At 36.2% G+C, this 72089-nt stretch overlaps 2 protein-coding genes across 3 annotated transcripts in view; one reads left to right on the top strand and one right to left on the bottom strand.

Moving 5' to 3' along the window:
• The window catches only part of LOC144437187 (lysosomal protective protein-like), a 19210-nt gene extending 10003 nt beyond the window's left edge, over positions 1 to 9207 (bottom strand). Inside the window, exons 1-7 of one of the 2 annotated variants that reach the window (XM_078126070.1) lie at positions 9116 to 9207; positions 6982 to 7176; positions 5853 to 6015; positions 5222 to 5308; positions 4726 to 4881; positions 3761 to 3852; positions 3091 to 3181 (exon numbers count right to left, since the gene is read on the bottom strand). In XM_078126070.1, the coding sequence (XP_077982196.1) occupies positions 3091 to 3181; positions 3761 to 3852; positions 4726 to 4881; positions 5222 to 5308; positions 5853 to 6015; positions 6982 to 7148 (756 nt within the window). In that variant the 5' untranslated portion in view covers positions 7149 to 7176; positions 9116 to 9207. The remainder of the gene's footprint in view (positions 1 to 3090; positions 3182 to 3760; positions 3853 to 4725; positions 4882 to 5221; positions 5309 to 5852; positions 6016 to 6981; positions 7177 to 9115) is intronic. The other variant, XM_078126072.1, reaches the window with a different exon arrangement.
• Positions 9208 to 31195: 21988 nt separating this feature from the next.
• Positions 31196 to 65108, top strand: LOC144437870 (T-box transcription factor TBX20-like). Its single transcript, XM_078126903.1, is given in 7 exon segments — positions 31196 to 31400; positions 31893 to 32145; positions 40056 to 40329; positions 49151 to 49309; positions 55259 to 55335; positions 63114 to 63253; positions 64674 to 65108. Coding segments are annotated over 7 exon segments (1437 nt in total). The 3' UTR covers positions 65003 to 65108.
• The last annotated feature ends 6981 nt before the right edge of the window (positions 65109 to 72089 follow it).

Raw genomic sequence — 72089 nt, 5'->3', positions numbered from 1 at the left:
TTAAGTCAAATTCCAAACTTTGCCTTTGAAGGTTTCTGTTGAAAATTTTCAAATTCTGGGAGATCAGCTTCACCATATGTATATCAAGAAAGGAGACCCACTATAAATTTAATGTCCAAATACAGAAATTAGGGGAAATTTGAAAACAATTTCTAGATATATTTTCTGTTTGGTTGACTTACTATAGTTGTTCTGCTTAATTAAACACTGTATTCTTTCCTACTAAGTAAGTAGCATCTGTGTTATTACCAAGCAGCCTTTATCATGTTTACCATAGATAGTTCAACTTAAAACCTAAATGTCTAAATACCATGGTTCTGGAAAACTAACTACTGTATCAGTGAAGCTAGTAGCTACTCTAATCAAATTACATGATTATTTATGATAATATTGAGATTATTATGTCCAGGAACACCTTTTTTCCCTAAAGCTCAGTATGATAACATGGGCCTTTAAATAAAACTTAAGTTTGTTACTGAAAGTTTAGTCTTGTAACAAGACGACCTTGGATATCTGCGATTGGAAGATTGCCAAACAAAAGCCAAGGATGACAGCACCTCTAGCACTCGACAGTGCATTTGGTGCAGAGTTGTCCAAGGGTCTAGCAGCTAGACTACTGAAAGCTAAGCTACTGAATAGAGATGGGAGCTAAACATAGCAACATATGTACTCATCATTCATCATCATCACAGGATATCATTTCCCACTTATTGATGACAAAAACTACTTTTTGGGAGTTTGGAAAACTTGTCCAAGGGCTTTTGACTGCTTTTCATACATGGTCTTACGATTATAAGTTTCCTCCCAAGAACATTTGACAATAGTGGAGCCAATCATTTTATTTCACATACAAACAAATTTGATCCATATTAATCACCAAACTAACAGGTTCTGTTGTTACGCTAATTGTACTGGGCTCATTCATTATTTGATAGGTGGGTGGGGTGGGTGGGTGAGGGGACCAATTCTCCTATCATTAATCATGTGAATGTTCGGAAAAAGTATGTCCAGTCATGACATTACAAATAACTGTATTAGCAGAGAACCCATCCTTTTATAGTGCTTAAGAGCAAAAGAGTAAAACTATATAGATAGAGAATATGAGAAATGCTTAGCTGACTTATAATTATGGTCTTTTAGTTGCATTTGGAATATACTAATAGCATGTCCTCGTCAAGGTACAATGGTCTCTCCTCTTTAGAATCTAACAGATGTGAAGAGAGAAGATTAACCCCTTCGCTACTAGATATATGATGAAATACTGAAATTCTACTTTTATTTTATTTTGTAAAACATAGCCGTCATCATGTATGTCATGATTCACACACACCTTAGCGTTTCATGGTAAGTAAAACTAAGTTAGTAACTAGGGGTGTTCGGAAAAAATAATTTATATGATTGGAATCATGAAAGGAATTTGCCCAAAGTTACCATTGATGTCAAACAAATGAGCTAAATTCAAAGTGGTAGGTGAAACTTGGGTTTCTGGATGCTAATGTGGTATCAAATTATCTCTAAAAAGATCTTTAGATTCGATGAAGGATAGCACTAAATTAGAGTTTCCATAGTGAGTTCCATAGTGAGCAGAACGCGAGGTGTCATGTTTGTCAGTAAACAGAGAAAGCACTTCATCCATACATGAACTTTACATAGGCACACTTTATATAAACCATACACTGATGAAAGTGAAGCCTGTAAAACCTACTGCATTAAAGTGGCACAAGCTGAGTTTTATAAGCTTCTTACTCAAGTGAAAATACTTAAATGACAACACATTCCAGCATGTCAGTGCATGCCTTCTGTAACATTACAATTGTATTCTAGCATTGTCAGAACAGTTGATTGCATAGTCAGGATTTCCTGAACATTTTTTGATATGTACCATAAATTATGTCATTGGATCATTTATGAGTTATATCTTAATACCAGATTTGAGTTCAGTTCATTGCAAGTAGTGGTTAAGTGTGCCTCAGTGTGTACAATAATGCAAGTACCTTTTAAATATGCAGTAAAAACTACGCCTAAACATGTATAAACTCAGCTTGTGCCCCTTTAAAACTAACTGTGCTATGTCCCGGAAAGGTACAAGATTTTATACCAAATATGTTGTCTGGGAAGTATTTAGCAAAACAGAGGTTAACCTTTCATGGGTAACAACACTGAGATGGGGATATAGTTTAAAACAGATAGTTATCTAGTGGATCTATAGAAAAACAATATTTTCTGAACTACAGGATAATCCCCTGTAATCGCAATGTCTCCACCGAGACAATCTGATCCACAATTCCTCATTTCAACTGCATTTAAATTTAATGGTTCTTCTAATAGATAAGGGAGTTGCACACAAGGTCTGACAAAAACTTCTACAAAGGAACAAAGTAGGCTGAGTGCATGCATCATTAAACTCAGCCAACACAGCTGTAAATATGGGTAGCTGGTAGCACAAGTTTACACGTACAGTATGTGGTTTATTTTGATCATATTCAGGGTGGATTTTGTGCTACATGGAAATGGTGAAGAGTAAATAAGTTACATGTAGAATTCTCTCTGGGATGTTTTTACAAGAATTTCCACTTGTCAGTAACACTTTCAGTCTGTATTTGCCAGTAACAAGCCAGGAAAAGAGAATATTGGGTCTTGTGGCTGTTATGATGACATTTTGCATAAATTAACATAAATATTCATGATTGAAGACTCATGAATATTCATGTTCAGTTATGCATGGCTACTAGCTCCCATGAGATAATGTATGCCCATGGCAATCTCTATCACTGACCAACGAACGAGGGAAAAAGTTTCAACTCGCAGTGTCGTGGCAATTGTGCATAATGTGTGTGTGATGTAAAATCATTAAATAATTCTGCCAGACCCCCAAATTTACTTTCCCTTTTGGGGGGCTTGTTCTTTTTTGTATGGAAAACTAAATCAAACTACATTGAATATCAAAACCTTGTGAAACTGGTCTATTTAACAGTCACTTTGTTGTCAATAATAAATAAATAATGATAGCTGCATAGGTTGTACTGAATACAACACACTTTGCAAGGTACACTTTTTTTTATCTATATCTCAAAGGACACAAACACTTACCTGAGGCTGACAGTCTGGGTTGGTGTTATTGTAGAAATCACATTTAGTTCCATTATTTGCACAACAGGTCTGTTTCAATGTATTCCACAAACTGTAAAAAAAAAAAACATCCATTGTGTGTGAATATCAAATCATTTTGATAAGCACTCCCTCGACAGTATAATAATCCAAATAAATAAATTTGTCAGTCTTACCAAATTATCAAATTAATTTGTAAGTGTGAAATATTATTGGAGCTCTTGAATGTATAGTATGTAATTCATAAAAATAACCAAAACTGCATGTCATTCCCATCTGGGGTCAGGTCAGGTCAGGCCAGGTTAATCTCAAGCTTCTCCAGCTACACATGAAGAGTTGATTTGAGGCACCCAAAATATGTCATATTGTAATTGACGAGAACTTAGGGGTACTTGAGATGCCTTGAGGCTCCCTAGAAAGCATAACTGGTGACACCCCCTCATGACTTAATGTCACAGACCAAATGACACCCAAAATATGTCATATTGTAATTGACGAGAACTTAGGGGTACTTGAGATGCCTTGAGGCTCCCTAGATGGCATAACTGGTGACATCTCCTCATGACATAATGTCATAGAACTAATGACATAGTGTTACAAACCATATTACAAATGTGACTCAAGTCTGTTAATAATTCATGATTGTACATACCTTGTTCCAAAGAGACCATGGTAATATGAGAAATAAACCAAGGAATTGAGTAAGTCCTCATAACTAGTTATACCATTACCAACAGCAAAACCCTATTGAAGAAAAAAAGTAGTGTACAGTTAAGGCAAAAAAAAATGTTTCTTGGTCAGGGCAGTTTGTCTAAAATGGTGTGAAAATGCGATTTAAAAAAAAATTGATTATCAACAAACCTGTCACTCAGTCTACTATTTATGGCAGTTACTGTTATTTTTATTTAGTACTTTAGAGCAAGTGTGTATGTGGGACATATTATCATTTGCTTGATCATGATTGGCTCTGCAGTTGTCTTCATGCACTGAAGTAGAGAGGGCTATTTTTGTGTTTCCCCACAGATCTGCATTCTGCATGGGCTGGACAAACACTAAAAAAAGACCGATGCAGGGTAGTTTTAAGTGATGCGTGCACTGACCAGAAACAATTTTTTTTTTTGCCTAAGCTCATGGTATTGACTTATTTTCATTCCATGGATCCAGTTCACAGCATATTCTATAAATTGATAAAACATTCAAGTTGGCATGTATATTACATGACCTACGTAATTTGGCTAAAATGTCTAAAAGGCTGGACACTTCCACCTCATGACCTTGGGTCAAAAAAATGGACACTTGAGATAAACATTTTGGGACTACTTTGACCTCGTCGGTCAGAACTACCAACATTTGGCCACTGGAGAAAATTTTGCTGCAGTTATCTGTTACCACCGACCATGGCCAGTAAAACCAACATCTAGAAACTGAAGTTAACATTTTGTGAGTAGTTTCCTCTGACCTTGGTCAGTAAATGCAACAAATGGACACAGTAGATTAAAACTCTGTGAGTACCTTACATTCACCCCTGACATTTGATAAATCATAGCATTTTAGGAATGAAGTAACATAAAATAAAAAACATAGATATTAAGTTATTTTCATAGAATGATTCCCTACCTGTAGTTTAATTGAAGTGTCAGTCATTATCTTGGCAGCCAATGTCGGTACGTATACACCACCATAATCTTCTCCCATGATGAAAAGTGGTAAGTTTTTGAGAGAGGTATACACCTCAAAGAAAGACTTCAGAGCTTGATAGTTGTCTTCAACAACCTAAGAATTCAGAAGAAGCAAAAAAAAAAGAAATCTCACTGGTTAACTTTCTTTTTATTCTGTAAATGTAAATAACACCTAAGAGTGTCTAAATTGTGGCTATTGTTTCATCTTATAATTTCTACACAAATTGTTGAACTGAAAACACATGACATCTGGTCATGAAAGTTGTAATTTTACAATTTCAAAACAAAAACTAATGAATTCACTCATACAACAGACACATGACTATCACATTTTTTTAGTCTGAGTAAATTATTCAAGATCTCATTTTAAAATTTTCAGTAAAAGTTTATGGAATGTATTCACATGACAGACACATGACTATCACATGACCCACCTGGTCATCATCAGTTGCATATTTTCCATCATCAGAGTAGGAAAAGCCAACACCAGCTGGAGATTCCAAATACAGAACATTAGCTTTCTGTAAAAAGTAAGAAACACACAAGCAGTTAGATAACATCTCTGAAAATACAAATATCATCTTTTTTTTAAAGTGACAATTTTGAGATAGCTGCTTCCATTACTCAACCTCCACTGGGACAGACTACCTGTAAACTTGAAGGACTAATGCTACTACACTATTTTCTCTATCCTAACTGACGTCACGTTTTGATTTTTTTTAAACTTATGCTCATCCTTTCAAGTCTACTCCGATTCTTCAGTTATACTGGTCTTGAATGGCATTCCACTATAGACCGTGATTGGTCGAATACATAATTAGACATATTTAAATGGTGCAATCAGTATATGTAAATGTGAACCATCAACCCACACATCAAATTCTATTCAAACTTGTGTTAATGTTTTGTGTTGGGCATGGCTTAATACCAACATAACTGAAGAATCTGAGTAGACTTTCAAAAATTCAAAAAAATCAAAATGTCGGTTTGGATAGCAGAAATGGTGTAGTAGTAGTAGCATTTGTCCTTCAAGACTACAGGTAGGCTAGGGACAGACAGACTTACCAAGTTCCAGCTATAGTCGTTATACTGCAATGTAACACCGTCAGGCTGTACAAGGTATGGACCATGTTCCGACAGTAAACCATCCAGTGAACTACAACCTGGACCACCACTTAACCATAGGATAATGGGGTCTGTAGTTGGCTTATTTTGAGATTCTACATACCTATGATAACAAAGAATTTAACACCATTTACTACGAAATAAACTGATAAGTGTGCACGTGAAGGATGGGGTTTCAAATCCTACATTTATTTTCCACCCAAGTATTACTCAAAAATTTGTCTTTGTTCAGTCGAGGAAAGTACAAGTGACATATGTAGCCTTGTCACTAGGGTTTCAAGATGAGTAGTGACAAATCTACTATCATGTTACCAGTATGTATTTGGTCACATGGAGAATAACTTTGTGGAATGATATAATTATACCCCACAAGCATATTTATGAACAATTTGGAAAAATATTGTGATCATAGATGGATGGATGGATGGATGGATATGTGGATGGATGGATGGATATGTGGATGGATGGATGGATGGATGAATGGATGGATGGATGGATGGATGGATGGATGGATGGATGGATGGAAGGATGGATATGTGGATGGATAGATGGATGGATGGATGGATGGATGGATGGATGGATAGATGGATGGATATGTGGATGGATGGATGAATGGATGGAGATGTGGATGGATGGATGGATGGATGGACTGTATAGATAGAGAGATAGACAAAGAGTTTCTCTTTTCAATGTAAGTTTGTAGAAGACAGACAAAGACAGAAAAACAGAAACATAAAGTGAGACAAAGGAGCAGTTTTTTCAAGGTAATAACTGAAAGTCAACTGTACAAAAAATGATGTATAATCTTGAAGCTAATATGACACCCATGACATGATAAACGTTATAACATATTAGGCCACATACTGTATTCAAAGTTATGTTACAATCCTGCATCATTGCATTACTGTTATCTAAGTACGGAATATATGTCATTATTCTTATGTTCTCTACAAACATTTTGTAAAACTTTGCCAAACAACCGTTCTACACATCTATATTTGAATCCTAATCCAAAGGGGCCCTTTAAGTGAGTGTTTTTTATTACTGGATATATAATCATGTTACTAACCAGTAATGGAGTTGTTTGGATCCTGTAGCTGCTAGATATCCAGAGAAGTGTTTAAAGCTGGGTTGCTTAGCAAGACCTGGTAAGTAATCAATGTTATCATGTCTTGATGCAGCCAACCATATATTGCACAGAAATGTCAAAAGTAATATCTGCATACAAGTCTTCATTGTGACTCGCTGCAGCTATGTACTAGATCTGAAAGAAGAGAAAATAAATATCAATACCTGTAGTTCAAAACTGAACAAAAAATTTAAAGTCATTTAAAGTGTATGGTATCAAGACTTCTGCATGTTCAGTGTTTTTGCTAAGGACAGTAAGTAGGTAAAATCTACCGGGGTTCCCATGTTATTTTACCTGGGTTCCCAAACAAACTTATTACCATAGACTCTATGAGGAAACATTTTTACCCTTTCTGCTACAGGGGTTCCCCAACCTTAGCAAAAACATTGATGTTTTTATGATCATGTAGGTATAACTATATATAAGCTTAGCCCTGCTTGCATGGCTTGGTGGGTCAGTGACTCGATTCTGACTGTTTACTGTCACTTGACCCCAAGCTGGAGCCTGTGTGGGAGTGACAAGTCAATATATAGTCACATACACTACAGCCATGTTGGGTTACATGTAGCTGTTTGCTAGCCATGTTGTATATGTGTAGTGGGTCCATGACTCCCCTATCAATTCTGACTCTGGCTGTTATCACTCAGCCCCCCACATCTCAACCCTTAAATGTGGGAGTTACCAACAGTCAGTTACACTATAGTGTATGGTAGTCCTGCTTGCAGACTGTGCATGCATTTTACTCAATACTGTCCTCCAAAAACCAATGCAACCCTGCCAATTTGGAGTGCACCTGCAAAATGTTTTCATACTAATTACAAAAGAATTACATACCTAGCGATCAAATATTAGCAATCGATTGCATATGTACTCATTTCACAACTCTTTGATGATAGGAGTCACTGCTAAGATCCCAAAGAATGTCAAAATCAGAATTTTTCCAGTTTTAATAATTTTCCATAATTTCAAATGTTCCATCACATAAATGCCACCATATTTGATCTCAACATCCAATAGACAGTACAGAGGAAGCCCAGAAATTACAGTTGAAGTTGTAATTTCTGGATTTTTGGTCATCCGAACTGGGACTTTTGTAGTCATGGCAAGATAAAATAACTAAGTATACAGTCAATTTAATACTTATATTTTACCACTGGGTGTGTCAATTCTTTAGTTACCAGCATTTCTGGTAAGCCCAGGTTTCATGGCTGTATCTTTTCAAGACGGAGAAGGAAGGGACGACTTACTCCATATGCAAGCAGGATTAACTATACCCATACAAACTAAGGCTAAGCTATGATCAACATACGTCCTCTACAGTACTAAATATGACCATGAGATTACAATATCTTATTTCCATATCATAAACCAACATTTTGATGGGGATGTGTTTCAATCTTCATCTTCAGACACACAACAAAACATGATCATTCAGTTGATGTTTGTAGTAACAACACCTTCCTTTCACTACGTTGTTTACAAAAAAAATCACTAGTAAGTGACGCCCCCAGAATTCTTGTGCAGATGCCAAATTTCAATATTACACTGAATTCTTATTGAAAAGCTAAATTTGTTATGTGGCTCGGTATTATCTAGGCAAAAAGACACCACAGTAAATTTCAAAATATTACAGATCATATGATTAAGTTAGTTTACGGATTGGATTGTGTAGGAAATGGCATTCTTAAGTTTGTGTCTACTTCCGGAAACTGGAACCAGTGAACCCTGAGGTGGGACAGAGACGGTATTACCTCTGGAAGGATTCTGACGCCAGTTACCTAAGTCATTTGAGTCACGAACGTTTGCGAAGACATACACATGATACAGGTATTGATAAACTTTACTCCTGACAATGACTAGGTTTGTTTTAGTCTGCACAATTACAAGTAAGTACCTCAACTGCTTGAAAACATATGCTAAGTGAGAGTGTTTACGATTTTTTTACGGCAATCAAGGTCACGTGGATAACATCAAAATGGTAGGGTTTTCCTAATATTAGGATCGTAACCGCCCTTTCTCTCACGGTCAAGACTTTTTCAATATCTTAGCAACGCTCTCTGACCCGGGCTCTTACCTTATATACTTCAAAAGTGGCGAGTTGTATCACCTAAATGCACGTACCGCAGTACAGTTATCAGGACGGTGACACAGGGTCGCTGGTCATCTGAAAGTCAGGTGACTATCACAGCACGGTCTGTTTTGATGTTGTTTATTCACTCCAGTAAGGACACATGGCATACTGAATGTGGGGGACGAAAATTCGATTTGTGTGTATAACTTGTATAAGATTTTCTTTGCTATCAAAATATGCTATGTTTTATTCACTCGTTGCAAAAAAATATTTTACCATATTTTAAAGTGATCAAAAGGAAATATATCCGATGGGTTTATGTTTTCATCAGCAAAATGTGTTCCGTTTTTTCAAGCCCCGGATTTCAAATTGGCGAACTTCAAATTTGCAGCAGACGACACTAAGAGGTCAAGTTCCGGCATACAGGCCGCAAGAACATTGTACAGGTACGTGGACTGTTATTTTTTCAAACACGAATTGCAAAATTCACCAGACGACACTGTAAAATTAACGAAATAAAACTAAACAAGTCAAAAAAGAAAGAGAGAAAAGCATCAAATGGGTTTAAATGTCAAATTTGAAGAACACCGTGACCAAAGAAACAGATGAGATTTGTTGGTTGGTTGGTTGCTTGCTTGCTTGCTTGTTTGCTTGCTTGCTTGGTTGGTTGGTTGGTTGGTTGGTCGGTTGGTTGGTTGGTTGGTTGGTTGGTTGGTTGGTTGGTTGGTTGGTTGGTTGGTTGGTTGACTGGTTGATCGAGTGGTTGGTTGTTTGGTGGGTGGGTGGTTGGTTGGTTGGTTGGTTGGTTGGTTGGTTGGTTGGTTGATTGATCGATCGATCGATTGATTGATTGATTGATTGACTGACTGACTGACTGATTGATTGATTTATTGATTGATTGATTGATTGATTGATTGATTGATTGATTGATTGATTGATTGATTGATTGATTGATTGATTGATTGATTGGACATATTTGGGAAGAAATGTTCTGAACACGATGCAAGATTATTAACATGTCAACATGTTATACGCTAATTAATTAATACGTAGCAGTGAAATGTATGAAATTTATTCTTGCATTATAGCCCTCCAGGGGCTAGCCTTCGTATGACCGTATTTTAGCAACAGATTTTCATCGACGCCGGGATTCAGACAAACTCAATATTAAATCCAATGGCAATGCATTTGTTTCTTTACTCTTCCGCTTTTTCGTTTATTTAGTTTAGTTGGTTCTTCTTCTTTTTTAAAAATGTTACTGTTTTTTTAATTAATTCTAAGACAGGATAGCGTACATTAGTTATTTTGCAACTGTAAACGAGTGAAATTTCAATGCATTTGCTCAGAAACAGTTCTTGCGTATACTCAGCAAATGAACACCATTTCCATCATAGCTCTGGAAATAGTATGCTACGGGGTTTCTACACGACGTCGTATTGTCCCCTCCCTTCTGAGAGGTTTTTATTTCCCAAATCCGTGCAAATGAAATCTGTTCGCAGTCTTGTTGTTAGAGATAGGGAGGAACCATAGCGTAAGGGAGAAGATGTGTCGAAACCCCGTAGCGTATACCGGGGGGGGGGGGGGGGGCTACTCCCCTTTATTTGAGTATACGTATATGTGCCCCTCTTAATTTGGGGTGCGTTTTGTAGCGTCTAAAATGGGGTCTGTTTTTTTCTAGCTGTAGAGTCTAAAACGGGGCCCACTTTGCATCATTTTTTATTTTGCTTGGTCTAAAATGTGGTCCATTGTTCTTTACCAAATCATAACTGCCAATAATTGTCCCAAAATGTTGCCTCATAGGGAAAGTGTACATGTATTTAGGTCTAAACTTCCATCTTCGAAAAAAAACTGTAATGGTCTAAAATGGGGTATTGCTTTTTGTTCAAAGTGAGTCTATAATGGGGCCTTGGGTTTCCAGCACTGGCGCGCCACACATCCCTACCAGAGCTGGTCACTTGTAACGCCCCGGCCACGCGGGAGGATATATTTCCAGGGCTACAATTCCATATACCACAAAGGCTACTAGGGAGGCGTGGCAATAATAAAATATACAACTCTAGCGCTAACGCTAACGTACATCGATGTATATCCTTGACATCTGTGTGTTGTTCATATTTTTCTCTATCCTTGTTTACTCTCCGATAAAAGCATCGTGTACCAGTATGTTATCAGAGCCATCACATTGGTGTTGCTGATAGGTTATGACGTCACAACGCACCCCCATTCGACAGGTGGGCGTAATATACTTGACCTGGCGACAGCAATCAGCAGCACTTAGCGATTGAACCTAATGATAGTTTTTTTCACCGTTATGCGTCATTTACTCTTTCGGCAATTCTGCTATATTCTTTACGAAAAACAGAGTTTATTTCGTCCACCCCGGCGACCCCCCACTAGGCATATAAGATTACAGCCGATCGCCCATGATCGATTGCACTCAACTCCAGTGATGTCATTTTGTTGAATTGCGCCACCAACGGGTATATCTATATTTGAATTCTTGTCACAACTTGAATCAAGACCCTTCATATAAAGCAAGATAGGCCGGGACCAATTGTATTTACCTTGACACTCTACGGTTAATTATGTATACTCCAAAAAAAATACAGCATTTCTTGAAGTTAGTGCTTTGTTGGTTTTGATGTCCTGTTTTATTATGTTTTCAAGTTGATTTGGGTGTGTATTCATTTAATTTCTTTAATATCCGTGTTATGTTGCTCATAATATTCTTCCAGGGTTCGATAATTCTTTTGCTTCGTATAGTCCAATATAAACATAAAAAGTACTTTACACATGTTTGGGTTTTTAAAAAAAAAAATATTGAGTTCCAAATGATTACAACAGATTTGATATAGTTTATTACCTAGTGTTATTTCTGCACTTGTAGACCATTGATAATGTTCTGTGAACATGAGAAAAGCAGTCAGCATTTTGGAAACCTGATATAAACACATAATCTTGATATGAATCATTTTGAAAACATGCATATATACGTATCAAATGTTTGCAGTAAATTATGGTACTAAATAGCATAATAAAGTTAATTCCCCTTGACATTTTCCCGAAATATAATCTCAAACAAGTGAAATGATTACTTTTTAATTGTAGGTTCAGTAACTGGTTAGGCAAAATAACAATGATAAATGTGTGGGAACATTTTTGAGATGAGACACGAAACATTGAACAGTGCACTCGTTATGCTATTGGGGTGTTATCGTAAACCCGCCCTTTATATTCGATACGAGAACTTTTAATTGGTGAGTCAACCGTTTGCGATAAATCACCACAATTTTGAAAAAACAGTTTTGATACTACGAGGTGATGCAAAACAAACAAAGGGTAAAAAAAAGAACAATTGTTTTGATAAGTATACTTTGAGGTCATACAAAACAAATCTTAAGCATAACAAAATTATACAAGGCATTCAGGAAAAACAAAGGGTAAACAAACAACACCCAGTTCTTTTGATACTATGAGGTGGTGCAAAACATTACACAAATGTTAAAAAGAAGGAGAAAAATTTACTAGTACAAGCGCCGATGCGGAAATACAAGGGGATGAAAATAAAAATATATGTTTATTGGTTGTATGAGGTTAAAATACAAAACAAAGCTGAAAAGAAAAAATATATTTAGATACTACGACGTTATATGTAAACTCGGGGTAAAAAGAGGGGCGAATTGGTTATGCACAAGTACGGAAAACAAACAAGGTATAAAGAGAAAAAAATGTTTTGGTACCATGAGATGATGCAAAACAAATTGAATGAATCTATATAAAAATGTTTTGATAGGTCGAGGATACGCAAAATAAAAGAGGAAACAGTTTTTAAAAAAAATCAACGTTTGCTTACCTTAGTGCTACGACACTACTTATTCGTTTCAGTAGAATTTAAATGAATCCTAAATGATTTGCTATGGTTGCTATTCTTGCGCGACTTAATCGAATTGAAATCGTGATGTTTGGTTTCAAAGCAAAGAACCTTGGAAAGAGAAACACTTGAATCTGTGTACGAAACATTATGCCGATAGAAAGAAATATATATTTTTATTCCCCTGGCATCTCCATTGCGTGCAATTGTTACAGGTGAGGAATATGGCTTCGTGCAAACAGATTTGTAAACACTGGAGTATAACAAAGGCATATTTAATCTCGGAGAAAGCGCAATTTAACGAAGCTATTATCAAATGGAAGAGGCACCTAACAGAAGGCTGCTCCCTAAAGGAAACGCTAATGATGGGAGAAATTAAATTACATGCACAAAGGCCAACCTAATTCAAGGAATAAGGGATAAAACAAACACGGGAAACGAAATTTACACGGAATTTACACGGAGACAAAGACCAGGACAGCTTATTGCTCTTAAGTAAGCTGTGGGAATGAAACGGAATGATGAGAGAAAATTGCACATGCTAAATGGAAGCAAAAGAATTTAGTTAAGTCTTTGTTTAAGGGGGATATGAGGAGTGGCGAACTGACGCCGCGTGAATTAACTAGAAATGGAAGAAAATCTGTGGTAATCTTGGAGACTGTATGCGCAGACGGAGGCTGTCAGCAGATCACATACCTCTCAACAGCTTGGAATTCGTCAAATTCTACGTTTCCTTCACTCAAGCCACTTTTCTGTAAATATTTTGTAATATGTCACTTTTTGACTTGTATCAAACTGTTAGCCCGCACAGGATGATCTGATACTGCATATCCAAGGTGGTTTAATATTGTTTACAAACAGTGTGTTGTCTCGACACTTTCTGCGATATTGTAGTGAGTCCTGATGGATATCCGAATCTTGATTTTAGGCCTGCACTTACTAGCTGATAGAAATCTAGACGGTGTCGTCGTGTTACAATTTCAAAGAGTACCGAGATTTCACGAGATTGTATGACTTCCAAGTCACTACGCTTGCAAAAAATAGCAGTGATGTTGTCTTTGATGATCGTATGAATTAAGCGGATGTTCATCGGCTTTATTTTACAATGAAAACTTGAAAAAGGTAACGGTCAACAAAAATTAAGTCCTTAGTGTGCATTTGTATAAGAAGAACCAATGTGAGTTGAGTGGCCGCATTACATTCAAAAAAGAACGCACACCTGTCCTAAAAAGAACGATAAAGCGTGGACAACCTTTTGCGAGCTCTTTTGTGTGTTTAAATGCCTTGCTTACTCAACTAAGTCAGTATGGGTATTTTAAGAGGCAAGGAATTGAGAAGACATGACCCTCAACAGAATGAAAAGTAATTATGGTTCAACACACGGCAGTGAATTAATGTATTCAGTTGTCTGTGACACTATGACGCGTGGATGTGATGATACAGCGGTGTCACCATGTATTGTCCGTATACCCACACTATCTCTGATGCTTCATTGGATCCCAGATCAGTCATTCTATCCGCGTTTAATGTAATAACTGCCAGTGCTTTTGATACGCCAACAATGGCATGCAGGCGTCACGACAATTTGGGCGTACTGATAACCAGTCGTAAGTGCCCATTCAATCACTTTTAGCCAGTTTTTGAATGAAAACGCTCTCAAAAATTTAGTCCCAAGGCACAGCAGACTGTTAGAAGAAAGGCTAAGTTTCCATTTAGCCTGTATGACAGATGTTAAACTCTTTTCTCTTTACAGAATAGAAATTTACTCTCTTTCCGCAAGTACGTCTTAGGTTTCTTAATCAATGACACAACAGCTTGGATTTTTTACAGGTTTTCTTGTATCTAAAAATTATCTGGAACTGACATATGTTGGCACACTTTAAGAAACCATTGCCCCAAATCTGTTGGCTTTTGTACGGGATCTGAAAAATTTCAACTTGGAAGCTCAAAAATAAAATGCTCAAAAAGACTTTATTTTTTCCATTTTCATCATTCAGGGTGGATTCTTTGTGATATTTTTTCAACAATTTAAATTCAGAAATCAGTGACGATTTCTACCAATTTAAATAGGGTTGTCACGTTTTCCAATTTCATCAATTTGCCAGTGTGGATTGCTTGTGCTATTTTTTCCATTTCTGCCAAAATTAAAAAACAAACAAAATAAAAAACTTTATTTTTTCCAATTTTGTAATTCGGGGTGGAGAGTTTTATTATTATTTTTTTAGTAATTTAAATTCAAAGACAGTAACAATTTCTACCACGTGACTATTTCAACAAGATTGTTTATTTTTTTCCAATTTTATCATTCAGGGTGGATTGTTTGTGATATTTTTTCAGCACTTTAAATTTTATTATTCAAAGACAGTGACGATTTCTACCAAATCCCTCCGATTTATACTACGATTGTTGCACACAAGAGGATGTTCTATTCAATCTAGAGATTGCTGTAGGTCTACTGCAGGAATCTCTCTTCTACGTGATCACGATAGTGAAGCACCTGTACACACACTATAAAATATATAAAACTAATGCTTCGTTATCGTTATAAAGCTTTTTATATATCATTTGAAACCCACCCTGACTCACAAATTTCAATTTTCATTACTGAGTTCACCGCTTGATTTTCGATAACCCTGACCTCGTCAAATTCAAATTCAAAAAGTTGAAGTTTCTGTTTTCGTGGAGGTTGCAAATTCGTAAGCCTTTTCGGCCGCTTAAAAATAGTAACCACTTTAATTTTGCTAAGCAGAGAGAGACAGCAAAGCAAACACAAATCTTCCTTTCGGAATTTTTGTAATTTGACGCAATCTTGGATTCACGACACTTGCAAGAGATAGGGATTGAATATTTGTTTTCCAGACGATATTTTAATTTTTTACAAATTGTCTAATTAAAATTTGAATGGTAATATGCAGACATGACATTAAAATGGTGTCCTTTTACAGAAACTTACCCCAGAACTTCTTTTATTGCAGACATACAAATCAAATTACAACAAAATAGTAATCTGACAGAAACTTGATTTATGTGGGAGTCAACGTCATATATGCTGTAGACTGTGTACCACTTCCCTGTGTGACGTTTGTCAAGCCACTGTCTATGGTCAAGCAAAGTAACCCAGTATGTTCCCAGGCGATTTCGATTTCACTTCACGATGATAACCCAATATAAATCATTCACTAACTACGCTTCAAATGATAAAGAGAACTTTTGACAAGATAAAACAAGATAACACCATTCAAATATAAAAAAGTACATTTCAAATGAAAAGTTCTACTCATCACAGAATCAAAAAAGTATTTTTTTTTTTTAAATTCTGGAAGTTAGTCCTAAGTGTTCTTTGACGTCTCGTCCAGAATATCTTTTGATTTTGTGAATAAAAAATTTATATTTCGTATTATGAACCCAGAGTCCATCAACATTCATTCTCGTAAAAAGGTAAAGTTGGTTTTCCACACATACCTTTCAAAAACACCTCGAGCTATGTCATGACTACGTTACTTTGGATCGTGTGGTAGAAGAGAACCCGTTGAATCACAGCTATGTTATTTCTACATTTCGACCACGGTGTGGGCACTGAAAGACAAGTGATTTATCTAAAACATGTCTGTTTGTACATCTAAATTGGAAGAATAGAATTTGTATATTTTAATCATAATGCTTCCATGATGAACACACATAAAATGATAAATGATGGGATAAGATAATTAATTGGATTACTATCCCGGATTGGATTATTCTTCCCTACCCTTTAATACAAGGTGACCTGCGTGTACAAGAATAATTGAACTGGCTTAAACTCTTGCCACACCTTTCTCTGTAATCATTCTATGAGATTTTCAATGGTAAGTTCCTGATTTTGGGCTTATTTTACAAAATGGGAAAACCCCTTGAAAGAGAATCAAAATACAAGAATGAAAGTGGAGAAAATATAAAAAGAAAGAGATTAGATTGTATATACTACCATCTTGACTAATGATTGGAAAATTAGTGAAAAAGAAGAGAAAATCTAAAGATAATTCTATTTTGAGAGAGAAAGAGACACAGTGATACATAGACAGAAATAGACACACACATACAAACAGACGGACGGACAGACAGACGGACAGACAGACAGACAGACAGACAGACAGACAGACAGACAGACAGACAGGTTATTGCTTGCAACTGATATTTCAGATTACGGTTTTTTTTTAAATAGTAACACAGAACATGATACAAGACAAGCCAAGTCACTTTTCTGTACAATCCGTTTTCAGCGTGTCTGGCTGTATCTGTATAAATACACCGAATAAACAGACAACTGTACGCAATGATCGACGGAAAGAGAATTTTGACACAAGTACAGTATATATACAATAAATAATTTCAAACGTGTCTTTACTTTTTCAACCCCCTTTTTTGTATCATTAGATTTCCGCACGACACGTGTTGGGTGAGATCGAGAGAACTATATTGATTTCAAGGTGCAGAAAGGACAAAACACCTCTATTCAAATTCAAAGATGTAAATCGCATTCCGAAAAACGGACAATTAAGGCAGTATCTCGCAAGATTTAATTTCCAGGCCATGTTTTAGTGAATTACAAGTCAGCACGGTGTGGATAATGCCATTTGAGAAAGTGATCGCGTTTTTCTTTTGCTTAAAACATCAACCTGCCGCACACCGCAGTACTATACGAGTCGTATGTATGTATATCGTTTTAGTTTGATTTCAGTCGCTGCTGCTTATCTCGGAAAGGGAAAGTCATCTGTCGGCGATCGACTCTGCTCCTATAGGGTGAATTGATGAGAGAATAAAGATGATAGTCGTGTGCCGAAACCTTTACTATTGCTAAGCTGATTTGTTCAGGATCAAAGTTAGCTTGGATAGATGCAAAACTGTAAAGCCTTCCATTTCCACTTTCTGCATACCAATTACGACCAACAAAGCCTGACTGCCAAATCAGTTAATTTGATATTCTTTATCATGGTTTGCTGATTTTTCTCTGCTGTTTCCCAAATAAGTGATTTTTCTCTACTGTTTCCTGCTTTTTGAGCTATGTCACAGAACACGTCGTGAAATTTACCTAATTTCAAGGGGTTTTTTTATTTCATTTTATTTCTACTTGAAAGTACCAAATGATCCAAATAACTGCTATAGTGAGCTTGAATTGCCGCCTTTCGAGCTACAACAGAACCAGTCATCAAATTTGCGCAAATTTGAGTTTTTTATTTCACTTTTTTTTTTTTTTTTTTTTTTTAATGACGGTATGATACCAAGTGACTCAAAGAAGTGAAAATGATAAAAAGTGGACTTGAATCGCCAAATTTGAGCGCATTTGAGTTTTTACTTTCACGCTTTTCTGATATGAATACACTGTATAATCACCAAGATATCCAAATAATTTAAACTGCTATGTGAGCTGGGACCACCCCCCCCCCCATTTTTAGCTACCACAACACACCACATCATCAACTCTTAGTGTGTGCATTGGAGATTTCAATGAATTTAATTTTTTCTACTTGAATTTTGAAAATAGATGACTGACGCCAAGTGGTTTATAGTTTTAAGGTTTCCGTTTTGAAATGTTTCAATCTAGGCATTTTCGAAAATACAAGTTCTAGTTCCACGACGTTAACAATTATCGACTGTGTGGCATTAACACGTCAACAGTCAAACACTCTGTGCAATATTGCTCCCTAAGTTAGAAATCTAATAGGTGATACCACGCGATCAGTATTTTTAGAGTTGCGATGTTCTCTTTCAACATTTTAGACAGTATCCAAAATGTAAGTTCAAGTTTCACTGCAGTCGAATGTATATATAGAGCTAACACGTCAACAGTCAAACACAGTATGCAATTTTTCTTCATTAATTAGGCAAAGTTGTTACTGTGGCGACCTAAAGTAAACTACCTTAAATCTCAGGAAAGCTCTTTCGGAGCCATGTTGGTCCAGTTTACACATTTATTGTGGTTCTGTTTTCAACGCTTTCAGCCTACGCTATACAGCACTGACGTTACTCGTATACGTCGACACACAATAATTAAATTGGCACGCATACGCAGATTATAGTCTGTTACCTATTCAGCAAACGACTTACTCCGATCAGACTTTCCAATTCGCCTAATAACCACCGACTTCATACGTATCCAGGTTCATTATAAGGTGCCGATAGACTTAATGAAGCCGACTAAGTCCTGCGTTAAGGTGTACAGAATATTTTACCCATTTATTGTGTCTCTTGTCAAGATTAAATCTCAATAGCCATTTTCATGGATGGAAAAATAAATTTCACGGTGATCGAGTTTAGAAAGTCATATGCAAAACCTAGGATAGTCTTTTGCTTATCTTTACGCTCAATATGTTACCCATCACTTAAACTTCTTTTTTTTGTTATCTGTAATCGAGAAAGCGCCAGTTCTCAATTCTTGGGGTTTTAAATGTGAAAAACAGTATTTTCTCTAGGTGCCGAACCGTGTAAGATAAGTTAATTTTGAGAATTAACAGAGACCTGGGGTCGCCAGGCTAGACTTTGAGCTCGCTGTATCGAATCTATAGCGCTGTAAATCAGACCGCCTCATCGTCTCTCTCGTTGAGACCTCGAAAGTTGATGTCTTTATGACGTCACTCGAAGACAGCGACAAGGTCTTTCCAGTTACCACCTTGTCACGTGACATTTTCATCGTGTGTTGCATTGGGATTTTTGCAAAGTGACAAGAGACAGCTAAGGTTAACACTTCCGTTTCACATCGCAAGATACAATAGGCTGGAGAAAATGTTACTTTAAGTTTTCACAAGTGATCCTGATTTGGTGGCAGTTACCAGGATGTCGAGTGGAGGACCTCAATGCCACTTACTGATCTCATCATTTAGTCTCATTCAATTTTGTGATGGTTTAAATTTGTTAGTCATTGCCTCCTTCTTTCAATCCTTGGCTCTCTTCTCTCCTCCAAACATACGGCCACCCATGAATTGATTTTCCCAAGTTATTATACTCTTACTTTTGAAAATACTTTCAACACAGCGTTTCATTAAACGCTAACGTAACATCATCAAAAATTATGCAAGTTTATCAATATTCAAAAAAGGATGGGGCATATATGGACGCACACAATGAAACATATCTTCTTTATCACAAATCCAAAAAAACAGTAACTGCTAAGCGTACAAGTTCATGATAACTATTTTTTAACTCTAAAATGCAACTTTTAATACATTATGATAACGCTATAATACTTTGCATCAAAAATTCCAATAACCCTTTTTAAAAAAAACTGTGTGGACTTGACAATGTATAAAATACGCACGTATGGTGTACTATTTTTGATTCTTTAGGTAAATTGCCACTCGTCATATTTTCACAAGCTAGGAAGAATTATAATTGATTTAAAAAGTAAGACCTAATTCTAAAAAAAAGAAGTTTGAAAAAAAATAAATCAGTTAAGACTTGAAACTAGACTATTATCGTTAGGCAAAATGATGCAAGTTTGTGTTTGGAAACCTTACCAGACACGATTGCAAAAATAGAGTCACTGTGTGTTTTTCTTACATAAATGAAAAGATAAAGGTTACAGTATATGCATGTTTTAAATCGCATATTACTCCCAATTTGCTTATTAAATTAAATGGAACGATGGAGAACAGTGTACATACAGCATTTCGACCATATCAGTGGAAAGGCAGGATTCAAATCTTCAGAAAGGGCTTGTCTGAGCCCGGTGGCGCCATAATCAATCTCGAGTATTATGCCAAATACCCGCCATTCACTTGATGCAAACTCCCCCTTGTATTGCATAAATAGATTATTATTGTAATAGTGCTTGCTAGCCCAGATAATATTATGGTAAAATGTCTTTAAATTAGAGATTGCACCGTTTTCCACCGGCCAAATCGGCTTTTATTCCCCCGAACGAAGAGATGTACTGAATATATGTGTCACAAAAGCACGTTTATGTGGGTTTTACGCGTAAATGGCGTGAAAGGCGTTAATGTGACATTTTTCCGCACAATATGGCAGCAGTAGGGATGATTTTATTACCCAGTTCACAAACATTTGCTCAACATCGACCTAATTGAATTAGTGTGGTTCTCTTTTTAGCGGAGAGTACTTGACAGCCCCAAGCCACCTGAAAACATCTCCATCTTACTTAGAGAATTATTCTAGATGGACTGATAACGTTATGGAATTCCTTAGTCTGTTTCCCATTTCAAAATTAACACTTAAAGCCGAGTTGATCCGCGATATTAAAAACGGAAATTCTTCCGCCTTATACACAAAAGATGTCTTCTTTCATTCTGCAGCGATTTGAAATTGGAATTTCATCCCTGTTTTATTTGTAAAAATACAAGTATTTTGTTTGGATTCAGCAGTTGTATCGATGAGATCAGTTCATTTAATATATTATTTTTGTTATGCTTAGAGTACCATCCATCTCAGATCCTTACTGTCACTCTGCATTATGGTATCACCAGTGGCACCTTTAATATACACAAAAGGAACACGACCTTGTCTATACGAGGGTGAACTATTAACTAACACCCTCACCCCACCCGGTTTCATACAAGCACAGGGAGTCAGACATACAGACAGACATACACACACACACACACACACACACACACGCACACGCACGCACACACACACATACACATACATACATACATACATACATACATACATACATACATACATACATACATACATACATACATACATACATACATACATACACACACACACATATACATACATACATACATACATACATACATACATACATACATACATACATACATACATACATACATACATACATACATACATACATACATACATACATACATACATACATACATACAAGTACAAGTTTGTTCGGAAGTGAAGTACCACTGTATTCATTTAATTCATCAAGAATACATTTAAATACTATAGCAGGTTTGATTGGCATCAGCACTGGTATTGTTATACAACCAACGCAATATATATGTTTTACTACTTTGAAAGTTCACAAAGTTTTTAGTTACTGTACTATATTTTGATAAAATGGGAAGTACTGAAAATCGACAGATAATCATACACTACACTACACTACACTACACTACACTACACTACACTACACTACACTACACCCAGAGGTTAACTCTACAGTTTCATTGAAACATCGTCTACATCACAAACAAACTAGCTGGGTGTTTTTTAATCCGAAATACATAATTTCATCTTGGTGTCCATCCGACAGGAAAGGTACTATATTCTTGTATGTTGCTTTAAAATGGAGTTTATGATACAGATTTCTTCAATGTGTGAGGTAAGAACACATAGAATAGACTTGACTTGACTTGACTTGACTTGACTTGATTTGATTAGATAAAAGACCACCCATTTCCGTAATTGGTGAGGTGTCATGGTGAAGAAATCCCCATTCCATATCGTAAACGCCCATCTGACCGCCCTGTCTCCGCCCTTCGTCAACCCATTTGGGGGATGCATTTGCCTACATTTCCGAGTGGGCACATACGGAAGCTATTAAAAGTCCCGAGAGACACACAGGTTAAGGTGTGAGTGGACCCACACATTAAAGAGTTCTTGGTGATTTTAACCTCTCTCCCTCTTTCTCAACTCCCAAAAAGTCTATTTGACATTATTATCATAATCCGTAACATCACAATTCGTAACTTCATAATTCATACAGTTATACCCAGCACAGTGTCACGTGCTTTGAGATGTGTATAACGTAGTAAACAAGCTTCAATTTAAAAAAAAAACTTTTAAAACAGTTACACTTGCTTTCATAAATATTTCCTGGCAAACTGGTTGTCACAATATCAAGAACTGCACCAGTCAATTGACACTGTCAAAAACAAAAATGGACAGAGCCCCTTTTAGATAGAGCCACGGTAAACATCATCTTGGCGTCTATAAAAATTACTGTTACCACAGTGTTTCATGACATTTAGTTTGATCGAATGTTTTTTTTTCTTTTTTGGGAATGGGGGGGGAGGGATAAAAAGTTCAAACACTTGAAACATAATCTCTTTTGCGCGCATACTACAAGCAGTCAGTATGAAGAACTCAACTTTAAAATTACAATTTCAGCTAAACATACAGTGGTCTGGTCTAGACGTTCATCCAATGTTTTTATTTTTTTTAAATGCTTTCTGGCAAAGTTTGTAATCTTGCATCGTGGCGCTAATTCTGAATGTGAATGGTCGATGGTGTGTGTGGATGGTAAGCAAACTAAAGGAACACTATTAAATGGTCGTCCATTGTCACCAAGGTAACACAGTGACAACTTATTCGAAACTAAATAGATATTCCAGAAGCCACGGGGGAAGATTTAGTGAACTTAAGAAACACAAAATGAATAAACACATTTTAAAGTGCATTTGATACTCGCAACAGACTCAAATTGAATCCTAAACGATACCTAATACATGTACGTCAATTCAACGTCATCTTTGGCTTTTTTTCCCCCGATAGCATTTCTCGGTCGCCCCTTTGAAATATAATGCTGGGGACAACACACTTCACTCGTATCATTATAAGTGAGTGAGTGAGTGAGTGAGTGAGTGAGTGAGTGAGTGAGTGAGTGAGTGAGTGAGTGAGTGAGTGAGTGAGTGAGTGAGTGAGTGCGTGGGTGGGTGGGTGGGGCGGGCGGGCGGGCGAGCGTGTGAGTGGTTGGTCGGATGGATGGGTGGGTGAGTGAGGGAATGAGGGAGGGAGGGAGTGAATGAATGAATGAAAGAAAGACTGAATGAAAGACGGGATAACAATCGATTTTTTAATCTATGTTATTGTTGTACATTGGTTGTTTTTTCTCAATCCTTTTGACTTTTGTTAGTCATGTTTGTTTTGTTTTGTTCTTTATTGAGGGGATGTATCTTTATTCGCATGAATCTTGAATATTCCTACACCTAGCCCAATACATTTATTATAACAATGAAATATGTATTACAAGATAAAGTTGGGATGGCAATTCGAACACAAGAGACTGACGAGTACTTGTACGTACTCTGTCAACATGGCACCAAACTGAAGTCGTAGATATTTGTCTCTCTCTTGTTCAATAAATTTTGTTAATAAATCATATTTCAAGATACAAATTGGAATGACGACAATTGGAACACGAATAAGAAATTCTGTAAATATGCCAACAAATTCAAGTCAAAACAATTATAGAAACGCTTTTAAACGAAAAACAAAAAAAATATGACCGTTATTAGCGTCACCCTAGTAATTAGTGTTTGTAGGCGACTTTAAGTTTTTATTAATGTATTATTTCATCTCACGGCTGGGTCATTTTACCTCCTTAGGGGTTACTTATAAAACATACAGCTCACAGTGGACAATTGCAGTTGTCAGTAGAGCAAGTCTGCAAAAGAGATATTGTCCAAGCATGGTAGTTTGATTAATGGCATAATGTCAGCATACGATACCAAAATATCGTCACTGGAGTGATTTGGTTAGTGTAGAACATACAGACAGGCTATTCAGGGTCTCCCAAATCAATTTGGATCATGTATGTTGATCGTCCTGATTTATTGAAAGTCCATCACAAAATTATGAACGACCAATTTATACGGCGCCCTGGCCACAGTAGACACTGTTTAAAGTGTCTTTGAAATAATATGGGGGCCAGACTTAAAGTCACTGTATGTTATATATACAATCTACTCTATGCTGTCTTATTTTAATTAATATAGTGTGTCCACTGTCTACATGACACTACTGCACTTTCAAGACTCGACTGAGCATGCAACATCATACTCTATACGGTTTGCCTTGTGCATTCTCATTGCCTGACTTTTTCTTCACAATATTATTTAAAAATAACTCAAAATTTTCAGGGAAGGATTCTGAACATGGCTTGCTCTTTCTAAACTTTTCTAGCCTACTAGATTGGCAACATAGATGCTTCCCCGTGTTTGAGATAATACATTCTCTGATTGAATTTTGCCTAAAATTTAAGAATAGGGAAATTGATGTGAAATTGTCGGGAAGGGGTGGACAGCACTTTCTAAACTTTTCATCCCATATTTGGCAGCATCGATTCTTTCTACTTTGCGCGATATAGATTCAGTATAACTCATGAATTTTCCACAACTTTGAAAATAAAGAAACTTGATGTGGAATTTTCAGAAAGGGGATTCTAAACATTTTTTTTAAATGTAACCTAAATACTTGACACATGCAGTAATAATATATACCTACGAATGTGTCACCCTGTTTATCGATTTAGCATCAGTTCCTAATTTGCCGCCTTTTTCATTATTTGTTATGTTTTATTTATTTTTGACTATAAAAAAATTTTCATCGTCTTTTCTTCTTCTCGTCACGTTTCTAAGATTTATGTGAGTGTTCCTACAACTGTTTAAGTCATTATATCTAAAGATTTGAAATTCATAAAATATTCTCTCCAGTCTCATATTGCTGTTTTTATCAGTATTTTGTGTAATAAAACTGTCTTTGGAGTGCCTACTATTCTCATATCTATATGTCATATGTTTTAAGAAGCTGCACAGGAAACATAGAACTAAACCCACTGAGATATATCACAATATTTGTTTAAAGTGGCCATACGGATGAGAAAGTGGTATTTATCTTGGATTTTTAATTAGCAAGACAACTTCACTCTGTTTTTCCTATTTGATAAAAAAACAATGTTGAATATCATGGGTTAGGTCCATATTTGTAACCCAGTAAATTGCAAAGTTGCTGCAAAATGTGTGAAAAGTTTGTTATTGTACGTACCGGAAGTGATTTGTAAACCAAACCTGGGTAAACACAACACATTGAAATATACCTCAGAATTTACGTAGACAAAAAGAGAGCCAGAGATACAAGTTGTGAGAATCTATACACGATATCTATATCTTCCAGAGACTACATTTGGTGTTATCTTTACTGTCAAAATAACACTTTAGTTTGTAAATATTAGCACTCGATTTTGTCGCTACTCATAAAGTTTCAACCGTCGTAAACAATAAGAATGCAGAAAAAGTATAAATAATCCATCAGAAGAGATCCTTTAAATATAGAATTAAAAGAACTCGAACCTAGACAAACAGGTTGTATTTAAAACACCTTGATGCAATATTTTATATATTGTAAAAATATACAATGATGAATGTAGCAACTGTAGATGAATATTGCGACAACACATGGGAACAAAATATAAATAATTTCAGTTACTAAAATGTGTTATTTATAATATCAGTGATATGCGGTCAAAATTGGCAGTGTAATAGTAAGACTAGCCATGCGGATCGCCGAGTTTAAATTGTGAAGCGGATACAGACAAATATACGTCTACCGTTGTCTGTGTAACCGATGAATATTCAAAATGTCTGAATAGAATGCTCACCTAGGGACTGGCAACATATTAAAAAGTGGACACATATTTTATAGAATTAAGTAGTATTCGTGTCAAATAAAGTTGCAAATATATACAATTCTTGTCACCGAGTCTTTACATGACCCAAGACAATTGAAAATGTCTATTCACAAATCACTTAATTAAGAAGTATGGTGGCGGAAACGATCGCAAAAAATTGCCTCCAAATTTCCCAGTCGTGTAGTTCCCAGCGGTAAAGGCAATTATCGTTGTACATGTAAGCCGCTTTCAAATTTGGACCAGCGAGATACCCTGGGTCCCAATGATTACTTTGGGAAAACGGAAAATCCCCTTTCAATGTTGAAGGTGCTGATTTGGGCATTCAAGTGTCGTCTGCCTTTATTTTGGCGCCAAATGTCCCACCATCGTTACTCATCAGTGCAATCTAGTATTCTTACAGCGCACAGCTATGAATTAATCCTAATTGTTTTAAATATGGTGAAACGTTTAGTTATCGCTTTATTTATGTGGTCATCAACTAGGTTAAATTTTGTCAAATTATTTGATTTCCACTGAACATAAATTGTGTCGACCGATCTCGTTAATTTCTAGCCCAAGTCAATTCTTGCCCTGCAGATTTCTCAAGGGTTTCTTTGATCCATCATAATTAGTAGGTAATTTGTTCTTCAAAACGTTGTTAATGTATGCAGAATGATGTCAATACGCCAGCCACAACATGAACTCCTCGGGGCGACTGTACAATAATACCATAACACTCGAACGATACTATTGTGTTGATAAAACGATCATTTTCACAACTTTGACCGTTTATACAGTTCGACTTCTAATGTACCTTCATTTGCAATAATTCTATATATTCTCCTGGGATATGAAAACAACGTCTATGTGAAATAGAACATGCAAATATAAGGCGAATTTCATTTGTCGCTTTTCATTGTTAAATGTTCATTTGTCTCAAGTCTGACCATGGTGATAATATATTTTGAGTTTCAATAACCTTTTATTTGCAATAATTTTCGATATTTTCGTGAGATATATATAAAAAAAAACTACCCATGTAAATAAAACATGCAAATCGAGTTACACTGCAAATTTCAGTGTTGACATCAAATAACGCCAAATAAACTCCAGTAAAATAAGAAGATGTATAAACAATAAAATTAAAACTATAAAACAAATAAAATTGAACATTGAAAATAAATATAAATAACTTCATGCATGCTTTCTTTGTAAAAAAAAAAAAAAAAAAATCATTGGGTAAAACGCTCTCGAGAAAAGAAATTCTAGTGACGAATAGTAGCTGAATGTTGGAAATAAAAGTGAAATAAGCAATGGTTGTTGAAGAGAAACACATTTCCAGTCACAGACTAAGTAACATTCAATGTCGCAACGTATTGACGCGGACGTGTCGTCTTTAAAATATCTAATTCTCAATAATTTGACAGGACGAAAGCTCGAGCCGATTTGTTGATCGACGTGTCGGCAGTAGAATCAGTGAAGGAAAAAAGATTGAAAGTAGTCGGATGGCCGCCAAGTGTGCAATTGTTAAGTAATTTTTGGTACATTTGTCAACGTTTTGTTGGGCTAAATGAGGCGAAATCACTTACATGTACCCTAACAAAATGTAATGTGCTGTTTATCTTGTATAGGCAGGCGTCATTTTTTGTGCTGTCACAATTAACTGAGATTTTACCCTTAAATCAAATCAGGCAAACGAAACACCACGGCAAGCCAATTAGAAATAAAATACTCCTGCCTGTAAAGGTAATTTTCCTTGCTCTATAGCAGCAAATCATATTTATTGAAAGTAATTTGTGTTGAAAACTTTAATTTTCCAAATTATGTCACATTGCAGGTTATGTATCAGGTGCAGCCCACATGCACTCCTTCCCTTAATTGACTCGATAGAATTAAACTAGTTATTACTTCACGTTTGCTCCCAGTACGAAACTACAGCGGATCCGTTTTTATATACACACTGTGTGTCTAGCTAGTTCAGATGTCTAGTCTTCTTGCAGGGAAAAAAATACACTTCAATCTAAAGCTACCAACGGGGATCGAAATTCCACATATGTTTCTATTTCATCGCCATATAGTCTTCCAAAGTCGAAGCCGCTGAATTGATTTCCCTTAATGTAAGTTAGACAATTATATACTGTTAAGGTAGATTTGGATGCTAAAATCCTAGCTGGGGCTAGAGAAACATGCACCTCAGAGGAATCGAGCCTGCAAATTAATCAGTTTTGTTCAAACATTGTATTGGGCTCATCGCATTTCGGAGGATTAGGACTCCATAAAACTGCAGCACGCTATCTATGTAATTTACAATGTATTTAACCGATTCTGGCTAATTGAGAAGAGGCCGCCATTCAGTTCATTTGTGTGTGTGTGTGTGTGTGTGTGTGTGTGTGTGTGTGTGTGTGTGTGTGTGTGTGTGTGTGTGTGCCTTCCCGTTTGACCGAGCGCCTATATACACTGAAACTCGCGATGATCTGGGTTTCACATATCTCATATTCATCTGAATGGTCCTGAATTGGTAGACATACACAACGCTGAGGGCTCATTTTCAAAAAAAGAAAATCAAAGCGGTATGGTGGAAAAGATTATATCAATCTTGAGTGGCTTTTTTGTTTGTCATAACACTTCATCCGATCAATCGTACAAAAATACAGTCATGTTTAAGTTATTTGCGCTCAAGGTTTTTGTCGATGTTTATGTTAGTATTTTTAATGGTAGGGCAGTCATCCTATCTATTCTTGTGACATTTAGTGGCAATAATTTAATAGCTTTAAGATTATTTTGAGTAAATAATGATATAACTATTACGATTCTTGAAGTTATTTATTTGTTGTTGTGGTTTTTAATATTTATATGCTGTTTTTTGAGTCATTTCAGTGAAAAAATGTCACTTTCATGGTATTCAATGTCACAGTGTTCGGTCAATGTACGGTGTATACAAATACGCCTGGTGACGTTCGAACTTTCGTTATTTTCACAATCAACATCGGCTACGCTAATCCTAGAAAAAAGTGGACCAAAAAGGTGCAAACTTTTTAGATCTTGTATTTGCGTGACCCTACTAAGAATAATGGAAACATATTTTGGAACAGCGTTACGAGTTTTGGATTCATGGTAACGCGAGAAATGAAAAAACAAAATTTTTAATTTACTTTGAATCACGTTCACTTTATACATTACCTTCATATTTCTCTTATTTTTCAATGTCTACCATATGTATATTCTTGACCCACAGCTTACTAATAAGAATCTGTACTTTGATCCGGATATCCGGAGATATTTTGAAATGTTACTATATATTTTTTCTTAAATTGACACATGTCATGTTTGCTTGTAATGCAACTAAAATCAATAAAAACTTATGAATCATAGGAGGGCTGTTTTATTTTTATATGAATTCCAATCCCACGATTCAATATAACCCTTTTACCTTTCTGGGTTTTTTTAAAAAAAAATAGGTCAAATTATTTTAATGAACGTTAAAGTGTTGTTGTATTGTATTGTATGATAATAGTGTGAGTTTCAACTTGAAAAAAATATATACCCCAGCAATATTCTTTTGTTTCAAATTGAGAGACATTTTTATGGCCGTATCTTTTTCAGAGAGAGTGTCAAGTTTTTGTTGCGATTCTGTATTCAATTTGCTGTAACTCAAGGCTGAGTGAAATAACGATCCGGAGAGCCCGGTGAGTTATGTGCGTGTGTGGTATTTGGGATTTAAAGGAGCGATACCAAGCATGGTAAAACATTAGGTCTGTGATACCAGAGAACGTCGTTAAGTGTACGAGATAGAAACAGAGATGACAGCGATGATCCCTGTACCCCGTGCACCGACGGGTTAAACACAGCAACTTCATTAAGGCAAAACAACTGTCTCCACCACTCATTTACCGTCTAGACACGCCAGCATCTTGAACGACAATTACTGGCTTCTCTAGGTGTTGACGTTCTGCCTAATTTTCTAAAATAAATCACATGTCACTCTCTCGCTTCCAGCCCCCTCGTAGATGTTAGCCCAGCCCTTGTATGTGTGGTCGCTAAACAGACAGGAAAACAAATCAATTAAATATTATAAACAGCCAGTCGGAGTGGTTGATGGAGGATATGTCCTCTGACGGTTGCCAGTGTAAGGCCAATTACCACGGAACAAAAGCCCCTCAAAGGAAGCTACATAACAGCGTTTACGGTCGTCAATAGAGGCCAACAGTTACTTTTACAGTACTTGAAAATCGCATTTGTGTATGCTCGACTGCATCGTGGCAGAGCCCTCCTGCTTCGCTACTAACGAAGATAGGCAGTTAGAATCTGTAAGGGGAGGAAACACGTAGGAAATACCGACAGAGTGTTGAAAATCAGGAATATCCCCTAGGATATTAAATATTAATGCCATTTAGTGAACGGTGGATGACGTTCTCGTCGTCTATTGGTGGGCGAGAAATGTGTTGATAGAGATTAGGAGCGGACGTCAAATTAATTGTACTCCAATTACACCAGATTTACACTGCCTGCGACTTAGGCCTGCCCTACTGACTTCAGACAAAACATAGGCAAGGTAGAAAACGCTTCACTTCCGACCAGTAAGCTACAGTTATACGGTGTACTACCAATACTGGACCAATCGTCTTGTCTCATTTCGACTCATTACCTAGGCGACATTGGTAAACCCTAGCTCAGAATCATACAGCCAACCTTGGAACTAAAGTACCCTGTGAGATTTCCTTTGACGTGCATTTGAAAAATATTTTTTCCGTGTTATCCATATGAGGTTGCTTTGAAGGCTCTTATATATATATTTTTGTTAACTTGTACAAACCGAACCAAGTGTACAAGCCGTGCTAATTGAGTGAATCTTACGATGGAATCTACCAGCGTCATCAAACCGCAGCTATCGTCCCGGGCCAATGCGTTCTCCATAGAAGCTCTCATGTCAACGACAAAACCTAAAGCCAAGGGAAATAAGCCTACAAGCGAGAAAAGTAACATTGAAACAATCTTAAGCAATGATGATGATATTTGCCACGCTGATGCGAGTCGTGGGGACCACGCGTTACGGCCACTTGGTAAGTAATGTTGTCACAGTTCTTTAAATGTTTAGTTAACTCATCCATTGAAGAGACCAAAATACACGGAAAATTTAACAAACATCAAATGCCCCGAGTAACTCCTGACAGCTGGTGCGGTAGTTACGGCAGCATTATGCTTTATTAACCATATTACTGACTGTTTTTTTTTAGAGTAAAAGTTTTACCTCTGTCCTTATTTGACAGATGGAGCCAGCGATTGTAGTAGTAGTAGTAGTACCATGTCGTTTTGCAGCGACTCTTGTTCCATGTAATTTATAGAACAGAATTATCAGCGTAGATTTAAGAAAATTATTTTCTCAATTTAGATCCCCGTGTCTTAAATTTCTCGTACCTTATGTTTTTAGTACATTTATTTTGAATCTTAAAAAAATGATATTTTCAGCGCCCCAATATATATATATTACATAGAAATAATGCGATACATTGCTTGGTAGAAATATTTTTTCTATTGTTTGTCTCTACTAACAGAGGATTTTGTGGAAAAGTCCAGTTGTGTTCAACCAAGGAAAACCGAAGTCACAGCTGATCCCAAATCACCGGTTTCTTCAAATCTTCACCTTGCCGGTGGCACAACCCTCTCTACTCATTCTCAGCTATCTCCATCACAACAAGGGAAGTTGAGTGAAGAGATGACCAAAGTTACATGTAAACTTGAAACGAAGGAACTGTGGGATAAATTCCACGACTTAGGAACCGAGATGATCATCACAAAGTCAGGAAGGTAAGGCTTGATGAGTTTAAAGTGTTGAAAGTTGTCCCTATTTAGTTTAATCTCAGGCCTTATTGTCCTTGATTTTTTGTCGCCCTTCATTTACACTTTAGAAACTAAATCCGTGTGCCGCAACACATATCACGTATCACCCGACACTTACATCGCTAGTTTTCACGTGAACCTAATCCGGCAATCTTGTCCCAGACTCGAAGTCGTACGCTACGAACATGTCATGCTTCTGTTCCTGTTCCACCCAAGTGCTCACATTGTCTATAACGGTGTTATTCTTCTTCTTTTTTTATATTCAGTAATTTTACAGATAAATCGTACTTGTGAGTTATTGCGACCTTTTAAGTGGACTTAGTTCCAGACTCTATCAAGTTTAAAATTTGTTGTAGTCGAAACAATCGGTATCTCCTAGAGATCGAGGCTAAATGTTTTACACGGAGTACACATCTCCTCGCTTAAGCATCGTATATATACATGTATATATTTTTTTTTTAAATCACAAACCGTAGAGGAGGAACTCCACCGTGCGTACAATTCTGTTGTCTTATTTGCTGCTGTGCTTTTTTTTGTGATAGGGTAGAATTGGTTGCGAGTTGATGATGGAGGGTGGCGACACTCTTGTTCAAACGTTGAAAGTGTTACTATAGCCAACTATATAGCACACAATTAGAGATTACTAAAGCGCACAATGCCGAATAATAACACTAATGTATTTTGTAAGGAAGCTGACAATAAGACCCAACAAATGAAAGAATCCATCTTATGACTCCGTTGAAAGGAAAACCTCAGCATCAAACCGTCTATAGTTACTACTACTAAGTGGACAACGTACAAACGGTGAAATGTTCGTCCTTCGATATTCAGTTGAAATCACGATGAATTGAGCAGTAAAATGTACAAGACACAGGGCGATAGCTCGAAGTGGAAGAGGAGTGTTCGGCTAATAAAATAGAGGAGTTAGCAGGGCATGCATGGATGCACCTACGATGTGTATAACGATAAACGATGAGACAGGACATGAAGTGAAAAAAAACTCTATATTACTTACTGCAATGTATTCCGCCCATAATTAGACTTAATATCAATAACACGAGCGGGACATCTACGCCTGAGCGCATCCGACCACTACGGAATACGCTAAGTTGACATACGTTCACGCTGGCAAATATCTTGGGCTTTGTTCATCGCTTTCCATAGCTCCTAGGTTATTTTCAATTTATCAGCCACGACTATATATATTTAATAGTCATAGTGGGCGAGGAAAGAAAAAATGGGAATTTTTTCGCCAGGTCATGAACTGTCATTAGGTTAAACCCGGTAAAATCATTTACATATTTAATTAAGTAATAATATGAAATGTACACTGTTCGTAATTTGAAAGGCATGGATTACATATTGCATTGTATACGAAAACTTTTTTAGGAAATGATAAAAAGCAGCGGAAGAGTTTCATATTTTTTTTTTATCTCGGTTAAGTTTTTAATCGACAGGATCACTAGGATAGATGGTAACTTTGCGGTTACTAGAGTAGGCAGACCCCATGTCACATATCGTCATTCCCTGATAATGAACGGATCTAGGAACAGATGGGTGAAACGATGGCGAATGGCACTCTGTCTCCACCGCCACATTTAAACAATCCATTCGCCTGTCTCCATCACTCCCATTTCTCTTCCACGTTCATCTGATTATGTTCAGGCTTTCAGCAACGAAGCAAATCGCCAAAGCTTCCACCGATAAAAAACTGAGCACACACACACACACACTCACACATACAAGTACATACATACATACATACATACATACATACATACATACATACATACATACATACACACACATGCAGTAAATTTCAACTAAGCAGTGACCGATTTGACAACAAGTTTTTGATGGATTGAAAGACCATTGAACCACGAACAATTTTAGAGTCATAACATTTAAATTGAGAGATAGATTTTCCGTCTATATATTACTCTACACAAAGAGAGGATGATGCGCCCAAAAAACTCGAGCAATCACACAAAATTAAAGCAATCGCATTTTATCTGAAGTTCTCAGTTTTGTTTCGGGTTTGCGTCTTTTTAGACTGTCTCTAATGGGTTTCCAAAATCCTTTTCATTGAGACAAGCTTCTTTCCTGAATCCGCATTTGGGTTAAACATCTCAAATATAAAAAAAGGAAAATGGCAAATATTTTAGATCATGGACGATCTGTACTAACCGTCTTTTATCATCACAGGGTGAATTTGTGGGCAGGTTTTAAAGAATTATTTTAAATATTCAAAGAATTATTCATCAACATGTACTCGTCTGCGGTAGGATTAACTCCTTTCCGTCAGCACCCAAAGAATGAATTTTTTAAGTCGTATTTGCATGTCAGAATTCTACCAAACAGCTTTCCAACAGTAGAGCTTAAAAACGGTGAAGTACTTCTATAAAATAATATCCAGTATTCCAGTCAGTATATATATATATATATATATATATATATATATATATATAGCAATTAGAGTACCAACACGAGTCTGTACACAATTGTTTAAGCTTTGAATCTACAGCGAGTAGAGATTGGACGCTGAAAGTCTGTGAGGTCCTGAAAGTGAGTTTGGTCTGCGGTTTGGTGTATGTAGGCACATGTAAGTAAGCGATTTTGTGCCACCTGCTATCATCAGCAGTAGCGAACCCAGAATGATGAATGATCAACCGAGCTTAACTTTCAACAAAAATGAATAGTTTTTGTCAGATTTCCATGCATTAATTATAGATTGGCGGATTGATACCAGGCATGCTTTGTTTTGCCTTGTCAGTACACATCCCACCGGCAACTTGATTAGCAGTACTTAATGATGACAGAAGTCGAGCAATTTTCTCGTTAACTACCTCGACCACCGCCAAACATACAACCCCCTAACGGACAGGCGCACCCCCTTAGGCGATGACTTGTCGTGTGTCGTCGTGTACAGACATTTCAGCTTTCCGGGCCTTTGATTGCTACTGAAAGGGGGCGTTTATGTGATGAGAGGCGATTTCAAACCATTGTGCACTTTTCAAACACAATTGCCAAAAAATGTCACCGACCCCATTTAATAATTTTCCGAGTGCAGTACCAGGGTATATATAGTTTGTAGCAATTATTCATATTGACCATAACATCAATCTTCCGGTAAGAATTATTATTTGCACTCAACTAAGAGATGTATTGATGATAGCCCAATAGTTTTGGTATCATACAATTCTCTGCTATTTAATTCTATACAATTCTCTTTGTTCGGTCTTTAATTCAAATCAAATTCATAACTATAAACACACTGCTTTGTTTTTAAAAAAACGCCCAACCAACTAAAGCTAATGTCAAAAACCTTAACAATTTAAAGGTTCTCTGCCAACGTTTTAAAAACAAAAACTTGTATATTAAATAAACTGCTAGGAAATCAAATTTAACAGAAATAAGCGTATACTAAAAATACTGATATGGTCTTTGGGCATGTTTTGTCCATCATGGAAAATCTACCAATTTTGGTTTCCAAGTACTTGGTCGATCTCATAACAACAATGTTTTACTTAATTAGCAATAAGCTTATTCTTTGTACATAAATGGTTGAAAGCCCCTCAATTTTAGGCATTTTTTGACACAAATAATCAATACTTTGCAATAGTTGAGCAAACCACAGAAAGAGAAAGAAAAGTTCTGATGAATTTAAAATGTTTTGTTCTTTCAATGTATATCTGTTAGGGGGTGGGGGTGGGGGACAAGAGAGCTTTTGGCGACAAAATGTCGCGTGGAAAGATTGTTGTGCGAATGAACGGAAATTTATGGTTTGTCACTGTAGCTATCAAAATAACCCACGTCGGCCCATCCTCACTCAATGATTTCAATTATGTATATTGTGGGTGCGATATCCGAATGGACCATTAAATCGCAGTTCATCGTCTAACTCATCTCATTCCAGGCCTAAAGTTTATTTCTCTACATCCCATCTTGATTCGAAACTCCTACAAACGATATGAAGTGTAAAGCTTCTGAAATTGCTCCTGTAATTCTCACGTCTCGGCTGTTGACACTTTCTCATCTAAGTTATTTCGTTGGAACGTGCCACCATATACATAATGTATTGTAATCTTCTTTTTTCCCAGAACGGGTATTGTCCCAAAGTATCGCCCGGGTATTAATTCAACATTTTTCTCTCGTGTTATGACACGAAATTATAATCATGGAAATGGAATAACAACGTACCACGTCGGCGACGTACGTCGACCTCCCTTGTGTTCCATTCAACGAGAAGCCCCGTTATTCCCCATTCCGCTATACACAAGCGTCAAATCATTCATTGTATACGAGCCTTAATACTTGCGTGGAATGCATTGTCCTTTTAAATCTCTTTCAAATACAAAAAAATTCATGAATAGCCGAAACCCCATAAACTGTGACCTTCCAAGGATAATAGCGACTCAATTTCATTTCACGTTCTGTTAGATTTAGTTTAACCGGAGTCGATCACATTTCCTCGGCGAACAAGTTCGCGAGTCGTTTAACGCGAAAAAAAAACCACGTAAGGCAACGTCCCTATATGTTGATTCAATGGTAGTAGAATATCGCTAATTCAATGTTGCGTGCGTGTGGATGATTTCCTTGGGAAGCTGTCCAATTTTAGGAAAATTGATTTACAACGGAGGAATAATTCAAATTTTACAAATTTTGTTCCCTAATCCAGTCTGACGATATTGTACGCGCGTAATCCACCTTAAAGCTGGCTTGCTAATAAGAGAAAAAAACTGAGTTAGCTTGTGACAATAGGTATGTGCCAATAGGCCTTACTATGGTCGCATAAGAGGTATATACACAACTTAATAGGCCTGATAACGTTATTTCCATTCCTACATTTTCTGCAAAGCTTATTTTCGTTGATTTTATCCTGGAATGAAAACATTTAGAGACACCGAATCCTGATTGACACTACACGAAAGTTTGCTCTTTCAAATAACACGCATCATGCTTTTGCTGGTAGTGATGTTTCCTCTTCATGCTAACGTCATTTTTTCACTTCTACATTGTTTCACCGCAAATGACAAAATAATGGTACAATTCAACTTTTTTTTTCTTTTTAAAACCTACTGGCATTATCAAATTACTTTTAGTTGATAATCATATATTAGAGAAAAGTAAATACATTTCGTCCCTTTGAACGCATTTGAACTAATGTGATTTGATCAGTGTGGTGTGTTTGGACCATCATGAATTCTACGTTAGTTGGGAAGGTATAGGTGCGAAGAGTTGTGGCACAAAGACAACTGGAATAGACGCAAAAGGGCGAAGTTTGGCTGCAGATGAACCTCCAGCGACGGAGGCAATAATTAATTCAAACAAGTAAAATTAAAACGAGGGATGATTTATTAGTTGATGGATAATGCTACCCTAGATAGTTGACTGTCTCTTAGACTTCAGTGGAGCGAATCACAAGTTGGATACTATAGACTATTAAGGCAGCTTCTCAATGAGTTACAATATGCATTTCCATCCATTCCTTGGCATATACACAGATGTCGACTTGACGGAGCGTGAAAACTTCTAGTTTATAAAACACCCATCGAGGAGGTCCCCGGAGCCGGATTTTCAACGCCCATGTTGTTCAACACAAAAACAGTTTTACAAACGCTATGCATTCCGACTCACGATGCATGTAAAATTGCTCTTAAATAGCATTTTAAATTTCGACTCAGCACAGAGCGAGAGTAATTTCTGCATTTGTCTGAAGTCGGAGACGTGATGGAAATCTTACAACCAGCTGGCGTCATCGGAAAAAAAATCGTGTAATTAATAGCTCGAGTATCGAGTTGTGTTAAAATACAGGACGATTTACCAATCTGAAAATGCGAGAATGGGTTGTGATATTTTAATAGCACTCACACATTGAAGCCGTGAAAAATCTACTGTGTCTAATACTCCGAGGTATAAGTACATCACAGAGGAGCGATTTCTTGATCGATCAAAACACATCAGATAAAAATGAAAGATGCTCTTGGGATAATCAGATACTGAACTCCGACTTGAACTTGGCCGTACCTGTAACTAAAACAGCAATTTGGCTAGCATATAATATAACTCTCTCTGTTTAAAGAGTCCACTTGAACGAATATTGTACAGGTTTTCACTGTCTTGCAGTGTTTTGGGACGATTTGCAATATATATTCCAAACTTGCAGAGTCAAAAGTTACTGAAGTGAATTGATGCACTATAATATTCCATGAATGCTTGTTTATTTCTTCAAATTTCTTGATTTTCGTATTCCCATGAGTTATGAAGTAGAACCTGTCAGTTGATAAATCATGATGCTGCAGTAATTAGAAGTACATAAACTAGCCGCAATTTGATACAAAAAACTAGTGTCATTCCCGTGACCTCTTAACTATTGAGATCAAACTGTCACTTATACCCCCATATTTTGTTAAATTTTATTTGAGAAGTTTTACAATTTGTAAGATGATTCGGAAGCGTGTTACTGGTTTGCGAAAGGAGACACATGACTGTGTAAGTGCATGCCAGCAGCCATAAGGCAAATACTACTTTCCTATGTAAACCTATACCAAGTACAATAAAGTGTATGTATCGATATACATACAAGCACCCTTCTTTGTTTCATTTCACGTGTATTAGGCCAAATAAATAAATAGTGTGTTTTCGATTCCGATAACCCGACCGACCCCAGTTTAAGCCGCCAACCCTTAACATTTTTTACGTGCAAAAGGTAAAATTATGACAATTTACTTCTATTATCCTGTAGATTTTCTTGCTAAATTAGCTTTGGATACTTTTTTTTTTAAATCAGAGAGAGAGGAATTCATTTCAGCCTACCGACAGCACAGTCTGCATATTGTGTTCATCTACTTCTGAATCACATAATTGTCTTCGAATTCATTTACATTGTACTTCTTTTACACCTCATCGACTGTTAAGGTCCGAAGTATTGTGACCAACAAGTATCTTGTCTTTGGGTCGAGGTAAAATTTTTTTAAAAAAACGTATAATAGACTAAACCCCCGACCTACCAACCCTATATTCTGACGTCATTTTATCGAAAACAAACATTTTTTAAATTTTTTTATTTTGAATTATGCGGTTTATGATTTTGCTTTTTGTGTATCATTTCATGTGTATTGGTCAACTTTCAGTTTAAGATGTGTTTTTCGTCTTCAGCCACAAATGACTACACGTGCAGTGGTTATAGTCTTTAACTGACAACCAAAACAAGCCTAGAAATATGACAATTATGAATCTCCTCCTATGTCCTCTGTAATCTAGTTTTTCAACTGTCTTCGAATAAAATAATTGACAACACATAATGTATATACACTACAATTGCGTACGGTCTGTTGTTATCACTCGTGCATTTAATGTTTAACAATCTGAGTATTGTATGGTTTTCAAATATTATATGATTTGGCAACAATCAATAATGGAGAGCTTGAAATAGAGTAATAGACACAAATATACTGCCACACACCTAGGCATGCATACATACATACATACATACATACATACATACATACATACATACATACATACATACATACATACACACATACCATACATACATACATACATACATACATACATACATAGTACATACATACATACATACATACATACATACATACATACATACACACACACACACACACACACATACATACATACATACATACATACATACATACATACATACATACATACATACATACATACATACATACATACATACATACATCAAATGATAATGAACATTTATTTATAAATGATTACACTTTGTTTTTATATCCCCATGTTAGATTGTTAGATCCAAGACTGCTAGTCATTTATATTGTTTGAAAATATACAATTTAATACCGGATGGGTTTTTTTCTTCCCGTGTACAGACGTATGTTCCCAACAGTCAGGGTGTCTTTCAGTCACATCGACCCTGACTCTCGCTATGTCGTTCTCATGGATATTGTTCCCGTTGATAACAAGAGGTACCGCTACGCCTACCATCGGTCATCGTGGCTGGTAGCAGGTAAAGCTGACCCTCCTCTCCCAGCTAGATTATACATCCACCCGGACTCTCCCTTCACCGGTGAACAACTCCAGAAACAGATGGTATCGTTTGAAAAATTAAAACTTACAAATAATGAACTGGACCAAAACGGACATGTAAGTTATATAATATTTTTACCACACGTGTGTGTGTGTGTTGGTTGGTTGGTTGGTTGGTGTGTGTGTGTGTGTGTTGGTTGGTTGGTTGGTTGGTTTGTTTGTTTGTCTATTGATTGCAAATTTGGTGAATTCGCCAAAAAGTATAAATTCAAAGTTTTGTTATAATTATGTTATTTTGATTATTTTGATCGATTGTCTTTGTTGATTTGTTTGTTTGTTTGTTTGTTTTTTGCCTTATGTACAGTGTACAGGTGTATGTTGGTTTGTGTATTTGTTTGTTTGTCTATATATTAGTTGCAAATTTTTTTGAGGTGAATTTCTAAAATAATACGCTAAAAGTAGCAATTCAGTATTTCGCTATGCCAGCGTTTTTCATTGTTTTGGTACCCGTCTCATCGTATTTACTTTCTTATTTATTTATTTATTTATTTATTTATTTATTTATTTATTTATTTATTTATTTATTTATTTATTTATTTATTTAATTTACTTGTTTGTTTGTTTGTTTGTTTGTTTTATGTATACATGTGTGTGTGTGTGTGTGTGTGTGTGTGTGTGTGTGTGTGGATTAGTGTGGTGGCTTGTTTGTGTATTTCTAAAATGAAACATCACATTTATCAATTCAGAGTTTTGTTATGCCTTTATTGTTTTGATCGACCGTCTTTGATTGTTTGTTTGTTTGTTTCATGTACTCATGGGTGTGTTGGACCTCATGGTTGGTGTGTTTGTTTATTGGTGTAATGGTTGCAAAAGTTGGTGTGAAGTTCTGAAAATGATACGCCAAAAGTATCAATTCAAAGTTTTGTAATTCTATTATTTTGTAGAATCATTTTCTTATTTAATATAAATCAGTTAATAATGACAGATGATAATCATACACATTGTACATATTATGTAATTTGATTAATCTAAGAAAATATTATCTCGTAATTTTTTTTTTTGATATAAGTCCCTGATATTTTATCGTTTAAGTTCAAGTTGGTGGTTAGTTTGATTAGATATGACGTCACAGTTACATTTACATTATGTATAGGGTGACCACTCTCTTAAACATCCAATAATAATGTGTACCACTAAAACATGTTCCAGTCTCTCCAATTTGATATCTATATTAACCTATATTCTAGGACTAGAGAGAAAAAAATAGATTAGTTTTCCATTCAGTGTAATTTTTTTTTATTATGACATAAACAGCCGTCATATACAGCGAGCGTTTGCGAAATATGTAGAAAATTAATGACGGGGGGAGTAGTGTGTTTGGCGTAACATTCCATGGGCAAGTGATCACACCGTCATCCGTCGTTGTATCAATGTCTATTGTACTGTGAGACCAGCTTTGAGTTATCGTTACACATGATGTACTAAATTGGCTTGTGTCACGACTTGCAATTTATAGTCATTATCGTAGCATCCATATTATAATTGTAGTGAAGTATTCTACTAAATAACACAAAACATACTTCAAAGTCGTTTACCAACTGTTTCTCTAAAGTGAAATTTACATCTCACATTAAGCTTAGAGAAACTAACCCCCCCCCCCCCTTATTGCAGTCGATGGGAATGTTGAGTGAATTTACACACAAACAATTAACAGGGTGACACTGTAGATGTTTTGTTGTCACTTTAACACATACATCTTGACATCATCATTTTGACTTGATCTTAGCGCTATCTTAACTCTCTCTCTCTCTCTCTTCGAGCCCTTCCTTTGCCTTTTCCCATTACTCACCTTCCTTTCAATTAAAAAATTTATCAAAACTTACGATCTCAAACTTTTAAAAGTGATGAGACACTTATGCCTATGAGTATTTGTTTGCCGTAGACATTAATTTGGGGCCACGCATTTAGGTTTTTTATGTACGTGATGTCATTTCAAGGAGAGTAGACTTTATGCTAGGGAAATATGACACTTGAATTGAATTGAACACTCTTAAATTTTTCACTGTCAAGTGAAACAAATTCTCCACTGTTCTGTTTGTTCACAGCAGTGGAAATATACAACATATTCCATTTAATAAGAGCATGCACAATTGTTCAAATACAAGAAACCTTGTTGGATTTCGAAAAAAAAATTTTCAAAATTTTTATTTTTAAATCGGCAAACCCCAAAATCAAATTAATCAATTGATTATACTATTAGAAAAAATCGCAGTGTGTATTCAGTACCCATCTAACAATATTGATCTTGAATTATCATAATATCTATTGTAATTAAAATTACATTTTCATATTTGTTTAGGAATGTTAATGGTACTTACTGTAATTAAGACTAATGCTGGTAATTGATTATTGCTATAACAGTATCAAGTACACGTGCGTTACTTTACACGAGAACAACATACACGTTACGTAGTGCGCCACTATATTCCGATACCACTGTGGTTTCCACGATACACCGCTCTCTGTCCCTTCATCCAACATCAAGTTAATTCCACGATGAAACTTACACGTTAAATGTGACACAAACATTTGCAGTATCAAATACACATGTGTTACTTATTACATGAGAACAGCAGACGTACACGCCACTATGTTCTACCACGGTGACTATGGTTTCCAAACACATGTCTTGTCTCACATATATACATCAAATAAATATAAGTAACTCCACTATAAAACTCCAAGTTAAATCTTGACGCAAACATTGCAGTGTCTTTTTCACAATACACGTGTTGTGATGTGACTTACATGTGAGCAACCCATCCATTACATATACGCCACTACATGCATGTTCTACCGCTTTGGTTTCCATACATACATCTATATCTTTATACCTACGTATACATCAAGCAAACACGAGTAATTCCACTATAAAACTCGCCGGTTAAATGTTGACGCAAACATTGCAGTATCAAGTTCACAATACATGTGTGTGACGTACATATGAGAACCTATTACATTCTACCACTATGTTTTCCATACCTACGTCTAGACGTATACATCAAACAAAACACAAGTAATTCCACTATAAAAACCCACCAGGTTAAATGTTGACGCAAACATTACTGTGTCTGCAAAACAAACAAATTAAGATATCTATCTGGCATGTGTGGAATGGTGTCCTCAAAAGAGATAGGAAGACGTGACTAATTATCATGGCGTGTATTTGTCTTTCCTTGAACCACAGACAAGCGTGAACTTTGATGAAAACAAGTTTTAACGTTTAAGCGAATCTGTCTATTCTAAGATCTTCAAAATTCAAATGTTCTTTTAAAATCAATGTAATACTATAAATTTTATTATATTATATTTGTTGAATTAATTATTTATCTATTTACTTACTTACTTATGTTTATATATATCATTATATATATAGTTTTTGTAGTACTTATATATATATATATATAATTATATATAATTATTCCTAATAATTTATATATATACATACATACATATATATATATATATATATATATATATATATATATATATATATATATATATATAATATACAATGTATGTATATATATATATATATATTATATGGTTATATACAATTAAAAAACTAAGAAAATTCACTAAACTCAATTTGAAAAAAAACCCCACATATTTCATTGAACCAAGGACTGGATATAATTTTTAAAAAACGACTCAGTGTACTTTTTTGTACATTTGATAGGAGATAACGTCTTCCTGAATCGCAGTTTACGTAGAGTGTCACTGTAGCGAAATGTCGAAAGCAGCTAAAAATTAAAGAATAAATTCACATTTAAACACAAATAAATTGTATTTAGTATTATACATATATATACCAAAGGAGGTCATCTTAGATATAAACAATATCATACAATATAGAAAATTAGATTTAAAATCATTCTCTCCCCCCGTATTAAGATATTTCCCGTATTCTCTCACCCGTTGTAAATACAGGATGTTAGAGATAAAAAAAAAAGCGATTTGCCTGTGTTTGGAAATCTGATTTGCATACTGTATGACACTGTCCCAGTGGACATTATCCCGATGACATAGTCGTCGTTAGTCTGTCTAGGGACGGCAAATGCACTAAATTTATTTCACAAAATCATGTCAAAAGGCGAAATTGTTGAATCTAACATGAACTTAATAGTATAAACGATGAACTTACTAGACGTAAAACTGTACCGTGCACGTGAAAGAAAACCATGTTAAAGCGTGGACCCGACAAAATAAAATGTTATGAAGGTAAATTTAATTTCGTTTAACGCTTGTCACTCCGGAGAAATCAATCACTTATATGTATGTAACAAGGGGGCTAAAGGTTGCTATGTTGTGCTTTCATGGTGTTTAATACGCGGATTTCAATCCGGCTGTAAAGAAACAGATCCGCAAAAACCAGCCGTCAAATTGAAATATTACCGACCAGAAATTGATTTGAATTTGTTACATTGTTACCTTTGATGGGGGTTGATCAATTTCACGATTCATTTTACTTGACACAATGTAGGTGGATTGAGAAGTGAGGATCTTGGCAAACGAGAACTTATCGCGAGTGGCAGTAATTAGACATTTCATCATAATAACTACAAGCCATCATTCACCGGATCTAGAGATTAGGCTCATAAAAGTAATAATTCGTCTAAATTAATACACATCGAGGGTATTTACTCTGTCAAAACATTCATCGCTGGCGTCTTTTCATTTACCTCGTTCAGTGTCAGAACGACCTGAGAGGTGACACTTCTGCGGTTGCAAACACACTCTCTGCTGATGAGTTGTGGATTACTTGTGCGGGTTTTATTGTCTTTCTACCCCCACATGTAAATTGAGCGAAAATTTTATGAAATTAGTTGACCGACAGTCAAAGCGATATGGTCAATTACTATATACACTACAGTTATACAATATAAACTTAATCATCTCAAAGCACCTTCTTTTGCATATCAATTATCTAGTATATATGCAGACCTTCAACTAGGCGATTCACTTCTGACGGTATTAAAATACACCATATTATACTGTAATATGATTGCTGCATTTAAGTATGTCTTTCCACGTCAAAGATTGTCCCATGGTTCGTCGGCTTAGTAGATTAAAATAGTCACCTTTACTCAAGTTTAAATACAATATCTCTTATCAGTATGTTTTCGAACGTGGTCTTTGCGGATGTCAAAATAATAGATTGAAACAGTAACTTTAAACTTTTCAAGTTTTTGATTTTAAAAGAAATTGTCCATTTATTTGGCTTGACGTCGTACAATTCAAATGTTTATGCACTACAATTTACTATCTCGTTGTAGAAAAGTTTAACCACCCCATCTCTACCCCCACCCCCTCCAAGTACTAGTCTAGTAAATACAAACCGGAGCTACCAAACGCTTACTTTTATTTAGCACTCCTTTATCCTCAGGCGTAAAAAAAAATAATTGTTTGGTTCCAGTTACCCAACCCCACCTAGCTTTTCACTGCCGACCCTAAACTTTTTTTTTTTACTTATTCGAGAAAAATAATCGCAATTGTGAAGTCTTACAAGAAATAGTGGAAGCGGAAACTGCTATCAACTTTAAAAGACAATATAAAACTGTTCTTCCAATCTGTAATGGCTGTATATCTGATAGGAAGAAATCAACAACATAGAGACTATTTGGAAAACAATAGAAAATCCGAACTAGACACTCATACAGAAAAAAAAATATAATAAAAATCTTCCTATCCCACCTATTCTAAAATTGAGCGTATTCGGAACCACACAATTTTTTTTATTAGGCCTGATATTACTATAATATTTGCAACTTTTCGACTGACTAAGGATATAGTTGTATAGTTGTCCGCGAAGCTTCGGCTAACGTTTCACCTGCCTTATTTAGCACAAACTATAAGAGCATACCGTGAGTGTACACACAGTTAAACGTTTTGTTTAACTTAAACACAGGGTAATACCAGCGCATGTTCAATCTGAAATAGCTGCAATATTCAAAATCATACACACAGAAAGAAATATTGACATTTACTTTGACATTGAAAATTGGGAGCATTAAAAATTATGATTAAAAAAAATCCCCAAACGAGACTACATCTGCCAATTAGTATCTAATACAAATTTGAAAATTCACTTCATTCAGAGAGAGAGAGAGAGAGAGAGAGAGAGAGAGAGAGAGAGAGAGAGAGAGAGAGAGAGAGAGAGAGAGAGAGAGAGAGAGAGAGAGAGAGAGAGAGAGAGAGAGAGAATTGTTGCACTTAATTTTTCACCTACCATATGCAGTTATATTTCTCATCGCGTATCAAAAATCAAAGTAACTCGATATTTATTTGTTTTAATTAGATGACTATTTTCATTATCAATTATGCATTAATTGAATTAACAGTATGTAATAAAAATTAATAATAATGGGGAAATGACGCGACGATATTTTATCTTTGTATGTAAGACTCTAATCTCCTCTACAGTTATTTTATAAACGGAATTCATTCCTTCTTATTTTCAAGTATGGTAATAAAAATATATGTTTATGAATTATCCGTATGATGTATGTGATGGGCGATTATTCCGAAATATTTCTGCGATGATTTTGGCTTACATAAAAATGTTTTATGTTTTCTTTTAAATTATCAGCAGCTTTTCTCATTGTCGAATTTAGAGGAAGGGATTTTTTAATTAAGTTATTAAATTTCGAAGAGAATATTTTTGAATTATGAGACTGTGTATGTAGTTAAGCGGAAAAAAAAATTGTGATATAAATCTCCGAAGAAACATTCTGAAGTTACATTTTACAGTTTATAAACTTATCACTTGTCGAAATCTCCAGATTTGCAATACACCTGAACATCTCGTCCTGCACGCATGCGTACATCGATTAAAGACGAGCCGGGGCTTACCGACGTTTGCGACTTGGGGTTTGCAGGATTTGTTTTGTGGTCCTGAAAAAGTTCACAGTGAATTTTGACAGTCCATTTTACTATTGATCGGGGACTAACTGCAGACAAGTTTATGTCTTCAATTATTTGTGATATTAGAAGCAATCCACCAGAGTGAAATTGATGTTTCTGCACGACACTTGGGGAATCCCTAGCGATAGGGATGTATGTTTCCCTTATGGTGTTAGCTTTCATGGGACTTACGTCCCTAAGTCTGGACTTCAACTTTACGCAGCCACTACTAATTCTCCGTAAAGACTGCTGAACCGAAGCTAAAGGTTGCGGATGAAGCCATAGATAAAAGCGTGATTCACCTGTCAGCAGGCTTGACATTGCACAAATAAAAACCGTACAAAATTCACAATCTGTCAATTTTCTGTCCGTTTCTACTTTTCTGAGCGCGTCAATATCGAAATTTACAATCGGGCAGGTCGCAAGGTCTTCCGTGTAAACGTAATCTGCAAATATTTCAGAATCATGTCTCTGACTCTGTTGCTTAGTTTTGTTGGCCTGTTCGTGATTTGTCTTACTTCGAACGTTTAAATGTAGGTGATTTAAGATTTACCATGCCCACAATATATATAGTACTCACTCAGTTTTCTCTACAACTTCTCTATTTTCTGTCCCTGGATTGTTATTATTACGGTCATCAGATAAAACTTCAATATTTTTTGCTCTTTAATTTGTATATTGAAAGCTTAAAAGACACCATTTGCAATTCACATATTTTGTTTTGCTGTACACAAAATAAATTACTGAGTACTCTACAAGTTCTGTACTTGCCGTGTCTGGATTATTAATTTGGTTACTAATTAAATGGTCACCCTTGCAGTAAAGCTGATATAATATCATTATGTTAATCTCATTTATTTCAATATGTTTTCTCAGTTTCCTTTTTTTTTAATAATATTTTTACCAACTTAAAAAGCACTTTGCAATTGATGTATTTGTTTTATCCATTTATATCTCTGATATCATGTGTTTGGGTGTTTTATACCTTTCTTAACAAAATTTGTAGGATTTGCAATTGATTCACATATCATGTACCGTTGACTACCCTCTCACCCTTTGAATCGCCAATCTAGAAAACGGGTCCGAACTTAGTTTACTCACAGTTTTTAAAAAAAATGACCAAACAAGGTTTAAAATAAGTTTCAAGTTCTCTTCAAATGTATCAACTAATGTGTACAAAAATGTCTATCAAAATATTTGGTGTACGCCCTGGCGTGTACGTACATGGATGTGCTTGCGGGTGAAATGTATGAGTTTTTTGTGTTCGCTTAATTTGCATATTTTAGCTACGATGTTCATAAATTTTCCAGTGAAATTTTAATCAATCCGGAATTATTAAAAAAAATAAAGTGTACTTGTCAGAAATCAAAATTATGAATATAATATCCATGGTCCTCACTGCAATGTTTAGAATGACTTAATTATTATTTATTTAAAAACATTAATACTTTAAATTTTTACCGTCGTTTTTGTACTCGTTTATTGCCGATATATTAGTATTTATGTATCTGTTCTAGTGAAACGAAGTTTAATTCAACCATGTATTGAGTGATTGAATTAACTTTATTTCACCAGAAACAGACATATAAATTATATATGCCATAATGTGCGTGATGTGTGTCTATATGTTATTGATATAATCGGAGACAAAATGCTTTGATCGTCTTTGCTGGTGAAATATAAACATTCTTCGAAATGAACTTGACATTTAAAGTAGACACAACTTTTTAAGATGTTTAATCACTAACGATAGCGCTTCTTTTTTTCTCTCTCTGTCTCTCTTCTTCGTCTGTCTGTTTGTCTGTCTGTCTGTCTGTCTGTCTGTCTGTCTGTCTGTCTCTCCTTTCCTCATCACTCCCCTCTCTGACTGTCTGTCTGTATGTCTGTCTGTCTCTCTCTCTCTCTCTCTCTCTCTCTCTCTCTCTCTCTCTCTCTCTCTCTCTCTCTCTCTCTCTCTCCTTCCTTCTATCTCCAGATTATTTTGAATTCAATGCACAGGTATCAGCCTAGAGTTCATATCATCAAGAAGAGAGATAATTCATCGACTGTGGTCAGCCTACAAAACGAAGAATGTCGTACTTTTGTATTTCCACAGACCATGTTTACTGCAGTAACAGCCTACCAAAATCAGTTGGTACGTAACAGAACCACTTTCTTAGGGGGGGGGGGGCAAAAAACCGTGTAAGCGTTGTAAACAATATCAACCACCTTATCTCGCCTGTGATACTGCCTTCCGGCTTAATAGTCGAAAGGGCGCAAAGTCCCGTTAAATCGTAAATTTCACGAGCTATTTATTCACAAAACTTACAATTCGATGCAGTGCGATTGAAATTAAGGTAGTGCTACTAACGATAAAAATCATGCTGTTTTTTTTCGGATGGGGTAATTTGACTCTACTTTGACAATGAACAGGGTGACAGAAATTCCAAGAATTATAGTTTTGATAAGTGGCGGTAGCGTTTTATACTTGTCTTTAATATGGTGATATTTTTAGCGTTATGTTAAATGTTTAAGTGTCCTTTGTTTGGGATTATTGTCTTCGTGATTAACTGCAAACAAACCTTGAACGACAAGCTGGTATTAATAAACTAAAACCCACAACCTTGGCTTGTCTCATAGACACATCAAGTCACAGCAGATAGGCCATATATTTATGTGACGCTGACGATGTTCAAACACAGAGACATGTATTTGCCATTTACACAACAATTCACAACTTACAGAAGAAAAAAATTGTAAAAAATACTTTCACCGCTTTTTTTTCTTTAAAAAGGCGACACAAGAATATACATCAAAAATAATTAAATTATTAAAAATTAGAAATATTGACTTATAATTTAAAAATAGCGTTCCGCTCTTTTCCACTCACTGTAGACAAAGGATTTTTTTTTTAAATCAAAAAGCGACACAAGAATAGGCCTCCAAAATAACCGCTTACTGTAAACAAAGTGAATTTTCCCCCAAAGAGCTACAAATTTATGAAATAGTTATCGTTCATCAGTGGTTCTATTCCATTGCCGTATATTAGAACTTGTGTTTTGTTAAATTACCCGTCGAAATTCTTCAACTTTCGAAAAACACTTTTAGTTAATATGTACGTATGATTTCATGGTCCGCGAACTTTTTTTTTTGGAACAATGGATAAATGAAAGTTCCTCTCCGAAATGATAATGAAACGTCTGAATGGACCTCGTTATAAGTGTACACGTAGACTGTACGATTACAGGGAGGTTGTCAGTCATTTTTAGTGAAATAAAAAAACCCACATATTTTTAGTTTGAGAACTCTTCGACTGGAAATCGTTTGTAAATTAACGAAACTAAGTCTACCTCAAACGTCAGCGCAGTTTATTCACCCACACACACACACTGTCATTCTAAATCCGGAAAGAGTGGGGATCGCGTCATCTGTTTTTAGGTAAATATTTTCCGAGTTCCAAATAGCATTACAGTAGATATGAATCGTGCTTTTTGGAGGGAAATTATCATCAACGATATCGTTTCTCCAAACATGAACAGTCGAGATAAGGTAGGAGAGATGGAGGCATCATTTCCGCTGACGACATCTCCTTAGATTATCAACATTACGGGTTTGCCGCAACTCTTTGCGACAATTTGTGAAAGTAACGAATTAATCATGGTAGCCACAGTGTACATCTAACCCCTAGGCCCTGCAGACAAATGTCAATTTGCGTCCTTATCAAAATACATAAACCTGCCTACTATCTACCATCTATGGCTAATATCCTACCAATCTGTCAGAATCCACCCCATATTTCTTTGCACGATTACAACGTCCCACAGCCAATATTTCATCGTACGCATTATCACTGCCTCCCACCATATGATGCGTTTTACTTATTTCTTCTTTTTTTTTGATCTATCAGCCCGTTGTCTGCATGTGCCGCCAAACGGTATATTTGAATTTCTGTACAAGAATTTACCCCTTTCATTTTTAACTCTCTCTCTGGAAATACAATAACAATTTATGATACCAGAATGTGTGATTTCAGAGTTGTAAAAAATTATGAAATATCGGAATCGTTTCTATGATTATTTAATCCTGACAGATTCTGATCGCCTTACCAATTTACTAAAACGTTTGTTAATTTTCATTAAATTTGTTGTCGCTTAATGTCCATTTCAATCATGTAAATTTCTTTACATATAATTCATTTATAATTTGTTTAATTCAACCATGTTTGTTAATTTTCATCAAAATTGTTGTCGCTTTTAATGTTCAATCGTTTCTAGTTTGTTCGCCATGTCTGTTTCATGTAAATTTCTCTACTTTTATGTTCATTTCTAATTTGTTGAATTCAACCATGTTTGTTAATTTCCATCAAATTTGTTGTCGCTTAATGTCTATTTTCATGTAAATTTCTTTACGTGTATGTACATTTCTAGTTTGTTTAGTTTCAACACGTCACGAGGATCTAAAAATTAAGCTTCACGGATATACTGCAAAATAAGCTTATTAATCACGTTGTCGTGGACTTGTGAAATTAGATTATTACTATTAGTCATACTGGATTATTTCTTTACTTAGTTTTGATAACTTTGTACTTGAGTGAAATATTATGAAATATCACTAAATGTTAATTTATAGATACGCACGCTCCCCCCCCCCGCGAACTCTCTGAAATGTTTTCATCTAAAAATGTATCTCAATATTCACTATCAGATATCAAAAAGTGTGTGTTGTTTACAATCTTCCTAATATCATATACCCTACACGAATAGATTATTTGCTTAAATCCCTGTTTTTCGGTGTGTGTTTTCTCTAGCGAATATTTTGTCAACTGGACCGGTGTCTGAAACCCTAAATGTGATGATGATAATAATAATAATAACAATAATAATAATAATAATAATATGAGAATTTCCAACGGTTTGTTAACTGGCTACCATTCAAATTATTGCTCTTATATTTTCAAAATATTCACGAAGATATCTAATGTCAGGTTATTGTACAATTTTATTTGTTAAAAGCAACAAAATACACGATTTGAGCATAATGATCGATGGTTTTCCTGACGAGCAAATCCTACGAGTCGATATATACCCCGCGGACTTGGTCTCAGTCGGGTTAGCTTGATGTTATGAAGGTCCCCATGTATCGCTTTGACACATCCGACAAAAGAGGGGAATCCGTGCAGCTTTTTAGCAGGTCGAGAGCGTCACCTTGGACGCGTTATTGAGATCTCACCTTGTCACTTGCACCTGGCTCGGTCAAAAGTGACAACTTCCCGAAAAGACAAATGCGACAGCCGAGTGTGTGCAGTACTAAACCCCACTTGCTCTTTCCCTCCGACTGGTATTAATTACATCAATCGTGTCGTCTTGTCGCTTGATGCCTCGGAAGACTGATTGCTTCGATGTCTGATGGGTTAAACCGACTTGTTCATTCATCATGGCAGAGCCAGTAGAAGAGCCCCGCTCTCCCTTCTTCTATCATAGATCATATCTCCACTGACACATGGAGAACTAAAGCAACCGACCACTCAGGTGCTTCGAAAAAGAATCCTAAGAAGAAGAAAAAGCTAAACGAGGAATCGGGAAATCGCGCCATGACCACGCAGTGAAGCAGAACGCTGTCAAAGCATTTTTGGCTATTAATCTCCAAAAACCTGGATGGCTTTCAATTCAAGAAATCTTCAAATAGCTAGTTAAATACCGTGCTGAAACTGCACGCTGGAGCCTATCCAATTGTCGAGATAAAGATCAGTCCGTTATCCGCGTACTCGTCTCAGTCGGACGCAAGTGACGATGTGTGATTTTCTTGCCAATTCCACTTCAGATTTTTATCACAACTGACAACTTTTTTTGTGAAAAATTTCTGTCTGGTCATAGGAGTCGGCGCAAAAATTAACACCGATCTTAATAACTTTATGTAAATGGGCGATCATAATTTCGATAGAACGAAAACCGGATTCAATTGTATAAGTGAAAGAGATATATCGTGTACTGAAGGTTGATGGGTCTTTGATTATAAGGTCGAGAGTCTGCTCTTTGAATCGCATTTTAACCATCACTGACTTTGTGTTCTAATACAAATACACTTACAGTCATTTCACCGTATACACACACATGGGATGGGGAACAAAGACTTTACCAGATAAATACTTTCAAATACTACAACTTTTACGTAATGTAATTCTGATGGGGGAGAGAAAATTGCTGACATTTTCGTTACGTCGTATGTTTTATTTTATTTTTTTATTTTTTTTTTTGTTCTCATGTCCCATTCGCTGTTATTGTGGGTGATGCATGCTAGCGGTGATAGTAGCAATCGTCTGTGTGGTGTGTTTTTTCTCTTCGCTTCCTGTACCTCGTTCAATACTGTCTTCGGTGTTAAAATGTTTGCAGTTATACAAAATCATCCTTGTGTTGTGTGCCTATATATGGCGTTTTCAGTCCTTTATTTCGCTTATTTGGATATTTGCACAATAATATTAAATCGAAATTATTTCCGTCTTATTTCCTGATTCAATTTATATGTCTGTCGCCTTGCTTAGCTTGCATGTTCGGTCACCTATATCAAACCATTTTGATGCGTTCCTACAGCTAAAATGATGTTGGCTCGGTGTTTCACTCATGGGACATTACGTTTTTCACACAACGATAGACACATTTCTGCTCTAGGCTAACAATAACTGAGACACAATAAACACAGCAGGATCCTTTGCCCAATCACATTGAACAGTGATAAACATTGATATTCTTTCACAGTGCAGTAAAAACAGGCTTCTAATGAAAACATTACACATGGACTGGATGATTTTAATGGCTTCAATTGTTTATTTTCTAACTGATAATCAACATATCAACTTGACTACTTCTACACCCCTCCCCCCCCCCTGTGCACGGCACCTATGCATTTGTTTCTTATGCATTAGAAAGTGTTTGAGTGTGTGTAAAATATTGTCATGTTACATGAGTGAAACACCAAAACCAACATCATTTTAGCTGTAAATCATTCAATATATAGTAAGCGGGGAGAATCGTTTAATTCTAAAATAATCATCGCCTCGACGGAGTTAATATTTTAGTGAGTGTGTTTTTTTTCTTCTTTTAAGAATGCCATTCAGAATTTTCACGCATCGCTTAGTTGCCACAGTATTAAACTGCCCAAGCAATGTCATGCATACCAAGGAAGTCAGCATAAAGCCGTTTCATCAACTCGTAAAGGGATTAAAGTCACATCAACCGTCATAAAAACCTGCCCTTAGTATAATAACAAAACATAACCACATAGAAGCCAGACGAATAAGAAATAACTTCAACAACCTTTTGCAAATTGTCATAGTAACACATACATTGTTTTGATATCGTGAATGTTGGCTACACGATGCATGGCCAAACCTTCACTATTAAACTAAGCTGAGGTATTTTTTTTTCGATCAGACAACTGACAATATTATAATGATCAAATCGTTATATCTTACAAAACAGTTTCAAAAAACCGCCCAGTTGCAGCAAGTGTAGCTTTAAATCTACTCATTGTCTTGGATTCAAGATTTGAAGATTTAAAAAAAAAAAAAATACCGCGGCTAGGAACTTTTAGCATGCCGCATCGCACCATTCTACTTTCTCCGCGAATACAGTCCATGAGCAAACTGTTACTCAGGAAGACTACGAAATATACACCTATCCATCTCTCTCGGTGTTGATCACTGCTCATCCGTTTTTAACTTTTCCGTAAAAGTTTGCTTACACACTATCGGTAAACTCTCTCTAAACGCTTTTAGTAACCAGAAATATCGAACTGATACGTGAGGATTCAAATTTGCATTTCCAAAAAAAAAAACAGCGAATAAAACAGGTCCACTGACTTTATATATAAGTGTAAATATTAGGTAGGACACATCACAACAAGAACACTTTATTATCTCCCGTGAGAAAACAAAAAGAAATCTGCTAAATATGCAAGCACGTTTTCTAACATTTCGACTAGCGTTTCTTCTATTAAACGGGACAATTTAGTTCGGAACCTTAAACCGTTTAAGTAGTGCAGATTGCTTTGATTATTCCAATATAATGATTGTCTTGTGTTCTTTTGTATTTTTTTTTTCTTTTCACAGATAACCCGTCTGAAGATCGACAGTAACCCGTTCGCCAAAGGTTTCAGGGACTCTTCGCGTCTAACAGATCTAGAAAGGTGCGATATTTATGTCTTTTTTAGCAAAAAAAGTGAATACCCACAGGGTTAGAACATCGATAGATATTTGTTAACGACACACGGCCAGAACATAGAGCCGACGCTCCGAGGCTGTAAGCCTCCCCTGGGTAACGTAAATAAATGCCGAATCGCCAGCATCTTGTCTCCCTAAGTACATCCTAATAGCACAAGTCCTCGGTGGATCTACTAATGTTGATCCTTCTAAGTGAAGATTTCATCTTTTACTGTCTAGTCAAACAAACATTGTCATTTGCAGTACTTTGTAATACAGACTGCAAACTACGATAACTGTTATAATCCGCTCGCTAACTAGACCCCCGAAATGTACGGGTTTTAAGTTTCCCCATCAGTAGCAAGACGACATGGGAGTCGATCTATAAATTTTCACTTTAAAAAGTCCAGCTATCGTCGTTTGTGCAATTTCCCACTGGAGTTCCAGTTTTCTTGTGGATTTGTGAAAAAACTTGAGAGGAAGACATTAATCATGCGTCGATGAGTTGAAAAACCGGTCACATTTAGCGAGAGAGGCAATCTCAGTTGATGGCCTTTAGTGATACTTAGACACAAGGGCTCGAACACACGACATCTCAGTAAAGGCGGGATAGCCTTAAATCTTCTTCAATCCATTGTGTACTGTCGATGTCTTAGCTGACCACACGCTTAAAAATTTGCTGCCCATTGTCTCTACTACAATCTAGCCTCCGGGCGAGCAACCTCTCTTGTAAATTAAAACCGTAGGCCATCTCTAAAAACTCGTGTGTCAGACGCGCGTTACTGACATGACTCCATTCTGACGTCATTGTCAAACACTAAGCTCATAGTCTGCTGATCTCAGTTCGCGCGCAAATTTCATTCAAATCATCAACTGCTCGCAAAAGCACTCACACTTTTTTTTTAAAGTACTAAAACTAAGTTCCTAAATAATTTTTCAGATTTTGATCATAAAATTACTACATGATTACAATCAAGCCGATATCAGAAAAATACTTCTTTTTTTCAGAGTGATGAATTGGATTTTGAATTGGACAATCCACATTTCACTTGCAAGATGTGTCTTGTGGAAAACTAGATGAAATAAAACTATCGAAGTAAATTAATTGAATGTACAGACTACGGTTACGAGTCGCACGGGGACGGCGTTTAATTTTATAACTCGGAGAAATAGTAGTCATTACTACGGGTAATTTCACAACACCAAATCGAGTCCAAAACGACTTAGGAATTTACACAATTTTATATGTTTGTTCGAATTTTATTTCTTTTCAAAAATTTTAAGTAGATTGTGTCCGGTAATAATAGTAATTAGTCGGAACTCGTCTAGTGATGAAATAGTGAACAGGTTTTTTTTGGTTTTTTTTGCAACATGTAAGAACTGTACACCTTTGAGGATGGTGAGCACAGGTTGCACAACTTAACAAGAAATCAATTTCTCTTAACAAATTGAGCAGAAAGGTTTTTGGCGACAAATAAACGGACATCAACGAAATGATACCGTATTTACTCAAAAAAGAGCTGCAGACGAGGTGAAGATGAATTATGACTTTTTGCTCTTTTTTCCAAGATGAAAAGATAAGAGGCATTTGCACAGAGAGATGGGATTGAAACAATTTCCACTGTCATACCATTTTATCGCCAACTATTTTTTATCTACCAGTTTCATCGGTTGTCTCCGTGCACCAACCGACAATCGTAGAATTTCAATTTCAGCCCTGTCCGTTCCATGGGGAACATAACTTTGATTGGCATATACAGAATTATGACATACCATGTCCAGGTAACCTTCAATTTCCTATATTGATGCATGGCCCAGAGGACTACTTATATAGCACTTTGTACATTCACAGACTGTGTGTTTCTTTCATAACTTTAACACGGGGACTTTTAGCGGCTATTAAAGTCCACAGGGCGTGCCAACCTGCTATCGATACAAAATTAATAATTGAAACTCCTTGTATTCCGTACACATTCTCATTTCCTATTGAGGTAAAATATTTACAATAGGTATTTTAGTATATTACAAGAAGAGCCTACCGATTTTTACAGTCTCTGTGGAGGAGAAATCTAGCGATGGCACGTGATTAGCACGTGAAAAGGTTACACCTTCACAATTTAATTTGTCGATTTGATTTCACAGATCAATTTCATAAAGTATAACGCTATGTAGTGTGTAGATCTGCCAGGGTGTGTATACTTGAGAATCTACACGCGTGTTTGCAGGGTTGTCACGAACAGAGGGTACTTTTGTTACTAAATCACGATTCCGAGTTTGCCTTGTGGATTAAGAAACCGTACGTGCATCATCTTTATATGGACATAGCTTGGCAACACAATGTATTTTCCATTGCCTAACAATTTCCCAAACCACCCATCTTTCAAACATGCCAATTCAGTTTGAACACCAACCTTAAGTTTTAGGCATGTTATAGTTCTTTTATTAAGCAGATGTTATCTACGAATAAGGGAACGCTTTACTTTAGCATAAACGGAGCAATCCTAGGCTTAAGACGACATCATGTTAATTTCCTTGCATTTTTCCATGACTAACAAGAATGTTCCCACCAAAATCGACGTCACAAAATGGTCAGTTTCCTACAAAATTGATGTCAAAAATTCTCGTTTTTCTACAACTTGTTTGATTACCTATTAAGCTTTATTTTAGAGTTAAATGAAATAAATGATCCTTATTAGTAACTGTATATCAAACGTTTGGTTTTAAAATGCCTACATCTGCAAAAAAAATCTTCAAAATGTTGTGTAATATTCCCGCCAAAATTTACTGTCACAAATTGTCGTTTTCTTATAAATTTTTCGGATACCTCAGCTTTATTTAAAGTGAAATCAATGAAATTATCCTCATTAGTGAACCTCTTGCCAAAAGTTACGCTTTAAAATGCCCACATCTTCCAAAGAATCGTAAAGAATGTAAGTCTCCGTACTAACTTATCCGCATATTAATAGTACTGGAGAGGTAACGCCGACATAATATCAATTTCCGTGCACATTCCCTTAAATCGATACTACGTCTTTGTCAGTAGCACGAGTCAAGAGCGAAAATTAGGTATCCAAATCTGACCGCAGGCGGAGATACAAACTCAAGAGGCCCTCCAAAATATTGCCAAGCCTTTTACCTGATTTAACAAAACAGTACGATGACGTACTTAATACAGTACATCTTGTCTGACTCATCCCCCACTCATCTCTTATACAGAGAGATTTTATGTTTGCCACTTCTCTTACTTCCTGATTGCTCAATTTGCCGTTAGCTATACACCACGCTAATCTCTCTTGTTATACGGCCCACAGCTTCTGTCGTGCATTCTTCTTCTAGATTCTCATGCGATTGAAAGCTTGGGGCATCGTCGTCAGAGATGGATCTAGATATACAAAAAGTATGATACACTGGTAAATATAATATTGAAGGAAAAAAAGTACTTGGTGGTATTTATTTCCTATAATCATGCCTCGTGTGGCTGGCTACAATGCAGGCGTAACATACATAAAATGAAATAGTAATAAAGAACAGAATCCGTTTTCTACCCGTAGGAAAAAAAAGATACAATCCATACATTATCCCATCCGTTCACATTAACACTCTAAAAGGTTATTTTACATTGAACAGCTGAACATTTTCCTCCAGCAGACACAATTTTGTTTCTTGATCGCTAGCCCAAGTAACTTTTTTAGATAAGAAAATGGGTTATCGTTCCTGATGAGACTTCGGTTACGATCTACAAATATCGAGTAAACGTCGTTGTAAATACCATGAATTTCTTTTGATCTCGAAAGAGAGTTTTTTCTGTGGCCTGAACGAATCCAGAAAGTTATATGAAACGTAGAATAGTGTAAATATAGAACAGTTTGTGAAGTTTGTGATTTTTCATTGAAATGAAAATAACGTTATCTAATGTACAGAAGCATATTGTAAAGGCTAGTTAGTGCATATGTCATTTTTAACGCCGATTTCAGTTCAGATACTTAGCAGAAAATTAGTCTGATGGTTACTGAATAACAATTTTTTTTTTTTTAAATCACATTCAATCTCATTCAGTCAATATAAATTCAACCTCAATGAAATCAGCCAAGACAAGATGCAAGGAATGGAAATTGAGTATTAGTCGGTGAAGAAAAATACTTGCACTTGAGAAAGAAGGAGAGAAGGGAGAAATGATAAGGGGGTGGATGATGGCACAGTGATCTATTAGAGTAAAAGAAGATAAACGAAATGAAGAAATGACGAGAAGAAAGATTGAATATAACTTGAGTGTGTTCTTTTCATTCCCCAATTGTCTACTCCATCGAGTAGAGAGAAAAAAAGTTTATTCTTCGGGGAACTTTTACTATCTATGATTGTAAGTGTATTTATAGATTCCTTTAAATGAAAGCGCTAGTGTGTAGGTGTAAAGTTTCGATACGTCAGCATCGGTATAGTCGGTAATTCATCAAAAACTAGGGAAGAGAATTCCATATTAGTTAGCTTTAGGTGAGACAAAACCGTGCTATTTACAAGCTTGGTGTTATGGGCGTGATGAAAGTTCTAATGGTGTACCTTATACATCTTTCATGACAGTCGACGTTGATTACACATAGTGTTTATGTTCAAATTGAAAGCATCGGGCTTGTAAATTAAATGGAGAAATAGTTAGAATGCTGTCGCCGAAGCCAGACCATCACCAGTAATATCGTTCATACAATCTTGTGTGTGTCTGGCAATTGCTAGAGTCAGGGCTCATATTCGCTGCTCGTAATCTCAAGTAGCATGTACTGGATAGAATCAATGTTTTTCATTACCATGCATTATATAGCTGCATCGCCTCAGCACCCAGTTCTTTCATACTTTTTATTTATTATCCATTATGATTAGCGGCGTTGTGTTCTTCCGAACCATTAATGACTGCTGTCGGTGGCCAGTTATTCACGTTCACTAGCATTTTACAAAGAAACCGCGATGAAATAACACTTCCCGACTGTCTTTTCTGGTTTCTTTTCAATTTACTTCCACTGCATTCGTCTTAAAACTGTATAATATGGAATCGTTCTTTCTTTTTGGTTGCCATTTTTTTCCTCGATTTTTTAAATTAGATTTCTTACTGTAACATCTAAAATACATTTGGATCTGATGAAATGGTTGAACAAGCTTCTACAACTTTGACCAATGAAATGTAAAAGATAGAAAATAAGTTTAGAAAAGTTACTCTTTATTGTTAGATTGTTTCTACTTTAGATTTATAACTTCCATTCGTAAATATACAGCAAACCAATGAAACGATAGGACTATCCTTGACAGCTTTTAACCTGCTGCGAACTCCTCTACAGAAAAAATAGTCCAGAGTTTACCTTGTTTCAGTCTTTTTGTGACGTTGGTTAGATCGAAAAAAAACAAATAGTGCGTTTCCAATAACCCAACCGGCCCTAGTTTAAGCCACCGACCCTAAACATTTGTTGTCTTGCAAAATGTTGAACATGATGACTAACATTAACTTACTTCTATTTCCATGTGGATTTGTTTGGCCAAAGTATCTTTGGTCAATTTTTTATATTGAAAATCCCATTCCAATAGAAAAAGCAGTTTTCTTCTCGGTATATTACAGTCTACATAACTTGTTCGTTCGTCTACTCTGAAGCACACTTAATTGTCTTCATTTACTTGTTTCACATCACATCAATCTCTCGTGGAAGTATTGTGACCGACGAGTACCATCTTTGGGTTGAAATTATTTAGAAATAAAAAGACCAATAAAATAAAATCTCGACCTATTTTCTGAAGTCATGTTATCAGCCGGAAACAAATATTTGTACTTTTTTGTCATTGTGGCTAATTAATGTATGTATTTTAAGATCGGGGGGGGGGGGGGGGGCATCCTGTTTTACTGCAACGTTGATGTTCTTTAGAGGTTTATCAAGATTTGATTGAGATATATGTAATATGAAAACACAGTGATAATTCACCTGAAAACCAACAAAGTCGTAAAAGTTTTGTAGATGGATTACCATCTCTGTTTCAAGTACAAGTTAACCCAACATACTTGTCGCTGACCTAACAAGTATAAAGCAAAGCAAAGAATGTGCGCACTGATATATCATTGAATTTGAAATCTACCATAAATAGTATATAGTATCGTTACGGTAATGACTTTGACAAAAAAACCTGATTTTCTGGTTGTGTAGGTCTTTACGATCAGACAAGACGTTATCTCAGATACTTTACCTTGCTGTAGCCAGATAAAGACTCGATCATTACATTTCATTGTTCACCTAATGACACCAAAGTTGGTATGGGATCTAATCACGACTCGAGTCCAATACCCTGCTCCATCTGACTTTTAATTACATTCTCTTTTCTACCTTTGTATGGGGAAGGGTGCGTGGGTCGTCTCGATTTCCAAGAACTTTAGATTTCATTAAATTAAGGTAGGGCCCATCAAATCTCTATTCGGATATCAATTTTCATTAGTTTTGATCATTGCTCTGGGCGGACCGGGTCTCTGTTGTGATTAGTTGATCTCCTCCAAGGCAATTTAATTGGTCGCTGATATCCATTTTACATAATATCACATCAAAACATGTACATGTACATGTAGCTGTATCTGTTGTTTACCCCCCCTCTCTCTCTCTCTCTCTCTCTCTCTCTCTCTCTCTCTCTCTCTCTCTCTCGCTCTCTCTCTCTCTCTCTCTCTCTCTCTCTCTCTCTCTCTCTCTCTCTCTCTCTCTCTCTCTCTCTCTCTCTCTCTCTCTCTCTCTCTCTCTCTCTCTCTCTCTCTCTCTCTCTCTCTCTCTCTCTCTCTCTCTCTCTCTCTCTCTCTCTCTCTCTCTCTCTCTCTCTCTCTCTCTCTCTCTCTCTCTCTCTCTCTCTCTCTCTCTCTCTCTCCGCATTGTTTTTACGTGGGTTTGGTGTTCTATTAATTTAGGCGGAGATCACTGAGATTTAGCGGGGCAACACCTAGAGGAGAACTTTGGTAATTTCCTAACACAGAGGATTAAGTTTGATTAAAAGACTGCGTGTAACTCTCCCTCGTCTAATCTAAACGCTCAAAGCACTATCCGAGTCAGTTGCTTCACGTATATTTCCCGGAAATACTAACTTTCCCCGTCTATGTAACTTTTTACTAAACGCTCAAAGCACTATCCGAGTCAGTTGCTTCAAAGTATATGTCCCGGAAATACAGCTATTTAGTATCACAGTCTATCGCCACACGTAAAAGAAAACGGTTGTTCTTAAATCACGCGAAAGTGTGTGTGTGTGTAACGTTTCCCGACTCTAATGTAACTTTTACTGAACGTTTAGACCACTATCTATTTCAATTGCTTTGGTATATGTCCCGGAAATACTGCTATTTTGTATCATAAATCTATAGCGAAACGTAAAAGAAAACGATGGCACTTCAATAATACAAAAGTTTTAGAAGATTAAGTGTAACTTTCCCCGTCTAATGTAACTTTTACTGAACGTTTAGACCACTATCTATTTCAATTGCTTTGGTATATGTCCCGGAAATATGGCTATTTCATGTCATATTAGCGATTGGAAGTAGGTCAGAGTAGACACTTCGGTCTTCTGTTTTTGCCATACTTCTTCTTCCTTTATTTATTTTTTGTATAAAATCCAGATACATTGCACAATAAACTGAGAAGAAATGGTCACTTTGAGACGAACTAGAAAGAAAGTGGGTTCACTTCCGGATAAATCAATCAGTGATATTTATATAGTGCTAAAGATATATTAAACCCATGTTTCGTCTTTCTTTTGCTTATGATTACAGTTTTATTCCGAGGGAAAGTGTAGAGACACTTATACACGAACACACATACGCAAGATCACCAATACGTGCATATGAGGAACCCGACTACGATGAAAATATGTTAAGTCGGAGCATCAAAGACCAAGCAGGTAAGCATTGAGGTGTTTTATTGCAGCCATCAACAACTACCTCTGATCTCAGACCGTCCACTGTTACAGCATAGTGGTATGAGCTCTGGTGAATCGTCAGTAATATTTAGGGAAAAAACACAACTTGAGCAAGAAAATGCCACAGATTTCTACATTTAACATGTATATACATATTGTCTAAAATATATAGAGATATAAAATGCAAAATACAAGAAATAATATTTTGCTTTATTTTTAAGTTCATTTTTACTCTCGATGTGGCAAACATTGGTCAACTTTAATTAAACGTATATAGCAAGGCGTTGCCAGCATCACCACGCTTCGGAATGACTTGGTGCAGAAGTAAAGATGCATGTTTACAGGGGCATTACCAAAAATATGAGCATTGAATATCATTCTAAACTGTACTTGTGTTTTGGGAGAAACCAGGACGTTTATTTCTCACCAAATACAATTTCTCAGATTACATATTGTGTGTGTTTGAGAAGTATAGAATCATTGTTCCCATCGCGGAGTAAGCGTGCTCCCCAATATTAGCACCATCGTAACCATAGTATGTTCCCATGTGATTATCTCCAATATTCAATTCTTGCTCGTAAATTAAGAAACTCTAGACGGTATGACAAGAAAAAGTTCATAAAATACTCACCAAAGAGTCGAGAAAATTTGTCTACAACAAAGGAATATGTTAAGTAAATCGCCAATGAAGAGTTTAATATTTCATTCTTCTGATTTTAATATGACTACCTTATGTACGTCTTACATTTGATATCGCAGAGGATCAAAACCGATATTATGCTTAGAAGAAATACGAGCATCGTTGAAACATTATTCCCTCCTAAATTTACGGACACAAATTTTTGTTTTTTGGAAATTTTTGGATAAATCTCACCAAATTTTAGACTGGTTTCGAAGATTTTAACCCCATGTGGCGTTTGTCGCAATAAGGGGTCCTAAAAGTGACGATTTTTGGTAAATTTTGAAATAAGAATGATGACCCTTCAAATTTTGGGAGAAAGGTCTTGGTTTTAAGGCTAAAGGTTGTGGGAAAACTGAATTGGTTTATATTTTTATTGACCATAAAATGGGCGAAGAAACAGTTTGGGTGTCTGATTGATCGGCGGTTCATTCCCTTTTGGTAAATTATAAAAACATGAAATAATGAACTAATGAATGATGGAATATTATTAATATTACAAATCATCTCTGCCAAGTCAAAGAACAGTGAACCTCTGTGTCAACTTTAATTTTACAACACCCCGTTCCCACAATCTCAATCATGTTTGAACAAATAACGAGTTTATGTATCTTCTTGGTGAAGCCACAATATTGGTACAATGGTACAGATGGATTGTGGGAACTCCCAATATTATGACCACTCCCTCGATTTTTATTAAAGGTTCTAATACTTGTTTGCTGTCTTTCTACCCAGGTATGAGTCGTTCGGGAATGTCATCAGCAAACACAATACGTGTTCCTGTGCCATCACGGATGGCTTTATCTCCAGTCCACGGTCTTTCCATGTTCCAACCACTCGGATCACCATCAGCCTATCCCGTCATGTCGTCAACTTCTACGAGTACAGCATTATCTACACCAATACCACACCCAATAGCCGGTCCATTGCGATATAACCGATTACTACCTACACACACCTATCAGTCATTGCAATTACAGAGATATCATCGCTTTTTTGCACAGGGACCTTATGCTTCGTTCCAAGCTCTCAGGCCATCATCGGTCATGACACCTTTTGTATGATGGGGAACTTGTCCAAAAGACAATAACATGTCACTTTGTTCTGTCTATCAGTACATTCGTCTGTGTGTCATCGCGAAGACTTTCGTTGTCTTACACCACCTCTTAAGTAGTGCATTGCTTTGTTTTTTTTATAAAGATCTAACCCTTTAAACGCCTATATACTGGCACTTAGTGACACCGAGAAGTTGGGTGATAAGGTTGCCAGTGCACTTTTGGTCCAGCTACGAAGATGGTCATATTTCCATCGCTCGAGTTCTTCAGAAGCCGTGGACCAACAAGAAGAAGTCGGAGTCCTGCTAACGATGGAAGGTTGAAGACACAGTCTTGATTCCATCGTACAATAGTGGTGGAGAGATGGTTTTACAACTAGCGATTCCAAATCAACTAAAATCATCAAATTGTGCTCTTTTTTAAGTTTAAGTATGAGGTATGCTTGTATCATATTTACCAGTGTCGTATGAACTATTACTAGCTTGGTCAAAGACACTAAGTTATTGCAAAAATGTTTTAAAAGTGTTCGATTTTCATAAACTATATATAGTGGTAAAATGCTGCCGATGAAAGAACTTTCGATTAATTTTACATAGTTTTATTAAAAAATCCCACGTTGAGCTTCAAATTTAATTATGCACCAATCAATGTGGTTTCACTTTTACGGTAGTTTTGATGACGTTTTCCTTGACTACGGATAAAGATGGCTTAAGTTGCACATCGCTTGCACAAAACTTAGCGTACCCAGGATTTCAAGCAATAACATTCGTTTTTGTTTTGTTAAATAATTAATTGTAAAGGTATTTCGTCCACGTGATGTCCAATGAAATATAGCGTAACAACACAACGCAGTATAAACAAATCACACACACACTTTCTGTCTTGTGGTACATCACGTGACTATACCTGTCTGAGACTTCGTATAATAAAAGAAGCAATATTTGTCGTGGAATAAGATATTGAGAAATGTTTTATATTTTATAAGTAGATTGCCAAACACTTGAAAGTACTCCAAGCAATTAACCGTTCATGGAATTTTCATCAATGCAAATAACTTACAACGCTATATTATGATGACCTGTATAATTCGATAAAAAAACAACAGATTTTTGTATATAGACAAGGTGTCCCGGATGACAATCCTGATAACCGTTGCCATAGTTACCGAGCTTTCAGAAGTGTCCACGAGTCTTGATATTCGAGACCATTTATATATTGTCTTAATATATTTGTTATATATGGTACTCCAAACTTGTACTCACATTACCCGTTGGTTCCTAAGCTGTCCTGACTGTATATTGTTCTTATTTATTGTGAATAAATATGTTTTATGAGATAGAAAATTACATGATGTCAAACTTGTCTTTGTCGTGGTTGATGTGTCTGTTGCAGTTGTAAACATTTTGGGGCATGTAGTAGTTGAAGTAGATGATGATGATCGATGATCGACGATGATGGTGATGGTGATGGTGATGGTGATGGTGATAGTGATGATGATGATGATGATGATGATGATGGTGGTGGTGATGATGGTGGTGGTGGTGGTGGTGGTGGTGGTGGTGGTGATGATTATGATGATGATGATGATGATGATGATGATGATGATCGATGATGATGATGATCGATGATCGATGATGATGGTGGTGGTGGTGATGGTGATGATGATGATGATGATGATGATGATGATGATGATGATGATGATGATGATGATGATGATGATGATGACGATGGTGGTGGTGGTGGTGGGGGGCGTTGGTGGTGGTGATGATGATGATGATGATGATGATGATAATGATAATGATAATGATGATGATGATGATGATGATGATGATGATGATGATGATGATGTTGTTATCATTATATATATTGGTCATCATGAGTGGTACTGGTGGTGGTGATGATAACAATGATAACGCCGATACTGTTGTTGTTGTTGCTGCTGTTGTTGTTGTTGTTGTTGTTATCATTGTTATTATTGTTTTGGTTTGGTTTTTTGGTGGTGATGGGGGGGGGGCTGTTGGTGGTAGGAGTGATGGTGACTAATGATGACACTGCAGTTATTCATGATAAAGGCAACGGTGATGATGGTAATACTTTTGATGCTGAAGGCTTTAATATTGGTTAATTGGGTAGATATGGTGGTGTTGTACTAGTGGTGAGGAATACGGAGTCATTTTCTAAAGGTACAGCGAAATAATACACTATTCCGTCAAAGATCCACCAAATGTTAAATCACTATATATGAAGGGACATCTAGATATCTCACCATTAGTGTGTTGGTTTACTTGTTGCTTTGGCTGGCTTTGCACATCACTTGTTTACGTTAATAAACCATGCATGCATATTAACGATGTATAGTTTACTTGTGAATAACGTACAGCTACATGTAACTAAAACCCATGTTCTTTGGTTGTTTTACGGGAGGAGGGGGTAAATCACTTGTTTATTGTCACAAGCTACACATGCACAAACAGTGTTAGTTCACTTGTGCAACACGTACTGCTAACTAAAACCATGTTCTTTGGCTGTTTTACGGGGGTGCATCGCCTTTTTATGATCACAAACTATGCATGCCGGCATAGACTGTGTTTATTCAATCACGCGATGAGTACAGACACTAAAATTGCTAGTTTTACGGGACGTATCGCTTGTTTTCAGTCACAAACTATGCAGAGATAGTGTCAGGTTATTAAATGACGATTTTTTTTTAAACATCGCCTGTTTTAAGGTCACACCAACCTACATGTATAGATTAGGTTGTTCAGCATTGCTTTCCTCCTCTATCCAAACGATATGTTAAGCATGTCGAAGCCGGTGTATGTTGGTAAAAGTTGACACTTCGGCGACCATTCACCTCATCCCATCCCTCGCTTCTCCCCCCCCCCCCACACACACACCTTGGGCTGCCATTTTTGACATATACTCGTTCTAAGGCTCACATTCAAGTTTAAGGTGCTCCTGGGTTATTTAATTCAGAAAAGAAAAGCAAAATGATGTGATACCACAAACTCAGAGAGGCATATAGTCATTGCATGTATGTCTTTACTTGCCATTGGTATAACTAATGCATGTATTGTATTGTCTGCCATCGAGTCCCCAGACAACCACCTTGTCCGAGTTAACACAGAACGTACACAGATTCTGTTCTTATATATATTTCCCTTAAAAAAAAACATCAGTAAGGCGTTGTTCATAGTTGTTAATCACACTGCCTACGCATAGCTGAGACAGACAAGAAGTACGGCATCGAAAGAAACCAGAGAATGTCTTTAGGCCATATAAAAAATAGTGTGTTTCCAATAACCTGACTAACCCTAGTTTAAGTCCACGACCCTAAATTATGCAAAAAGGTAAAATGGTAAACATTTACCTCTATTTCTGTGGTCAAGTTTCAGAGTGAAACCAGGTATTTTTAGACTTACTATAACAGTACAGTCTGCATAATTGTCTTCATTTACTTCTTTTCCACCTCATCAAACGCTCACGGAAGTGTGACCGACAAGTATCTTATCTTGGGGTCGAAGTAATTTTTAAAAATTTAAAGTAAAATAAAATAAAATTCCGACCTACCTACCCTATTTAGCCATGTTATCGAAAACAAACATTTTTTAATTTAATTTTACTTTGCCTTATTGTGTGATTCAAAAGGAGTCGAAGATGAACGTCATTTTTTTATTAGTTTGTTCCTATTTCCAAACTATTAGATCAAAATATCGTTCTAGATTTTACTTTATCTCCCCCCCCCCCATCTGTACAAAATGTGTTGATTTACCTTATTCTCACGATGTAGACACCCGTCAACGCCTTACACTATTTCAATTTCATGCCATGAAATTACGTAAAGAAGTGAATAATGCTATGTAACTTTATCAGTTTCAGTGCCTTGTGTAGCATACTGTTTTCTTGTAATAGCTTTTCTGTCCTGGGCCAATGACCTTCAAATACGGACTAAAAAGACGAAATAGACCAACATCTGTGAGGCACATGCTATGATCTCTGACGAGGTTTTGTACAGTCAATTTCAAAATACCATTCAGTTTTTTCTGTTTGATACAACCACGCAGAAACCAACTTAATACACCACACTTCAATAGCAAGATAGCATGTTTTGCTACATGTAGTCTTACTGAAATAAACTCCATGCAGACATTTGGGCGCCAATGTTTTTCTTAGTATCAAACACCTCATGTGAATGGCGCGTAAAATGTCCTTTGCGGTGTTCATTTGATGTCTGTATGGTGGCATGTGTAGTTCATTTCACTTAGACAAAATGTAGCAAGAAACTGTACTTATTCAATCTTGCTATCTTAAAGCGTAGCATGTCCAGTTTTTTATTGCTTTTCACGTGGGTGTATCACACAGAAATGCTGCATGATATTGTGAAATTCACTGTAGTTGTGCCGGTCACTAGTATGCGAGCATAATTCATCGGGTAGTAGCCTATCTTTCCGTACAAATCATAAGAACAACAAAGAGAAAAAAAATGTAGAAATTATCTCTGTCACTGTTCCTACAATCATGATAAATTGACTGGCGTTTATTGGAGCGCTGGTTCACAATTAACCAATCTAAAAAAAGGCTATAGTGCAGTAACCCTCCTGAAAGACACAGCCTCGCTTACCAAACACTGGGCCAATAACGTCATCGCATGTTGACGTCACACACAATATCAAAGTAAAACATTACAGCATCGATTCTTCAGAAAAAGTCTGCTCTGGCAAAGACGAAGGACTACAAAATGGAACTAAGAATGTTAACAATATATACTTTGATGTTTAATTACATTTAAGACTTACTGTAAAAAAAAAAAAAACACTTGGCCGTTTACTTCATATGTTGATAATAGATGGGCTTTAGTTTTAAGCCCTTTCACAGCTGTCTTTAACCATCACAATATTACTGCTGCGAGAATTGAACCGTTATCCTCGTAAAAGAAATTATGAATATAAAATACGCACGTATTCATGAAATAGTCAACTACATTTTGAATACATTTGTAGAATCTGTACAGTGGGAGAGTTTTAGAAATGGGATCCTTTTGCATTTGAATTTGTGGGTATAAAGCGTCTTGGTCTGCAAAGTTTTGTACTACGTTGTTCGTTGAATGACCTTGAATCTCTGCACCGTTATGTTACAATGGCGTGTGTCGCGGGTCATTGATACTCGATATAATATTACCAAATCTCACGAACTCCGTGGAATCGTATTCCCTTTGTCTGCATATCGCATCTATCTCATAGTCTTTAGTCTAGTTGCAGATACCACAACTGACGTAGGGCATGTTGAAAACACAACCACAAATTTGCCCAAGAATTTGGCACAACGTGCAGGTAAATAATGCTTTCTTATCTGTTATTCTATAGACTCATGTTGGGTAATAACTTTCCGCTTGTCGTTGGAGTGGCGGTGGGATGAGGTGGTGGTGGTGGTCGTGGTCGGGGAGGGGGGGGGGTATTTCGCTGCGTTTTTCACAACAGGGCGTGTTATACCATACATGTATAAAGAATGATAAAGAATAATGCGAGGCCTTCGAAGAATTATAATTGTTTGCACATATGGATAGTAATATTCATATGCAAGAACATTGTAAATGGCATGATATACAACCCCGAAAATCACAGTCAAAAGTAGTTCAGAGGTGTTGGATATAAAGATCCCAAACTCCAACATTAACGTCACGGATAGTCTTTAATCTACAGTCGATCAAAGTCAAATTATATTTATGGACAAATAGATCTAAACAAACACAAAACAGTTTTTACGATACTTCCTTTCTTTGAAATAGAACACGCCGTTCAGTGTCTTTTTGAAGTCTAAAATTACCAAAGAGTGGTGGGAAAGTTATTGTAAAAAAAAAGTCATTATTTTACGACAGATGATTGACGTGAAATGCAACACGAAGTTCAGTGTCAATTTGATATCTAAGATGCATGTATCGATGGGAAAACTACGACGAATACTATTTTGACGACACCGAGTCCATTGGGACAATTTTTTTGAAATACGGTCCAACGTTTGATGCGGTTTTGACTTGACAAGTCAGATTTATGGATGGGGAAAGTATATGAAAATAAAATCATTTTTACGACATGTCTTTTTTTGTGAAATACAACCTGAAGTTCAGTGTCGATTTTTCAGTGTACATTGAAATCACCAGTATCCGGTAGCATAAATTTTGCAAATACAGTTTTTCGAAAGCTTGTACTTCATATGCATCGTCCGCATCGCATTTTGTTCTCTTTTGATGAGTGAGTTCTCACCGATGGGAAAGTTTTGAAAAAAAAAGTAATTTACGATGTCTCATTTTTTCGGGGAGGGGGGGGGGGGCATAGGGGGTAGAACCGAAGTTAAGTATTCGTGTTAGAGGATGGTTTACAGTTAGTATATAGCAGCTTTGCAACAAACATTGTCATAGTAACCATGTAAATTTCACTTTGCTGAGCAAAATCAACTGATGAGAAAATTTGTAACAAACGCAAAAAAAATACGACTGATTCTGTTATTTAGTGTGTATGAAATTTTATGTCTAAGACTAGTCAGAAGGAAGGTGGCGATAAAATATTTTTTTCTGCAACTTCCGGGGCATTTTTTGGGAATAGTATCCAAAGTGATTTTCCGAAGTCTAGAATTACAAGAAACCTATGGGAAGATGACCAGTCAAGTGTCAGAGATAAATCAATTATTGAAATTTTATCCGAAGTTCAGTGTCGATTTTGATATCGAGAATGTATCGATGGGAAAGTTTTGACAGTATGATAGATATACTATACTTTATCTCTGTACTTTCACTTACAATGTACTTTTTTATATTTGTACAGCCAATGTAAAGTCATTTTTGTCCGATATTAAAAGTTATTGATGGACGAATTTGAAACTAATTGATATTACAAGACATTTATCTTGAAGTACAACCCGAAGTCCAGTGTCAATTTGATACTATCAATCGAAAAGCTATTTTTATGGCCTCCAAAATTGCCAATGCCTTTAAATATTTAATTGTCATGGTTTCATTTTCTTTTCTCTTTTGGCAATAAAGTGAATATAAAAAAGTATATAATGATGGGAAATCGGTTGCTTTACGAGGTTTTCTTTGACT

The sequence above is a fragment of the Glandiceps talaboti genome, chromosome 7 (assembly GCF_964340395.1).
Source record: "Glandiceps talaboti chromosome 7, keGlaTala1.1, whole genome shotgun sequence".
Classification (NCBI taxonomy): Eukaryota; Metazoa; Hemichordata; class Enteropneusta; family Spengelidae; genus Glandiceps; species Glandiceps talaboti.
Note: the sequence above shows the minus strand (reverse complement) of the source record. Positions and strands in the feature narration are given on the sequence as shown.